At 37.5% G+C, this 72089-nt stretch overlaps 1 long non-coding RNA gene across 1 annotated transcript; it reads right to left on the bottom strand.

Annotated features, from left to right (window-relative positions):
* Positions 1–24438: 24438 nt before the first annotated feature.
* Positions 24439–64927, bottom strand: LOC135361472 (uncharacterized). Its single transcript, XR_010404752.1, has 4 exons — positions 64473–64927; positions 40133–40220; positions 26711–26818; positions 24439–25161 (listed from the first exon to the last, which is right to left on the bottom strand). It is a non-coding gene; the product is annotated as an uncharacterized LOC135361472 (long non-coding RNA).
* Between the last annotated feature and the right edge of the window lie 7162 nt (positions 64928–72089).

Here is a 72089-nt window from a genome sequence, read left to right as displayed (position 1 = left end):
ATTCTTAACTACAGGAAATAAACAGGGTTGCTGGAGAGGAGATAGGAGGGGCGATGGGATAATTGGGTGATGGGCATTAAGGAGGGAACTTGATGTAATGAACACTGGGTGTTATATGCAACTGATTATTCACTAAATTCTACCCCTGAAACTAATAAACTATGTTAACTAAATTGAATTTTAAAAAATTTAATTAAAGAAAGCTAAAATGTATAAATCTTATTCTCATGAAAATGTGAGTGGGCCTAAGTTTTTGCATATAGCTTCATGAGCATACCTCAAGAGTGTTCCAAAGATACCAGTTTAAGAATCCAACAAAACTTGGGGGGGGGGGGGACTAATGATACAACACACCTACGGCTGTACTGAAAAAAAAGTCTCATAACACCAAATGGCAACAAGGATATGGAAAAACTAATCCTCATACACCTTGGGAAACTATTTGGCAGTTTCTTAATAAGTTAAACAAGCATCTGTACTGGGACCCAGCAATTTTACTCCAAGGTATTTGCCCAAAAGAAGTGAAAACATGTGTCTATACAAAGTCTTGTTTAAGACTATCCTTAGCTTTATTCTTAGCAGCTGAAAACTAGAAACAACGCAAATGGCCAACAGGAATATAAGTAAATTGTGGCATATTTATACAATGGAAGCCTATACAGAACACAGTAAGATAATGTGCTACTTAGATCCACAATATATAGCTAAATTTCAAAAAACATTATGCTGAATGAAAAAAGCCAAACACAAGTATGAAGTTCCAGAACAGGCAAAAAACATACTTCAGTAGAAATCAGAACAATGGCTGCTTCTGAAGGATGTGATCTTCTAGAAGGGGACACGTGGGATATTTCTGGGATACTGGAAATGTTCTACATCTTAAATTAAGTATGGATTACACAGGTGTATGCATTTGTCAAAATTGGTTGAGCTGTATACTTAAGATCTGTGTTTTGTTTTATTTAAAATATACCTTAAACTATTTTATAGAAAAATAAATATTCTACAAATAACCCATTTGACCAAAATTTAAGTGATTTTTACAAAAAGATAAAACTAGAATTAAACAAATGTATAGCTCTAGTTAAACATAATGAATTGAACACACATGTATCAATGTTGACTCTGAATCCCCACTGAAGTGACTATAGAATAAAAATGTATTATCTACGTGGATAAATAGAGAACAGTCTCAACTGTCAACAAAAGTTTCAAACACTAAGAACTAGATAGTTCAATAGTGCTTAATTAGCTGAAAATGACTTTGAGAAGACAACCATAAGCAATCCATACTTACATTCCAGAACCCTAGATACGTTCTGGAACTGGATACACCAAATCCCTCTTAAAGATGTAAGGACTGGAACAGGCTTACACAGTTGACAGTTTTATCTGAGTATATCAAAACTGTAATGCATATAACTTCAATTCAGCAATACCACATACAGTATTTTCCTAGATGTATACTCACATGTACAGACAAATGTAAAATATTATGGTATGAATTTTAAACTAGAATTAATCTAAAAAACTACATCAATTTAATATACTCTATTATATGAATATATCATTGTTTATTTGTATCAAATGAAGTATTTTCAGTATTTAAAAAAGATATCTTCATGTATTCTTACAGAAAAATATCCAAGTTAAAAAAAAAAGTCAAAATACAAACAATGTGTATATCATGCTCCCAACTTAGCCCATTTTTCCATCCTGTGGGAGATTTGAGCTCAGCCCATTGAGATATAATCATCTCTGTATCTCAGTCTACACTGAGATCCATCAGTTAGAAAAGTCCATCTGCCCATTGGTCTTTACAGAAACCCCTTGGCAGGAAAAACAAACAAAACAGACAATTGGACCTCTGAATGAAAACAGGTCTAGCAGAGTGGATCAAACAGGAACAAGACCTATACCCAGGGTAATAGTTCCAGGTCTCCCAGTGTGAGGCTGTGTCTATCCACCCCTCAACCACTTTCTCTTCTACCAACCCTCAACTAATACTCACCAACTCTTAAGTACACGAAGAGAATGAGGGATAAGATAACCATGTCACCAGGGTCCAGCAGCTCTGCTATCTGTAACCCTTCAGAAAGAGCTCGCCCTGTAGTGGAGCAGAGAGTTCCTGCTGGACAGACCAGGAGATTAGTATCTAGACATTTTTATAAAGCCAGAGAGGCCAAGAACATTGTCAGTCAAGGGCCACAACATACCAAGTAAAAGGCAGCAGGCACCACAGCAAAGGAAAGACAAGCCAGAAGACAGCATCTCTGATCATAATAGAGAAGCCATTCTGTGCACATCAACTTCTGGAAGACTAGAAAACTTCTGGAAGACTAGAATGGACTTGTTAATCAAGGGGGAGATTGCTTAAAACACGAACTGGTCATACTACTGTAAATATGACACATTTGTAGTATTTGTCCACCAAAATAATGGGATGCAGTTAAGTAACTTATCTTGTATTTATGCTTTGTATCTTCCATTTGCCCCTCTAAATCTACTCTATTCCTTTTTATTCTGCTCTATGCTTAAAAAAGCCAGCCTATGTGGACTTAGTCATCTGATTCTTTTCCCTCAGGGTTCTGGTCAGGTTTGGTCCTAGAGCCCAAGAAGAGATCAGAAATAGAATGGAGTAAGGTTAGAATATTTATTTCCATGGGTTCCTCCCATGCAGTGTCATTTCAGGCCGAGGACACCCCTAACCAACATCACAGCTCCTATCATGGTAGCTCTTAACAGGACTCTCCTTCCAGGCTCTCGGCAATGTTTCCCCACCTCCACTTTCAAGTTCAGAGCCAGTAACTTCCTGATGTCACTCACCTCATGTTTGGAACCATCCTTTGTGGTTTCTCAACAATCTGCCCACAACTTTTTAAATAATCAATATATTAAACTCTTCAAATCATCTATTGCTGAAACCTTCACTGGTAGTTTCAGAAAACAAAACATGTTCTTCCCAGTTTTTAAAAGGGTTCTATCACAAGTGATGTAAAATTTTATTGGACAAAAACTAGTTCATATTAGAGACATGGACAGTATTTCATAGCAATCCATTCATTGTCTTTAGGTAATTGGTAATATCTGAATATGTAACTGTTCTAGACGTTGAGGGTTTATCATCCCTAAATAAAGCACCTGTCCACATGTTCCTTATCTTCATTACAGAATCAAACAAATTGAACAATGTTAGGTAGTTTATGTGCTAGAATTTAAGGTATAGTAACAGGACAGTAGGAAAGTGGTAGACTATTTAGGTACAGTTGTCCTAAAAACCTTCCTGCAAGTAGCATTTGAACACAGAGGTAAGTGAGGAAGTAAGTATTTATGGAGGAAGAGTGCTTAAGGAAGAAGGAAAAGGAGTGGTCCTGAGCCTGAGGGGTAATGCTATCTTATTGTTATTTCTATCACTCTATAAGAGTAGGAATTCCTAGTTAGAGCAGTCAGGGAAGAAGAAATTAAAAGTTAGCCAAACTGAAAAGGAAGAAGTACAATTGTCTATTTGCAGATGATATGGTTATATATGTGTGTGCGTTTTATATATATATATATAAATTATATATATATTATTGAGAGAGAGAGAGAGAGACTGAGACAGACCGAGACAGAATCCTTAAGACTCCACCAAAAAACTGCTAGAACTTAATTCAGTAAGGTTATAGGATACAAAGATCAACATGAGAAAATAGTTGCATTTTTGTACCATAATGAGAAGTCTGAAGACCATCCTATCCATAATAGCACTAAACAGTAAAATACTTAGGAATAAGTTCAACACAGGAGGTGAAAGACCTCCACGTTGAAAGCTATACCTTGATGGAAGAAATTTAAGATGCAAATAAATGGAAAGATATCCCTTGTTTATTGATTAGAAGGATGAAGGATACTAAAATGTCCATATTACTCAAAAGCTGCCTACAGATTCAATGCAATACCCATTGAAATTCTGATGCATTCCCCCTGCCAACAAAAATAGAACAATTCATAAGTTTGTCTGGAGCCACAGAAGTCTCCAGATAGCCCAAGCAATTCTGTTCAAGAGCAAAGCCAAAGGCATCACAGTTCCTGATTTCTAACTATATTGCAAACCTTCAGTAATCAAAACTGTATGATACAGTCATAAAAACAGACACAGATCAATGTAATAAAAAGCCCAGAAATAAACCCACAGTGCTTTATGGGTCAATGTATGGTCAATTAATTAAAAACAAACAAGCCAATAATATACAATGGAGAAAGAACAGTCCTCTTCAATAATTGGTGTTAGGGGACATGGACAGCCATGCAAAAGAATGAAACTGGACCATTATTGTACACCATGCACAAAAACCAACTCTGAATGGATTCAAGACTTCAACTTAAAACCTGAAACTATAAAACTTCTGTGAGAAAATATAAGGATAAAGCCCTCTGACATTGGTTGCAGCGTGATTTCCTAGGCACAATAGCAATAGCAAAAGCACAAGCATCAAAAAGCAAAATGGGACTACCTCAAATTAAAAAACTTTCTACACAGGAAAAGACAATCAAAATGAAAAAAGCATTTGGGATGAGAAAATATTTGCAGATCTTGTAACTGATAAGAAGTTTATAATTAAGATATACAAGGAACTCTTATGACTCTAACCAGAGGGGGGGAAAAAAATCAATTTTAAAGATGGGCAGAACTGAAGAAACTTTTCCAAAGACCTGCAGATGGTTGATGTGACATGAAAAGTTCACCAACATCACTAGTCAGAAATGCAAATCAAAAATCACAATGAGGTATCATCTCACATCCATTAGCATGGCTAGCATCAGAGATACCAAATGCTGGCAAAGACGTAGAGAAAAGGGAACCCTGCTGCGCTGTTGGTGGGAATGTGAACTGGTGCAGCCACAGTGAAAAATGGTATAGAGATTCCTTAATTCAAAGTAGAACTACTCTGTGACCCAGCAACCCCACTGCTGTGTATACCCAAAGGAAATGAAGTCAAGTTCTTGTAGAGATATCTGTACCGCCATGTTTATTCCAGCACTACTCACAATAACCAAGATGTGGTAATAACCAAAAGGTCCATCAACAGATGTATGGATGAAAATGCAGTACATACCACTCTCCCCCCACCCCCACCACATACACACACTGCAGTATTATTCAGACATGACAAAGAAGGAAATCCTGCCCTGACAACAAATGAACCTCAAGGGCATTAAGCTAAGTGCTATAAAAGACAAAGACTAACACTTTATAAATTTACCTATATGGAATCTAAAAAAAAAAAAAAAAAAGCTGATCTCAGATACAGTAGAATGGTGGATACCAGAAGTCTAGCGATGGGGGAAATGGATAAATATTGGTCAAAGAGTACAAGCTTCCAGTTGTAAAATTAACAAGGCCTGGGCCATCTAATGTATAGCATGGGGATTATAGCCAATACTGTATCATATATTTCAATATTGCTTAGAGAATGGATCTTGAATGATCTTACCACAAAAAAAAAAAAAAAAAGATGGTCATTATGTGACAGGATAGAGGATTTAGCTAACAATATGGTGTTGTTTTGCAACACATAGTAAGTAAACATGTAGTATACCTTAAATTTCTACCATCTTATAGGGCAATTTTATTTTGATAGACCTGGGGAGAAATGGGTAAATGACAAACATTTCCCTGAAGAGGATTTATGGATGTCAATTAAGCTCTGCATCACTAGTCACTGGGGAAATGGAAATTAAGACCATGATAAGATCTTATATAACGATTAGAATAGCTGATTTTTTAAGAAAATACCAAATGCCAGGAGGACATGAAAAAACCAGATTGGTCATACATGGCTGTTAAGAGTATAAAGTGACCATCTGCTCTGGAAAATAGTTTGTAAGTTCCTTAAATCTGATGAAATAAGCCTATATAATTTACACATGTGATAAAGTGACACCAAACTGTATACCTATGTTGTAACAGTGTCCAATTCCTGATTTTGAGGTCTTGATGTTTCATTATAACCTAAGGGCAAACTAGGTAAACTGTATATGGGACCTCTCTATACTAACTTTGCAACTTCCTGTTTATCTTTAAATTTTAGAATGCAAAATTTAAAGATTTCACTCTGGCTCCTATGGGTAGAAGAGTAAGTACAGTCAAGAGAACCAGTTAAGAAGTCTTTACCATCATCCATGCAGGGATGCAAGTGACTTGTTATTAGGGTGGTATCAGAAGAAGTGGTGTAAGTGTTTGGAATAACTTATTTTTAATGTTAAGCTATAGAACTTGCTGTTGAATTCAAAGTGGTATAGGAGAGAATCAGAGGTATGAAAATAATGCCAAGGTTTTGTTTGCTTGTTTTTACCTGAATAGAGTAAATGGAGTTTTGATTCATGCAGGAAGATAAAAAGTGGATTATGGGTAGTGGTCATCAGTTTTAGCCATGGTGAGGTGTTCAATAGCTGTCCATGTGATATGTCTAGTAGCAAACTGTTTATCCAGATCTGGAACTCAAGAGGAAGGTTGAAGCTAGGATATAAATTGTAAAGTCATAAGCTTACAGAAGGTACTTAAAGCTTTAAGACTATAGATCACCTATGATATGTAGATAGAAAAAGTTCTGGGGACACTCAGAAATTTAGAGGTTAGGAACATGTGGATTCAACAAAGAAGTCTGAGAAATAGTCAATGAGAAGGGTAGCCTTCAAAGAGAGGATAGGATACCAGAAGCCAGTAGAAAACAAAATTTAGTAGCAGGTGATCAGCAGTGTGAAATACTACAAACGTTAAAAAGGAGAACTTAGAATTGACCATTTGATTTAAAGAGACAACTTCGAAAAGACTTTCAGTGGAATGAAGATCCAATTGACATTCAAGAGGATAGGAGGTAAGATTACTTCTATGAACAACTCTTTTTTTGAATGTTTGCTGTAAAGGGAGCAGAAAAAAAGGGTGGTTATTGGAAAAATGTGTGTAGGTCAAAGGAAAACGAGTTTTAAGATGGAAAGTACCTAGCTTATGTGGGAATGGTAGAGAAAAAGGATGCAAAAGATAATACATAGATGAGTGAAGCCCTCAAGCACGTAAGAAGGAATGGGATCCATTGCGCTAGTTGAAGGGTTGGCTTTAGATGTCAGCACAGGATAGAAGCAGAGTTAAGGATACAAATGCATACATGTTGGTTGATTGTGCTTGGGAAGATGTGATGTTGTCTTCTGATATTTCTATATTCACAGTGCAACAAGGTCATTAGCTGAGAGTGAAGAGAAGGGGTATTTCAGGCTGAAAAAGGTATGAAATAGTTTGATAGGAGAAGGTTGAATTCACAAAGAAAATGAAATCGGATTGTTTGGCAGCATTAAAAGCCCATTTGCGTATTAATAGAGGAATTAAGTGTGAAACTAGCCAACATGTTTATAGGTTGTTCCAACTTTCTTCATATGCTTGTGCTTGGGTGTGAAATTCGAGGTAAAGAGGGTCTCAGGAGTACAGATGCAGACAAATGAAGGTAATAATGGAGGTAGTAATTTAATCTTAACTGGAAAAAGGGAAACAGGTCTCTTTGAGGACTTGATGAACAGTTAAAAGAAAAAGGTCAACTGTAGAATGTTCTTAGTGAAAATATTAGAGGGTTCATCATAGAGAATAAGTTGGAAAAATAGGAGGTGATGGTCAGAGTAGGAGGCTCTAAACTGGTAGGACAATGAGAGGAGTGGTTGAGGTAGGATGGAAGACAAAAGCAGTAGAGAGGAGTTCAAAGAACTAAAAGGCCAGGACATTGGGTGGATCATCCTTATGGATACTGAATTTTCAAAAACCCAGTAGACCAGGTGCTAATGTCATCAAAATATAAGGGAAAATTACCGTCATAGATTATTACATCAGGGTGGCTTTGGCAGTAAGATGCTTCAAAAGCCCTGAGAAGGGGCAGGGGAGAAATGAACCATCACTGGAAAGCAGCATTAATGAACAAATAGAAAACCCACTTCACATCCAAGACTAGGAATACATGGGGTAGGATAGAAGATAAAAGAAAGCTTACTGAGGACAATGTAGAAGTGATTACTATACGATGCTTATACCAAGCCTCAGAATAGCAAAGGTTTATTTAACCAATTAAGAAGGATTCCAAGCAGGATTGTTCCATTGACAGATGAAGGTATTATATGGACATGTTATGATAAGTTAAAGTGTTACAGAATTAAAGCACAGAATAGATGGGGGGGGGGGAAGGACATAATATGGAAAGGTGTGTTTTAACTCACAAATAAGCACATTCACCTGTCAGTTTTTCATGACTGGGACAGTCCAGTTGATGTTCACTTGTACTCATCAGCCTCACAGCAAGAACTAAGTCTCTTTAACTTATTTCATTAGATATTTGAACTAAAGCCTCTGATTCTGTTTTCTGCTCAAATCACTTGACCCTAATTATAGAGTACATTGTTTCTGTACATGCATAAAAGGGACTTACCATCTGATTATTTGCCCCCTTCTTGCATTTTATATTACTGTACATATTCCAAACTGGCAGCAGTAGAAGCTTCAGCGAATCATAAACCACAGGCTGCAATGGTAATGTGTTAACATTGTTCATGCTCTTAAGAGCTTAAAATGCTGAGCCACAGAAATAGCTTACCTAGTCTCTCGGCTTCCCTCCAAGGTAGGAGGGATACTATCAAGTATTCCTCAATTAAGAGCTGAAGTTCAAAGAGGTCATGACCCATCTCCCTCCCAACCGCCTGGTTGCTTTGAGACAGCAAGTGAAGAATCAGCCAGCTAATCTCAACAGAACTCTGGTACAAGGACAGTCTGCAGGAGAACTTCCACATGCTCTGTTTGCCATTAACAGGCTCTATGCCATAAACTGTTTGCCAGTGATAAGTTCAATCATGCAGATCCATTCTATCTTGTCATATACCCTTCAAAAAAAATTACCAGCTACAAAGCTGGTAAGAGACCGTACAGTAAGGCAAAGATGCACCATCTACATAGGTATCGAAGCTCTGACCATGACATCACAAAATCATCATTAGTAACTAATGCTTACTGAGAACTAATACCAGACACTTCTATAAGTGCTTTGCCTGTATGGATTCTAATTCCTACAACAATCTTGAGATATGGAAGGTGGGGATAATAATACTTATCAGGAAAGTGAGCCACAGGGATTTAAGTAATTTGCCCAAGGTTTTACAGCTACTTTAGTGGCAGACTCAGGATTTGAGCCTAGTCATTCTCACTCCAGACCCTACAATTTTAGCCAGGACCTATGTTATGGAAAACATATACATACCAGTCTCACCAACTGTATTTGCTAGCAGAAATCTTTTCCACAGCTTCCAGGAGATGTGGGGCCACCTCTTAGGGCAAAGAAACCTTATGCTCCAAGACAGGGTAATATTCTTGATTCATTTCACCCCCAAGTACTATAAGACCTGGAAGCAGCTGCAACTCAAAGTTGGTGCTCAGCAGAAAATTATCTTCTAGTACAGTAGTTCTGAAAGTTTAATGGTCACATCATTCACTTGTCTAGCTTATTAAAAATGCATTTTCATGGAACCAAGCCTCCAGAGTCTGATTCACTAGATCTGGGATTGGGTCCAATAATCCGTGCTGTTAACAAGCCTCACCACAACCACCACCACCACCACCAAACTAATGGAAATGGTTCCCAGACCACATCATGTCAAGTTTTACTCTCAGAAAAAGACTGCTTTAATTATGAGGGAGGGAAGGGTCACATGAGACACTGAAGTTTGGTTCTTGGGTAAAATACGTCAAAACCAAGAATTCTGAGGTCTTTTAAAAGTCAAACAACTTAAACCCTTGCTAGTAAAATCGCAGTAAAATATATTTGAGCATGTACCTGGGAGTTGGAGAGATGGGTAATAAAACCTCAGACTTCCTGCTTTACTAACTACATACCTGGGGAAACTGGGCCCCATTTTCTCTTTCTCAGAGGTGATATTGGGTACGTGTTTCAAGCTAACATGATTTATATTTATTCCCACCATATTTCAGCAAAGTGAACATGTACTTTTCTTCCTGCTTGGGATGTATATACAAGGCTGAAGGTGGGGCAACTATCTTGCCCTATTTAAGTAGCAGAATGATAGAAGGAGCTTGGGTCTAACATCGCCATGGAATGCCATACCAGCTTGGGACTGCCCATCAGTGAAAGTTGTAGCAAGTATATAAAACTCCAGATTTAAGCCACAGTTTTTCAGGATTCTGATACTCACCACTGAATGCAAGCACTGTCTGATATAGTATTGTGTGATTTGTGTTTTACATTTTTCCAAATTTATAAAATAAAGCAGCCCTACATGGAAAGAATAGCACTTGTTTCCACCCCCAATTTGTATTACTAGTTCATAATACTGTAAGACCTTGACCATGGGTTCTCAGAAGTAATTCTTTCTTTGTAAAGTCCTAGAGAATGGCAATTTTTTGAAAGACTAAAGAAAAAATGCTTTATATGTTTTCTTCGAGCAGACCAGTAGGTCTACTTCATTCCTGTATGCAATTCTATCAAATGGAGCATTTTTGAGCACTTACAGGAAACATTCATTATTATAAAGCAGTATAAATTCATTAAGATCAAGCCCTAGCAAATAAAGCTTTTCAAAAAAAAAAAAAATAGGTTTTTGACATTGATGGATTATAGATAGGTTACAAACATCATCCCTGGATAAGATGGAGAAATCTAGGTTGGCAGAAAATGTAGCTAGTTTTCTAACTGAAGTGTGCCCCAAAAGGGCCAATTAATGAATAGATATTAAGGAAACCCAATAGCATCTGTATTTTATCATCTTAGAAAAAAATACATAAAAGATATGCTTATCATTTTAGTAAATTAGGAGGAATAATTATGAAAAAAAATCTAAACCTAATAATCTCCCAACGATCGTTTTATGGAGATGAAAAGCTTTGCTTTACAACCAACAGAATACAATACCCAAGAATGTTTTATGAAGCCATACATGATAGTAGTTGATGCAAAGAAGGAGACAAACTTCAAATAACTGTTGAAAAGACTAAGATAGTTAACACAAAGCCAGGCTAATTTAACAAAGTTACAAACTTTGTGATTAAGCTATGTTGTCTTGGTAAATGCCTTTAATAAAAAGGTAATATATTTGTAAGCAGGTAAGCCATAGCTGGAGCACTGTGTGTGGTTTTATGTGCTAGATCTGTGGTTTATATCATCTAAATTCTACCTGGAAATTCAAGCCTTAACAAGACTCTCAAATCAATACTCTCCACTAGGTAGTTTCCTTTTTACTCTCCCTAGATAGGTAATGTAACAACTTAGTCCTGTGGGTTTGACTGCAGAGAAAAATACCATGTTCCCAGCTCCAAAGTTGGACAGGCTGTAGAAGATATCAACAATAAGCACTGCTTACAAATAAGGAGATCAGCTATTTCTTCCTGCCCTAATTAGATAGGGAGAAAAAACTACCCCAGAGCAGAAGGAAGAAAGGCAGGATGCCTATGCTCTAAGCCTGCCTACCTAGGTTTGTCATGGCTTTTTGTTCTCATATCTAGATCACTCCTTTCTCTTGCCTCAGCTCCCTTGCCATTTGCTTCCTGGGTATCAGCAGTTAATGGTGAAGCACCGATTAAAGACTAGAGGAAGTGAGGAGCTAAAGCTAGATTATTTCTTGGCTTCTTCTAACTCACGCAATGCCTCCAGTAATGCTTCTGCCTGCTCCATGACTACAGCTGCCACTTGAAAGCCCTTCTGTCTGCAATTATAGCTTCCATCAGGCAGCCTTCTCCATGTTTCTAGACATTGCCAGCCTCCCAGTTCTGGTAGCTCCATACCTTCCTTCCTGCTTCCCTCCAGCCCAAGATGGCCCTGAGTTCCTAGGTGACCCCCTAGTAGCTCCTTTAGTTCTTCTGTCTACTATGAACAATTCTCTGTATTAACTTGCTTCCATTGAGTTATCTGGTGCTCAATAGAATAGGACAGTATCAGTCAGTCCATCACAGTCATTTAGTCAAGTGAGTGATTCAAAGAGTAATTTTAAGCCCTTTGGAAATCAGACTTGAGTGTACTTACGTCTCACTTATGGCTGGGAATTTGAGAGCTGCTGCCTCAGAAAGAAACTAGTATGGACAAGTTCAAGGCAATAGAATTAGCAACATGTTACATCCAGGCCAAAGGAAGCTCATTATCCCTCCAAGATTTCTGGGGCTGCCAGTGGTATCAAAGAGATGCAAGGGCTCCCAATGGCTACACTGTTAGCTCATGTTTAGTCTTAGACCAATCCCAATTCAACTGTGATGGTGCTCATCTCTTTCGTTTTACTGACTTCTATTTTAAATATTTAGGGTTTTTGGGTTCTCTTAAGTTTAAATTTGTAGACATCCTCAATACCTTTATAACTGCTTTTTGTCTGCTATGTAGCTACTACAGCTTTATTTTTATTTAGTATATGTCTGGTGTATTATATCCTTTCTGGACAGGAGAGTGATTTGTTTTCACCTATTCTAGTAGTCTCCAATGATTTTATTCTATTTAAAGTAAATATTGGCTTTATTCCTACCATATTACTTTGTTCACTATTTTTGGTGGAGATTTTTCCTTGCTTCTTTTTTCCTTCTGTAAAAGTTTTTATTTGGCTATGTGATCCCACAGAACTAAGAGCAAAAGCAAAAACAGACAAGGATGGAGAGCCCAGAAAAAGATTTATAGAATTAGCTTCCACTAAGGGACTAGTTGTTCCATCCTGTGAGATCCTCAGGATGCAGTTATCCCCTGGAACAGTTATCCATTGGTTAACTATCCACAGACAGAAGCTCAGCCACAATTCAAGCCCCTTGCCATAGGTACTTGATCATTGTCATCTGCACAAATTTGTTCCCAAACTCCAAGCCAGATCCTCCCTCTTATCTAAGAGATAAGAAACTTTATCAAACAAGCATCTCTCCTATCTCTGTAATCAAGGTATTTTCGTACTACTTGGGCTGTGTTCACCTGGTTCTATTGACTTAATACATCCTGTTAGGGTTTCCAGATCAAATTAAAAACAGGATGCTCAGTTTAATAAAAATGTATCAGATATTTAAGTGAGTATGTACTATTTAAAATTTGCAACATACCTACCTACTGAAAAACCACACTCACCTATGGGGGTGGGGGGGATACAATTGCGGGTTTTGTTTTGTTTTGAAGTCCAAATCACTCAGAATTTATTACCGTTACATCTTATTACTTAACCACATGAACCCTCCTTTTCTGTTACAGTATATTTCACTTTTAATCAGTACTACCAAGCTTCTTCATTGTCTTTAAGATAAAGCTCCCATCCCTAGCATGTTGTACACAGCCTATCCTGACTTGCCCCCAATTCATTCCCCAATGTCATTTCTCATCCAATCACATCCCCTTCAGACTACATGTGGCCTCCAATGTAGTTGTGCTATACACTGTCCTTAACCTCCCATGCACAACTCTCCTAGCTTGGGGTTGCCTTGGGCTAACTCCTACCTGCCCAAGATATAGACTTCCTGACAATTCTCTTCCTCATCCACAAATCATTCTCAACTCAATTCCACTAAAATTCCTATCACCCAAAAATCTGCTCAAAGTCAGGACATTATGGTCAGATTCTGCAGAGTTTGAATATGTTATTCCTGAATTTTTAGCCAAAAAGAGCCATAAATTATGTTTAAGTCCTATTACTGAAAGAAATACAATTTCCAGAGGAAAACAAGTATACTTTCCTCTTTAAATTTAACTCTTAGCCACACTGAATATTTTTCACTACTGGCCTCATGTACAAGATTGTTAACCTTGGACTATCATAAACTTACTATTTCTTCTTTCTCTCCCGTGGCAGTGCACTTGCAGGATCACATCCCCTGCAGGATTAAGGTCTTGGATGATGGTGACAGTGAAAGGATATGGTGGAACTAAATTCTTATTTCTCTTCCCAGATTGCATTGAAAGAGGATTGCCAGCCTCTTCATCACAAAGTCATTAGGTCACAGGGGCCAGCATGGACAGAATAAAACCACAGTAGCATAAAGCCCCCCTGAAGTACGGAATAAAGGAAACCAAATAGTCCAGCCATCTTTGAGCATCCATTCATCACTTACTACTTCTCTAAAACCTCACGATGCATTTTTATATCCCAATCCCCCTGTATCTAATTTTAACATCTCTGGAGTTTAGAAGGCAAGAATCTGACCAGAGCTTTGCCTGGAGGGGTGTAAACAAAAAGTGGTTTTGTGATGCTTGGGGTGCTAGGAAAACTCATTTTCACATGAAGAAGGAGATTGGGCCTCTATCTTATACCATATACAAAACCCAACTCAAAATGGATTAAAGATTCAGGTATTGTGTTTAAGTCTGCAAAACCCCTCGAAAAAAAACATAGGGGGAAAGCTTCATGATATTGGTCTACGTAGCAATTGTTTGATAGGACACCAGAAGCCCTAATAACAAAAGAGCAAAAATAAGTGGGATCACAGAACTAAAAAGCTTCTGCACAGCAAAAGTATCAGTAGAGTAAAAGGCAACCTATGAAAGAAACAGTTCAAATCACGTATCTGATAAAGGGCCAATGTCCAAAATATAAGCAATTCCTACAACTCATTAGCAAAAAACAAAAAACCACAATTCATTAAAACATGGATAAAGGACTTGAGTAGAAATTTCTCCAAAGATGACATACAAACAGCAAATAAGTATCAAAATATTCTCATCAGGGAAACACAAATCAAAGCCACAATGAGTTATCACTTCACACCTATTACCATAGATATTTTTAAGAACTCTTGGTAGGAATGCAAAATGGTGCAGCCACTATGAGAAACACTATGGCAGTTCATCAAAAAGTTAAAAATGCAATAATCTATAATCCAACAATCCCACTTTTAGGTATATATCCAAAAGAATTGATAAAGATCCTGGGGAAATAGTTGCACTCCCATGTTTGTTGCAGCATTATTCATAACAACCAAGATACGGAAACCATTTAAATGTCTATCAACAGATGGATAAATAAATGTGGTATATATGCACAATAGTGTATTATTCAGCCTTAAAAAAATCCTGTGTGCAAACAAGGATGAGTGTGGAGAACATTATGCTAAGTGAAATAAGCCAGTCACAGAAATAGAAATACTACATTATTCCACTTGTCTACAATAGTCAAACTCACACAACCAAAATAAAATGGTGGTTTCCAGGGGCTGAGGAAAAGGGGAAGTGAGAAGCTGCTGTTCAATCAGTATAAAGTTGCAGTTATTCAAGATGTACAAGTTTGATTAATCTACTATACAACATTATACCTGTACTTAATACTGTATTGTACACTTAAATATGTAAGAGGGTAATTCTCATTTTAAGAGTTCTTCCTACAATTAAGCAGCTTTGTAAGTGGCAACGGGTGAGTTTTTTTAAAAATCATTTGAAGTAGTATGGCAAAGGCTAAAGACTTAGGGATTTGGAAGTTCAGATTTAAGAACTCAGGACACAAGAGGAAAAATGAGAAAGCTTTCTAAAGATCAAGTATATGGAAGATAGCCAGTTGTTGGCATTTACCCTAATTTAAAAAAATCAAAATCAATAGAAGCATAACTATTTTGCTAAAATTCGTCCATAATGTGAATTTAAAAGAAATACTAGCAACCCAGGAATAAAGAAGAAATCCCAAGTTTATGATTATATACCAGAAAAATCAAAATCTTGAGGAAGACAAATGATAAAACTCTTACGCTGAGTATTATGATTGGATTCAAAACTCAGGCTGCGCATGCGTGGCAAGGCTTCCCCCCCCCCCCCCGCCTGCCCATTGCGTGTGCACTGCACATGTAACTCAATAGCATTTCTCTAAACCTGAAATCTAGGAAACATGACAATAAGTTACCATTTTTAATATCAACAAAAACAGTCAAGTAACTAGGTTTTAGCTTAAAGAAACAGTCATGTAGAGGAAATTTTTAATCTAATAAATGACATAGAAGATGAATATAAATTTTGTTTCCATAATCATAGGCAAGAGTAATCATTGAGATATTATTTCATCCCACAGATCAATCAAGTTTAATGTAACTCTAACCCAAACTCCAGCTGGATTCAAGGAACTCATTTATTCTAAAAAGGTCTATGAAAAAAGGTACATGAATAACAGCTTTGAAAAGAAAAAGGTTACATTACACTAAGACATGAAGATCTACTATAAATAAAAACCAGTGTCATGCTTGTATGAAAACAAATGATCTAATAAGAGAGCTGAGAGACTCATTTAATATGTAGTAAGAAATAACCCTACAAGTCAATGGTGAAAGGATTATTTAGACAGATCTGGAAAAATTGTTTATAGAGAAAAATTAAGATAAATTCTTACTTAACTATAAAGGGTGGCCTCCAAGGGTGGAATTAAAACTTCAATAGGAAAAGTAAACCATAAAGTCAGCAAAAGAAAATATGGAAGCATATCCTCAAGATAAAGGCAGAGAAGAATTTCTTAGAATAACAGAAATACACCACAAGGATAGACTGAATTTGCACCCAAATTAAGAATTCCTATAGAAGGTCAACATGGAAAGGGTTACACAGATGACAGATTTAAAGAACACTATAAAAGTTCAAATTTAACAAGGGTCCAATCTTTTTGAAAATGAAGGAATTCCTCCAAGTCACTAAGATTAAAAACTCCAATGAGAAAATGGGCAAAGGATAAAATAATTTACAGAAGAGGGAACTCAAAAAAGCTAACAAGCATATGAAAGTTGCTTACACTTCACCTAAGTGCAGTGGTCACACCTAATACTAAGTAGAAAAACAAATTAAAATAATGCAGTATCATTTTATGCCTAACAAACTGGGGAGAAATGGTAGATAATGCCAGATGTTCCTGGTGCATGTGCAAATTGCCCTCCAGATTTTCTGTACCAATCAGGCAGCACTTAATCAAAAGAAGTAATTATTTACTTTGACTTCAAAATTCCATACCTAAGCTTCCATCACAAAGGAAACCTCACACAGGCTCAGTCGGGGGCATGTATAAATATGTTCATTACAGTCCTATTTGTGGTAAGATGGAGATGAAGCTTATCTGGGAACCCTTCACTTGCACTCCTGAAAATGGATGAATATGTGATACACAGCAGAGTACCATGAGGTAGTTAGAATAGACTAGATGTACCCACAAATGCAGAGATGGATCACCAAAAAACAATGTCAAGAAATACTATAAACTTACAAAATACTATAAACTTATTTATGTAAGTTTAAAATATATAAAATAAAAAATTAAGTCTGGAATTTGCTTCAAAATAATCTGGCTACAGTGGATGAGGATAAATATTTAACATTAAGGGCTAAAAATCATGATGGGAGGAAAAAATAAATCAATTACTTAGAAATAAATAATTTAATAATTTAATAAATAATTTTTGAGATGAGTGGAAACTTGGGAGAGTTATAGATAATCTGACCCTGAGTTTATTATTCAAGCTGGTAATGAGTACAGGGAGTTTATTGTAATTTTCTCTCTTGTATACCTAAATTTTCTTTTAAATGCTTATACACAAATTCCCCCTCCAAAAAAAGCAAGAAAGAAAATATATGTAAAGCATATCAGAATGGTTACCTGAGGAAGTCAAAGGGAAGAACAGCAAAGAGATGTAAAAAGAAAAACAAGAGACTTATGTAGGTCAATGATAATACAGATTAACACTTGTTGACTAGTGTATTACCATTTTTCACTTCAGAGAAGTGTCTAGGTCTATGGTATTTAAAGGCAGTTTTACATCCCATCAATTGGTAGTCATTGCTTTCATTTGTCAAAGCAAGCAAAGATGAAATTTAACTTTCCTCAACTCAAAAATTATTTGTTACCATGACTTTGCCTATAACAAGACTATTTTCCAAGTGCCTCCTTTGGCTCCTATTTCACTACTGATTTACTATTACTGTTAAATATTTACTTATTTCTAAGTAATTGATTTATTCTTTTCTCCCATCATGATTTTTAGACCTTAATGTTAAATATTTATGCTCTCTTCCTATGTACCTCATCTTTTGCATGTTTTAAAACCACACATAGCCACCTTGAACAATACTAAAATAGAGTTGAAAGAATGATTCATTACAATGAAATGTTGACTTTTTATTTCCCCTTTTTCTCATAGGTCTTTTAGTCTCCAGACTATATATGCACTACTCAGAGAAAGAAACTAAACAATACATATTATCAGGCTCCACTGAATGCAAAACCCACCTCACTATGGTATACCACAAGACTGTTTCCCACAATCTCCAAGTGGAAAAATAGATGCAGTCTGAATATGCAATTATTTGGATCCTCAAGCAAACGTTAAAGTAAAAGCATGGGTCTCAAAAGAGAAAAGGTAGAGGGAATGTAGTACAACAAATGGTTCAAGCTAAGAGCTCTCAAATGTTAGCCAGGTATCAGAATCACCTGGTGAGCATGTAAATCAGATTGTTGGGGCCCCACCTCCAGAATTCCTGATCAGCCTGCCTGGGTAAGAACCCAAGAAATGCAGTTTTAACAAGGGTTGGTTCTACCAGGTTTTGGTGATGATGGTGATCCAATGCTAAGACTCCCTTCACCTGCCCATGTCCAGGGCCCAAACCCTTGACCATTAGACCCTATTGCCTATCCTACTAAAACGAAGTTTTGCTTAAAGCATTTTTTCAACACTACCATATAAATGTTTAATTTATAAGTGTATATAGGAGTACTGTCTTGAATAGGATTCACCCATATTCCACTTAAATTAGACTTCCAGAAGCTTCACCTGCCCAAACATTGTGCCCAACACTTTTAATTCACTGTTTCAAGAAATGTTTACTAGGCAATAAGCTTGTGACCCAGCACTGTGGGAAGTACTGCCACACCATATGAAGGAAACCATCTCCACCTTCCTGGAGCTGCCACTAAACTACCAAAATCAAAGTTACAAGAGGGGCTCCACTACTCCACGGGGTGTTTTCTTGTGATTTTAAAAAAAGTTCCCATACAGCATGTGGAGCACTGGCTACATTTTAACAATTCCTTCACCTGCACAACCTGTACAAGCAGACAGTCACCCCCGCACTCTTGTTTAAACGAAGCCTTTCAGGCTTAAACTTCATCTCATTTAAGCCTATTTATTATGAAATTCTCAAGCTCAGTTACAGGTTTTTAAGTTCCACAGCATATTTCAAGGTTTTAGAGGCCTTTATAAGGTTGAGGTGGGGGTGGTAATATCAGGTACAAAGAACGGATAACCCTACTCCTTTGTTCATGGGATACCCTCATTGTTGTGCCTTCCAAGACTCCTGGGGTTTCTCCCCACCTCTGGCATTCCTGGGTGGGCTCAAACCAACAAGACTCTTGTTTTTTTATATTTCCCCTCTTCATCACTAGCTTTTCCCCTTTCCCCTCCCTTAAAGACAACATAGTGTGTTTAACACTAATTATATGTATTCAAATTTATGCATGTGGATAGAAACATACAAAACAACCTATAATCCTTTAAATATAATGTATTGATGTTATTTTGAAGTTGATCTGTTTTCAACTTCCAAAAGTTATATTATGCTGTAGACCTTTGCTCTGTTTATATTTTTCATTCAAGAGGTTTTAAAGTTCTAAGCAAGCAGTTGGATATACATCTTCTTTAATTCTAACTACAGTACAGTATCCCATGGAGTGTATCTACCTTATTTCATTTTTCCATTCCCCCAAGTGATGGACACTTTGGTTACCACAACGCCCAATGTAAATCCTGATACCCATCTTCTACTGGGCTGTTTTGGGATGGAATAATAATTACAAAATGAGAAGTTATGGTAGGAAGTTGGTGGAGAAACAGACTCATAAGAAGTAATTTTTCGATGACGTTAGAGAAGTGTTGCTGCAGTTGCCTTTTTATGTAAACAAAAATGACTCAAGAAACTAACAAGAATTGCTTCCACATAGATATCCTCCTATAACCATCACAACTGAACCAACCATGGACTGAAAAGAAACTTGAAGTATCAGAGAAAATTAGTTTACAAATTTAGAAAAATGGTCACATTAACTTAGCAAATGTTATTTTAGCATTAGTTGTATGAAAGAAAAGTCCTAGTCCACTTATAAAGATAACTGCTCACCTACTCCTTTTAGTTTATAATGCTCACCATAGAATAGTTGGTAATGTTAAAAAAAATGGTTCTCAATAGCTGAACAAGCAGACCCCAAGTAGTTGTAGTTATCCACCATTCTCAGTGTTACCTGTATTTCAGAATCACCTACTGAAAAATGCAACATCTGAGCTCCATGCTAAGCTAGTTAGACTCCCTAGAAGTGAGCCAAAATTGCATTTTTAAAAATCTCCCATATAACCCAAATATGCAGATAGGATTGAGAAAAATCACTTTAAGTTATAAGTACTCAGATTGTCAGTCATGATTTCAATAGTAAATAAAACATTGCCTCAAGTTGGCATTAATAATAAAAGAATTTATGAACTCACACAGTCAGAAGTCCATGACACAGGCAGGTACATCCAGGGTGCAACCATACATCTCCAAAGCGCTGCCAAACTGCTCTAACTGATGTCTTCCACCTCAGGCTGGTAACAAGACAGCTTGCAGCCTTTTCAGTATGATGCATCCAAGCACACCCAATAGCTGCTCCTTTAGAGCAACGAAACCCTTCCCAGAAGCCCCCAGTATATACCCACTTACAGCTAATTGGCCAGAACTTGGTTCCAACCTGATAATGGTACTGAATTAACAAGACTAGATGAGGCTGATGGTTCTCAAACTTGAAGTGTGCATTAAAATCACCGGTTCAGCTTATTAAACTACAGGTCACTGAGTCCCACCCCCACGGTTTCTTATTCAGTACTTTTAGGCTAGGGCCCAAATATTTTCATTCTCAGTTCCCAAGTTATGATGATTTTGATGCACTTTGAGAACCACCTGCTTAGAGCAGGTATAAGCAGCTTTCTCTAAAATACATGGTTATGTGAGGGCGCCTGGGTGGCTCAGTTGGTTAAGCGACTGCCTTCGGCTCAGGTCATGATCCCAGGGTCCTGGGATCGAGTCCGCATCGGGCTCCCTGCTCTGCAGGGAGCCTGCTTCTCCCTCTCCCACTCCCCCTGCTTGTGTTCCCTCTCTCGCTGTGTCTCTCTCTGTCAAATAAATAAATAAAATCTTTAAAAAAAAAAAAAAATAAATAAAATAAAATAAAATAAAATACATGGTTATGTGAAAGAGTAAACACCTCTGGTTATTTAAATATGTCCACAAATTATATGACTCCTTTTAATAGGTGGACTCCAATTACCTTCTCTATGACTTGGACTTAGTGGCTCACTTCTAACAAATAGTATAAAGTGGAAGTGATGATCTAGAACTTAAATAGTAGGTCATAAAACACATTGCAACTTCCATCTTGGTCTATCTCGCTCCAGCCAATAGTCATGTGATTGAGCCCTTTGGCACATGGATCCTCCAGCTCCAAACAAGTCATCAGATGACCACAGCCCTTGTCATTATCCTGACTGCAAACTCACAAGAGGTCCTGAGCCAGAACCAAACCCCTCCGCATCAGCTGCTCCTGAATTCCTGACCTACAGAAACTATAAGATTATAAATATTTATTGTAAGCCACTAAATTTCAAGGGTAGTTTGTTAAGCCACAATAGATAATACAATAGGTAAAAAAAAAAAATTGAAAAGAAGTAAAAGAAAAAACATCTTGAGTAACCAAAGTATCTGGTGCAGCTTGCTTCAGTTAATGAAGGTTTAGTGTAAAAACACACACGCCAAGAAGTTCAGGAAATCCAAACTGAACTTTAAAGCATGATAAGAACTTAAAGGTCTTTCTATATCCAAGGAGACTCTACAAATCTCAGCATCAGGAGCTCAGAGATCTTTATTGTAGTGCTGTTCTATTTTATACCTTTGTTGTTATTAATCTCATAATGTCCATTACCTCATTCTGGTTGGTGCCTCCCCCAGTTTCTTAGCCTCTTATTGCTACTTAGAGTGTTGTCTGTGGACCAGCATTATCAGTTTTTACCTGGGACTTTGTTAGAAACTTTGGGCTGTACCCCAGACCTACTAAATCAGAATCAGCATTTAAGTTTGAGAAATATTGCTGTACATCATGGCCATTAGCCTTAAGCTCCTACCTCTCACTGCAGTGGTTCCCAAATTTTGATGCACCTTGTAATAACCTGATATCTTTAAAAAATACTAATGCCTGGCTCCCACCCTAGACATTCTTATTGGATGTGTACAAGGCAAGACAGGCAATTGGAAGTTTTAAAAGCTTCCAGGTAATTCTAATGACTAATAAAATTTGGGAGCTACTAGTGCATCACTTCCACTTTATACTATTTGTTAGAAGTGAGCCACTAAGTCCAAGCCATAGAGAAGGTAATTGGAGTCCACCTATTAAAAGGAGTCGTATAATTTGTGGACATATTTAAATAAACACAACTTTTTTTTCTTGGTTATTTTCCAATTAAATTTCAAAAAAGAGAGCATTTAATAAACCCATCTTATCTTTTTGTTTTGTTTTGTTGATTTTTTAAATTTAAATTTTAGGTAGTTAACATACAGTGCAATATTGGTTTCTGAAGTGGAATTCAGTGATTCATTACTTACATACAACACCCAGTGCTCATCCCAACAAGTGCCTCCTTAATACCCATCACTCATCTAGGCCCCCACCCACCACCTCCCTCCATCAACCCTCAGTTTGTTCTCTATCATTAACAGTCTCTCTTATTAACCTCTCTCCTTTTTTCTTTTCCCCCTTCCCATATGTTCATCTGTTTTTTTTCTTAAATTCCACATATGAGTGAGATCATATGGTATTTGTCTTTCTCTGACTTATTTCACTTAGCATAATATACTCTAGCTCCATCTATGTCATTGTAAATGGCAAGATTTCATTCTTTTTATGGCTGAGTAATATTCCATTGTATATATACACCACATCTTTATTCATTCATCAATCAATGGACATTTGGGCTCTCTCCATAGTTTGGCTTTGTTGATAATACTGCTATGAACACTGGAGATCATGTAGCTCTTCGAATCTGTATTTTTGTATCTTTTAGGTAAATATCTAGTAATGCAATTGTTGAATCATAGGGCAGTTCTACTTTTAACATTTTGAGGAACCTCCCTCCTGTTCTCCACAGTGGCTCCACCAGTTTGTATTCCCTCCAACAGTGCAAGAGGGTTTGCCTTTCTCCACATCCTTGCCAACACCTGCTGTTTCTTGTGTTGATTTTAGCCATCTTGACAGGTGTGAGATGGTAGCTCATTGTGGTTTTGATTTGTGTTTCCCTGATGATGAGTGATGTTGAGCATCTTTTCATGTGTTTGCTGGCCATCTGGATGTCTTCTTTGGAAAAATGTCTGTTTATGCCTTCTGCCCATTTCTTAACTGGGTTATTTGTTTTTTGGGTGTTGAATTTGATAAGTTCTTTGTAGATTTTCGGATACTAATCCTTAAAAATACTAGTACATACTAATCAGATATGTCATTTGCAAATATCTTCCATAGGCTGCCTTTTAGTTTTGTTGATTGTTTCCTTTGCTGTGCAGAAGCTTTTTATCTTGATGAAGTCCCAATAACTCATTTTTGCTTTTGTTTCCCTTGCCTGTGGTGACATGTTTAGTAAGAAGTTGCTGTGGCTGAGAGCAAAGAGGTTTCTGCCTGTGTTCTCCTCCAGGATTTTGATGGTTTCCTATCTCACATTAAGGTCTTTCATCCATTTTGAATTTATTTTTGTGTATGGTGTAAGAAAGTGGTCCACTTTCCTTCTTCTGCATGATGCTGTCCAGTTTTTTTTTTTTTAAGATTTTATTTATTTATTTGACAGAGAGAGCACAAGCAGTGGGGAGCAGCAGAGGGAGAGGGAGAAGCAGGCTCCCTACTGAGCAGGGAGCCTGACGTGGGGCTCTATCCCAGGATGCTGGGATCATGACCTGAGCTGAAGGCAGAAGCTTAACTGACTGAGCCACCCAGGTGCCCCAGCTGTCCAGTTTTATACAAAGTTATGTAGTGGGCCTTTAACCATCCTATAAATTGGCTAATTTTAACCCAAGAAATTGTGGGGCAAAGAGTGACTATTGCAGGATCATATGACCCCAAAATAACCACTGCTGCTCAAAAAGGCTGTGAGGAATGCAGTTTCCTTTAGTGCAATGCTTCTTAATCTTGGCTGCACATTAGAATAACCTAAAGAACTTGAAACTCTCAGTATCTACAAAACAATTCATTTAGAATCTCTGGGTCAGATCTAGGCAATGATGGTGTTAATCTGCCCAGATAATTCCAATTTACAGGCAGCATTGAAAAACACTTCTAAAATAAATAGTGGGAATAGCAATGGGCATGGCTATATAAACCGTATGCCAGAACAAATACAAATTACAATTATGTTGGCTTTAAAATCATGAGTACTTTATTTACTTATGGCCTCAACCTAAAATCACTGGAATGAATGGTTGCATTATGTAAGGGAAAGAAAATAGTTTATAAATCAGATAAACCTGAGGTTTAACCCTCTGGTTCAGTGGATTTGGGCAAGGTTTTACCTTGATCAACTTCAGTTTTCTCATTTATAAAATGGAGATAAAACCAAATCAACTAACTCAAAGCATTTTAAGAATAATAAACATTATAATATACACAAAATACTTTAGACATTGTAGGTCATCAACTTCCTCTTCCATGTATGAAGGTGTATTTTCTTTAAAAAGGTGTGATTCTGGAAATGACTGGATGTAAACCTCACATTTATCCCATGGGGTAGGAGAGTACTGTTGTTTTTAGAGTTTAATAGATGAGAAAATTTAAGCTCAAAAATGTTAAATAATGAGTAATAAAACTGAGATAGAAGAAACACAGGTTATCTACCCCAAAGCCCAAATTCTTAACCATCCCACTCTACCAGCTCTCTAAAATAGCTACCTTCTTCCTTATTATCTTTGAAAGAAATATTGGTATGTATATAGGGTGGAAATGAGGTATTGAGAAGGGAGAATGTAGCGTCTGTAATGATGTGGTGTGGCACCGGTGCTGCCAGCATCCTGGTAAGTGTCCTCTTTTTCTTCCCTCAGGCCAAGTTGTCAACCGCACAGCTCTCAGTCCTGTCCTAGAAGGGTCACCATACAATTCTTCAAAGGTGATACTGTCCGTGTACTTCTGAAAAATCACCAGAATGTGCTTATTTTTTTCATACACAAGTCTTGCCTACATATGCATAACATAGTCTGTACTTTCATAGACTAAGAAATGTAAGACATACAAACTTATGAATAACCATATCCAATTAACCTTCTTCTACTCTCCCTCTCCCTTCAGAAGCCAATTACAATTGTCACTTGATTTTTTTTTTGAATGTACCGCTTTTCTTGTTTATACTCCTGCTATCTTGCTATATTTAATTCTTGTAATCTCCCTTGGTAAATTCATTAGCCAACATGCTTTTCAATTTAGCTAAATTTCATTTATACTTCTTGGCATCCTTTCAACTCACTCATCCCTATATAACCCTTCAGGTTAAGACACGTGCAGAAAAGATACCTATCCAGACTTAGGTACAGACATCAGAACTGGAGCAAACCCAAGTCCTAAATTTAAATTTCATTTAAGTTAAAGTTTGTCTCTGGCATACTTCACTTACTCTCTTTAGTTTCTAGGACCTCTCACTATTCAAACATTTTCATATCCTCTTTCCCTATCAAACTGTAACCATCCCATAATAAAGTCCCTTGGTTTTCTACTAAATATAACAATAATCTCCTCTCTTCTCTAATTATCATTTTACTTCCCTCAACTGGATCATTCCCACTGGCATACAAGCATATTCAAATATTTCACATCTTTAAAAAAAAAAAAAAAACTTCCTTGGGGGCACCTGGGTGACACAGTCAGCTAAGTGTCAGACTCTTGGTTTCCGCTCAAGTCATGATCTCAGAGTCATGAGATCGAGCCCTGTGTGGGGCTCCAAGCTCGGCGTGGAGTCTGCTTGGGATTCTCTCTCTCTCTCTCTTTCTCTCAAGTAAACACATAAATCTTTTTTAAAATATCTTCCTTAATCCCACTGTTTGAAGAGGTTATCAAAAAGATGTGACGGTTGGATGACCCCTGAGCTGGACCAAAGCAATCAGAGACTCCTTGCTCACTTCCCTGTCCTTGGAATATGTATTTCTCTTGCTTTTTCTGCAGTAGGGGCTGGTCAAGGACACAGACTTGAGAAAATAATGAGCTATTGTGACCATCTGGGCATATTATGTGACTGAACCTGGTTAAAGTTTCCATATAAACTTTAAGATTCTGGCAGGTGGGTGCACAGATCTACTCATCTTGAGGCTGCCCAAGACAAGGCTTATAAACAAATTCCCTTGCTTATTAAAACCTGCCACCTACTGATCTGGAGTGGTCTGTTTCTCCTTACCCTCCATGTGAGAGAGCCAGTTTGCAAACCAACACCCACATTACCTTGTAGCTACTATCCCATTTTTTGACACCCCTTACAATAAAATTAATCTAGAGTTGCCCATAGTCATTCTCTACTTTCTCACTATCCAGTCTCTTTGAAACCACTCGGAACAAACTTTCATCCCCACCACTCCACTGAAACAGCTCTTGTCAAAATTACCACCTACATTGCCTTTGCCAAATTCTATGGGCAATTCTCTGTTTTCATCTTCCTCAATCTCTCAGCAGCATTCTGCAGTGTTGTTATTACCTCCTTCCTGAAACTCATTCTTGCCTTGGCTTCTATGACACCAGATTCCATGTTTTCTTCTATTGGTTTCTCTTTCATAGTCTCTTCTCTTGAGTCTTCCTCTTCTGCCTAAAGGTATTATCATGTGGTTATACAATTCAGAATACTATTATCATGCCTCTGAATACCATCTCAGTGCTAAGCATTCCCAAATTTACATCTTTCCCCAAGTTCAAACCTGCTTATCTACTTGCAAACCTGCAAGCTGTTCATTTACTGTGTCCTGTATGTTTAATAGACATCTCAAATTTAATGTGTCCAACACAGAAATTTATTTTCAAGCCCAAAACCTGCTCCTCTGCAAACTTCCTTACCTCACCTGATAGCACCACCACCCACCCATTGCTCTTGATTCTTTGGTTCTTTGATCCTTCATTTTTTTTTAATTTAAAATCAATTAATTAACATATAGTGGGTATTATTAGTTTCAGGGATAGAGTTTAGTGATTCATCAGTTGCAATAACACTCAGTACTCATTACATCACGTGTCCTCCTTAATGGCCATCACCCATTTACCTCAACCCCCCACCCTCCTCCTCTCCAGCAACCCTCAGTTTTTTCCTATAGTTAAGAGTCCCTTATGGTTTGTCTCCCTCTCTGATTTCATCTTATTTTATTTTTTCTTCCCTTCCCTTATGTTCATCTGTTTTATTTCTTAAATTCCACATATGAGTGAAATCATATATTTGTCTTTCTCTGACTTATTTCACTTAGCATAATACCCTCTAGTTCCATCCATGTCATTGCAAATGGCAAGATTTCATTCTTTTGATGGCTGAGTAATATTCCATATTCATTCCACATCTTCTTTATCCATTCACCTGTTGATAGACATCTAGACTCTTTCCATATTTTGGCTATTGTGGACATTACTGCTATAAACATAGGGGTGCAGGTGCCCCTTTGAATCACTATGTATCCTTTAGATAAATACTTACTAGTGCAATCGTTCAGTCATAGGGTAACTCTATTTTTAACTTTTTGAGGAACCTCCATACTGTTTTCCAGACTGGCTGTACCAACTTGCATTCCCACCAGCAGTGTAAGAGGGTTCCCCTTTCTCTGCATCCTCGCCAACATCTGTTGTTTCTTGAGTTGTTAATTTTAGCCATTCTAACAGGTGTGAGGTGGTATCTTACTGTAGTTTTTATTTGTATTTCCTTGATGCCGACTGATGTTGAGCATATTTTCATCTGTCTATTGGCCATTTGTATGTCTTCTTTGAGTAATGTCTGTTCATGGCTACTGCCCATTTCTTGACTGGATTATTTGGTTTTTGGTTGAGTTTGATAAGTTTGTTATAGATTTTGGATACTAGCCCTTTATCTGATAAGACATTTGTAAATATCTTCTCCCATTCTGTAGGTTGTCTTTTAGTTTTGTTGACTGTTTCCTTTGCTGTACAAAAGCTCTTTATCTTGATGAAGTCCCAATGGTTCATTTTTGCTTGTTTCTCTTGCCTTTGAAGATGTGTCTAGCAAGAAGTTGCTGTGGTCAAGGTCAAAGAGGTTGCTGCCTAAGTTCTCCTCTAGGGTTTTGATGGATTCCCGTCTCACATGTAGGTCTTCCATCCATTTGGGTCCTTTATTTTTACCCATGATTTCTTTCCTTCATTCCCTTCAGCTCTCTACTCTACCTCCATATGCCATTCATCAATCCATCAACTGATACTTTGGGTTCTATCTCCAAAACACATTCCAAATCCAGCCACCTCTCACTATCTCCATTGCTACCACTTTAGTTCAAGCCATTGTCATTTTTCTCTAGGTTAAATTACTAAATTGTCTCTCTATGTTTATTCTTTCTTTCCTTTACAATCTATTCTCCATTCAGCAGATATATCAAAGAATATCTCTCCCCTGACTAAAACTTCCAGTGGCATTTAACAATGCTTGGAATAATATCTAATTCTTTACTTTGGTCTACATTTCTGATGATCGGATCCTGTGCTTTCCTCCTAAACATATATTCTTTCCTCAAATGATTAGCCTAAACCAGTGGTTCTCAAACTTGAAGGTTCTAAGACTGAGACAGGAAATATGCAAGATGAGCCTGGAGCATCTTGTAGCATCATAAAGTAAGGAAGTGGTAACACATACTTACTGATGGACATATGTTAAAGGGGCACAGGAGCTAACTGAAAGAGTCTCTAGTGGCCAAAACTAGAATAACTTCAGCAACAAAATAAAGTAGTATTGGATTATAAATCTAAGTGTAAGATCCATAAATGAATGGTTAAGCAAATTAATAAATGGGGAGAGGAGACAAATCTCTCATGCAGAAGAATTCCAAATAAATTATGCAGATATTTCACCCTAACGAGAAATCTGAGAAACACTACTTCAGCCCAGATGATTAAGGTCAACATCAATAGTCATAAATCATATTGATAGTGTGTGCTCTTGGTGAAAAATGACATTTTAGTTCTGTGGTCTTTCTCCCAAAAACCCATAAGCCTAGTCTAATCACAAGGGAAACATAATACAAACTCCAGTCAAAAAGCATCCTACAATATGCCCAACCAGTACTCCTCAAAACTGTCAGCAAAAACAAAAAAATCTGAGAAACTATCATATCCAAGAGGAACCTGTACCAACTAACTGTAATGTGGCATCTGGATGGGATCCTGGAACAGAAAAAGGACATTAGATAAAAATGAGGAAATCTAAATAAACTATGGGCTTTGCTTAATAATAATATATCAAAATTGGTTCATTAATTGTAACAAATGTAGCACACTAATGTAAAATGTTAATAATAGAGGAAACTGGTGGGTGGTATATGGGAACTCTCTGTACTATCTGTTCAATTGTTCTAAATTTAAAACTGTTCTAAAAAAAATAATGTCTGCTTTTTGAAAGTTTTAAAAAGAAGAAGACAAGCCTCATGGGGAAGTTATAAACTTTCTGAGTGGATTGCTCCAGGGCTTGCAATGGGAGTTTTGAGTTATTCTTATTCAAATCCCAGGTGACTTTTCATTTACACCACAAATTTACTAAGACTAGGCACTGATTTAATGCTCCAGATGTAAATAAAATAGGCCGGGCTATTCTCCTTTCCCCCAAAGGCATAGTAAAGTTGGTATGAGTTTCCCCAGCCTGTGTTTACCTGCAGAAATCCTGCTAATCACTTCTCTTTGACTTTCTCAAACTTAGAGATAGGTTACAATTGTCAGTAGATCTCACATGTTTATACCTTGTTCCACTTTGCATAGACACTTAAAAGCTAAAAATAACAATTAAGTGTACATAAGAATCAGCCAGAAGGCTTATAAAAACATTGATGACAGGATGCTACATCTAGAATTTCTGATTCCCTAAGTCTTGCATTTCTTCTTCATTTTTTTAATTGAAGTATAGTTGACACACATTAATTTCAGGTGTACAATGTAGTGATTTGATAAGTCTATATGTTATGCTATGCTCACAAGTGTAGCTACGATCTGTCACCATACAATGCTATTACAATACTTTTGACTATATTCCTTATGCTGTGCCTTTTATTCCTGTGACTTATTCATTCCATAACTGGAAGCCTGTTATCTCCCACTCTCCTTCACCCATTTTGCCCGTTCCCCACCTCCTCCCTCTGGCAACCCTCAGTTTGTTCTCTGTATTTGCAGGTGTGTTTCTACTTATTGTTTGTTTATTCATTTGTTTTGTTTTGCTAGAGTTCACATATATTCTCCTGCATGTATTGTGCTTTAATATACTATCTAAACCAACTGCAACAAGCATGAGGTCATGAGAGAAGGTGCCAAAAGATGGCATAGTGAAGAGGTGGGGATAACCTGCATCTTGAGGACATCATTGAGCTATTGAAGCAACTAACCCTGAAGCCCCGCCTATTTTCAAACAACCTATTGTGAGATAATTTCCTTATTGTCTAAGTCAATCTGAGTCTCAGTACTCAGTTTCTCATAGTTAAGATCATCCTGGGACACTATCTCTCAGATCCCATCCCTTCCACTCTTCTCATCATTTATTAGTTCCAGCTATAGTGTCCTTCAGTTTCTTGAACCTACAAAGCTCATTCTATGTGAGGATCTGACAACTGACAGTCCCTCTACCTGGACACTCTGGCCCCAGACCTCCCCATGGCTGGATCCTTCTTGTCACTGGAGTCTTAGCTCAAATGTTACTTTTCATAGATACCTTTCCAGACCACACAATTGAAGTGGTGTTTTTCAGCCCACCTCCAATAATTTTTTACCTTATTACCCCATTTTGTTTTTGACAGAACATTTACAGCATCCTAAATTTTTTTAAGATTGTATTTATTTATTTGAGAGAGAGAGAGAGCAGGAGCAGGGAAGCAGAGGGAGAGGGAGAAGCAGGCTCCCCACTGAGCAGGGAGCCTGACGACGTGGGACTCAATCCCAGGATCATGACCTGAGTCAAAGGCAGATGCTTAATTGACTGAGCCACCCAGGTGCCTCACAGCATCCTAAATTATATCATAGCATTTGTACATTTACTTCTTCGTTCATTTTCAGTCTCATCACTCCCTTCTCTTTCTACACGGTAAGATCCATGAGATTTGAGACCATCTCTGTCTTGCTAATTTCCATATTTCCACTACCTGGAAGAGAGCCTAGGAATGGAAGGAGTGATTAACAAATATTTGTTTAATGAACAAATTAACCAAAAAAGGCTAACATATGTTCATTTTTTAAAAAAAAATTGGCCTTTTTCCAAATGTGAGAATTTTAGAAAGATTGTTGAGAGAGGATATTTAAAGGTAGATCTTAAAGATTCCCTTCAAAACAAAATCACTCCACATAGGGAACCAGGTATTGCATCTACACATAGTACACCCAAATTATCAATAAAAGATCAACCACAGCTGTCACCAAAACTCCTGGTGTATTAAAGTAATTGCCAACAGATCTATACACCAAACTAGAGCAATGTCAGCAAAAGTAAGGGTGGCAACTTTCCAAAGTAAAAAACCACTGAAGGCAGAAAAAAATACCCTGTCTCTGGCCCAAGAAGCCAGAGACAGGTAAAAAATTATTTCTTATGTTTGTATTTTTAAATAGTGGTGTTTGTTAATTACCTGATGTCTTTAAAAAATATTAATGCCTGGCTCCCACACTAGACATTCTGATTGGATGTGTATGAGACAAGACAGACCATTGGAAGTTTTAAAAGCTTCCAGGTAATTCTAATGCCTAATAAAGTTTGGAAACTACTAGCTCACAACTTTCTTTTCTTGGTATTTTCCAATTAAATTTCAAAAAAGAGAGCATTTGATTAACCCATCTTATCTTTTTGTTTTGTTTTGTTTTTGATTTTTTAATTTAAATTTTAGGTAGTTGGCATACAGTGCAATATTGGTTTCTGAAGTGGATTTCAGTGATTCATTGCTTACATACAACACTCAGTGCTCATCATAACAACTGTCTTCCTTAATACCCATACCCATCTAGCACATCCCCCACCTAATCACTTAACCTGGCTCAGCAACTCAAGTCAGCTTCCTAGGAGGGGATCAGAGATATGCTTGAAAGAACATAGGCCAGGAGAGTTGAAAAGTGTGTTTCTCACTTGTTTTTCAGAAAGAAGCTGCATCCAAAGGGCACCCTCAGGAGCACGGTGGTGGGATAATTTATTACTCCCTCCAACAACTAAAAGTTTTCTGTTCTCTGGATTGATTGCCTACTCTGAACCCACTTACAGAAAGCACCCTCCCTGCCTTCTTCTGAGACATCATCATACAGGTCAGACAAATTGATTTTCCCCATATTCTGTTTTTAATCTTACTTTTGCAATTGGAAAAGCCTCTTTACCAAGGCCAGGCTGGCCTGATGGATAGGCAGAATTGGCTTATGGAGTAGGATTTCTAGTTGAGTGCTAATGCCTTTAACTCCCAAAATATTTCCCTAGACACTACCCATGATTGAACTTCACCTAAAAAGGGGACAAAATCCTTCAAAATTGAAGAATCTTTATTTTACATGGTTACAAGGTGTTTATATCCTATAACTTTTTTAAGTGTCTTATTGAATGTGAACTATACATCCCTGTTCAGGTAATCTACTGTATGCTTATAACAAATTTAAACCAAACAGGGTTTACTAAGTTCTTAACCTCATTGAATATTCAAAAGAAGATTTTATTTGCTTTTATTTTTTCTACAAATTACTTTTTAAACTCAGGGGATATTTTCTCATCCTCCTTCTCAAGGGACTAAAGAAGAGCACCTTAACTCTGTCTCATTTACCATCAAAATAAGCCACAATATATATTCAAAGGCTGAGAAGCTAGAGAGTTCAAAGCATGGGATTATCAGACATTATTCTGTTCAGAATTATGAATGTGGTAGATAAGAAAGAACTCCACTCAGGGGCGCCTGGGTGGCTCAGTTGGTTAAGCGACTGCCTTCGGCTCAGGTCATGATCCTGGAGTCCCTGGATCGAGTCCCGCATCGGGCTCCCTGCTCGGCAGGGAGTCTGCTTCTCCCTCTGACCCTCCTCCCTCTCATGCTCTCTGTCTCTCATTCTCTCTGTCTCAAATAAATAAATTTAAAAAAAAATCTTTAAAAGAAAGAACTCCACTCACTATTGCTGCAGGTATAATACCTGTACTTATACACGGATTCATAGACAAAATAACCAATTATAAAAGGCCTTCTAAACTGGTTTTGGTTTGGGCCACCTGGGTAGCTCAGTCATTAAGCTCTGGACTCTTGGTTTTGGCTCAGATCATGATCTCAGGGCCCTGATATTGAGCACCACGTGGGTTCCATGCTCAGTGTAGAGTCTGCTTGAGATTCTCTCCCCACCTCCATGCTTCTCCTCCTGCTCTCAAATACTCTCTCTCTAATAAATAAAATCTTTAAACTAGTTTTGGTTTATAAATCACTCTGCCCTGAATATACTTCCATTTTTATTTGTTTCTTATTCCTATAAACATACCTACATTACTCTTGTTTAATCTTTGTCTCTGACTTGTCAGTTAATTTTGGTCTGCTAGTCCTGTTTTCACTTCTAAATTAAGTATCCTGTTTCCTTATCTGCCTGATGACTCTATTTGGGCTTAACAAGAGAAAAAAATATTTTCAAATATTAGTCTTATGTTAATTTATAATTAGGGCTAACAGACTCTGCCTTCACTATCTTATTTATAGTATTAACCACCTATGCATCAAACCTTATGATATGTACCATAGGGGAAAATAAAAATACAGTTTCTGCCCATTATAGAAGTTGTAGCATGATTTTAAAAAAATGTATTCAAACAAGAGGTCTATGAGGTAGAAAGTAGTAAGTCTACCCCAGAAATTTCACCAAGATTTGGTAGGAGGACACAGCTGGAATACAGCAGAGGAAATAGAAACCAGATTCAAGGAAAACAGATGATTAGGAGAAATATGTAGTAAATTTCATTGTCAAGAAAGTATATACCTACAAGAAAATATATAAATTGGGAAGTAAAAGGAAGCTGCAGAGCGTTTAATTTTAGGAAAAATGGGGCTGGAAGGAGTAAATAATTCTATAATTATATAACAGACTACATGCCAGATTGAGAAAATATGTGAGTAAACCTTGATAGAGATTATAAACTTTATAAGCACAACTTATACAAGTGATATAGGATATCAATAATCAAGACACCTTTTTGGTCAAATCCTATCTGAGAAATTCTGGACTTTGCTTCCACAATGTGTTTCTCTCTGAAAGTGTAGAAAGTAACCTGTAAAACTGTTTCTCTAAAAGGGAATAAGGACTTGGTTAAACAGAAATGTCAAATCCTTGAGGGAAAGTAACCATATAACCTTGGATTTTGCAACAGCTGGCAAAAGAGGAAGTTGGCCCAGTCAAGAATATATACTACTTGGGAAGCCAGATTCTAAGACATTCAAAAGAAAAGTAAAACTGATTTTATACTCTGGTCTCCATAAAAGAAAGTGACTCAGAAAGTTGGAAGATTTTAAAAATAACTTTTATTATTTAGCACCAAATCCTGACTTAAAGAATAATAAATGCATTCAAATAAGTGTTATATGAGATTTTTTTCAAAATGAGAATAAGAGAAGACTAAGTAAGGAGGGACTAGTGTAGATGCCCTGGAAGTTCTCTGGTGAGCCCAGAATCTTTAAAAATGTAGAAAAGTTGGAAATAAGAGGCATCATCAGGTATGATTATAAAAGAGGTCTTAGAATTATTTTAAAAATGGTAGTAAGTTGGGGGCGCCTGGGTGGCTCAGTTGGTTAAGCGACTGCCTTCGGCTCAGGTCATGATCCTGGAGTCCCTGGATCGAGTCCCACATCAGGCTCCCTGCTCGGCGGGGAGTCTGCTTCTCCCTCTGACCCTCCTCCCTCTCATGCTCTCTGTCTCTCATTGTCTCTCTCACAAATAAATAAATAAAATCTTAAAAAATGGTAGTAAGCTGTTAAAAAACCTGTAGTGAGCTTAGGCTTGAAGAAAAACTGTGACAAAGGGAAGAAGAAGAATAAACATAGAAAGGATGGAAAGAAGCTGCATAATGAAATGTCTTCAGTATCATAGGGAAGAAATCAACTAAATAATAGCTGTAGCTCACAGGCTTGGGAACAAGAATGGAAAGGACAGTGGGCTGAGCTTCAGTGAAATCAGTTTCTCACCCCTTCTATATCAGCCTTAATTCCTAGAGTTTCCATTTCCTTCCTGGGCAAATAGAGCTCTTTACTGCCAGGGAATCTGTTTGGATCTGTATAAGAGTGAGCCACATACTTGGTCCACTTCCTTCTTCCCAAGACCCCCATTTTCTAAGTAGATTCTTTTCTTTCACCATTTTAGTTCCTATAGCTCTGTTCAGCCTTCTTAGAGTCCTCTTACTCTAGAGTGTTTAGGTGAGCAAAGGCAAATACAAATTAAAAATAAGTTGATGCCCCCTATTGAAAATAGGGGGAAGAGATTTTCCTCTCCTCCTTTTTCCTTGAGCATTTACCTTAAAAAACTTGGAATTGTAAGTATTTTCTCTGCTCTTTGAAATGTATATAAATCCTTTTGAAGCCCAAATGGACCTTTTGTCAGAGGGTCTCTTGCCTATTTTATGACCCAGAATGGCTTTCTCAGCCGGCGTTGGTGGTATAATGGTGAGCATAGCTGCCTTCCAGAATGGCTTTCTCAAGGACCTGGGAACTATCTGTTTGAAATGCCAACATCCGGGGCGCCTGGGTGGCTCAGTCATTAAGCGTCTGCCTTCGGCTCAGGTTGAGATCCCAGGGTCCTGGGATCGAGCCCCGCATCGAGCCCCGCATCGAGCCCCGCATCGAGCCCCGCATCGAGCCCCGCATCGGGCTCCCTGCTCTGTGGGGAGCCTGCTTCTCCCTCTCCCACTCCCCCTGCTTGTGTTCCCTCTCTCGCTGTGTCTCTCTCTGTCAAAGAAATAAATAAAATCTTTAAAAAAAAAAAAAAAAAGAAATGCCAACATCAAAGAAGATAACACCCACATCTCCACTTTCTAATGGAGGGTAGGGGCCAAATTTCAGTGGGCACCTTACTCAATTTTGCAAAATTGCCTCCTGTTATAAAGAGATGAGAAGTTTATATTTCCTTTGGATAAAGCAATTTAGCTAACACAGATGGTCACCCCAATTACCAGGTAAAGTTAGAATGAATTATGTGTAACAAATGGAGCTGCCAAGTCCTCTTATTTAAGAATCAGTTATTATTTATCTTGAAAACATATATATAATTGGTTGTATCTGCTTGAGTCTATAAGGTGGGGTAATTCCTTTCTGCCTGCAATTTCTTAGCAGATTGCCTGTCATGTGCAGCACATTCTGGTTTAATGCTTCATTCATTAGTAAATGTGTTTTCTTTCTCTACTACATTTGTGAAGAGCATTTCTGGGTTAAGAGAAGATTTTGTTTTTAAGTATTTTTGTCCAGCAGGTACCAACCATTCTTTTCCTGATGGCTCATTGAAAATTAATCTACAGGGGCACCTGGGTGGCTCAGTTGGTTGCCCAACTCTTGATCTCAGGTCATGACCTCAGGGTCCTGGGATTGAGCCCCAAGTAGTCTCTGTGCTCAACAGGGAGTCTGCTTGAGGATTCTCTCTTTCTCCCACTACCCCTCCCCACTCTACCTCTTTCTCTCTCTCTCTCTAAAATAAATAAATCTTTTTGAAAAAGAAAAGAAAAAGAAAATTAATATACAGAGGTGCCTGGGTGGCTCAGTCGATTAAGCATCTGCCTTCAGCTCAGGTCATGATTCCAGGGTCCTGGGATAGAGCCACCTGTTGGGCTCCCTGCTCATCGGAGAGTCTCCTTGTCCCTCTCCCTCTGCCCCTCTCCCCCAAGTAAATAATAAATAATTCTTCAATAGTGTAGATGCCCTGGAAGTTCTCTGGTGAGCCCAGAATCTCTCTCTCTCTCAAGTAAATAATAAATAAAATCTTACCAAAAAAAGAGAAAAAGAAAATTGATATACAAACATACATTGTGGCAGAATGCAAAAGACATCCTAAAAAAGTGTATGCCTACGGGAAAAGAGGTAAACTCACAATACCGTTAGTTTGAGGGTGTTACTTTATCCAATATCAGCAGCTGACATCTTCAATGATGTATTTATTATTGTTTAACTAAAGTTTTTTAGACTAGCTTTTTTCCCCCTTTGATTCTAAGTAAGTACAGGTCAGAATTCACCTTACGTTGAGTTTCTGTCCTGAAAACAAGATTGTGATCCATAAAATAATGTTAAAATGACATCTGGAAGTTTTTCCAAATGGGAAAAAATAGCTTTTCAAATATTTTTATTGGTATATATGAATACTAAACATTCGCAGTGTACATAACAGAAGGGTCATTGTAGTCTACGGAAATTACCGTCATCCATAATAAAACATTTCATGAGAGGTCACTGAAACCATGGAAACCATTTAGCAGCATATTCTCTCCCACCAGCTGCTATATATCGATGGTGATTGGCCTTTGACAGATATTTGCTGGTGGAAGCCATGTGTTTCCCCATGGGATAAGGACTGTCATATTGGAGACTAGCTAGGCATCACTCTTATACAGGGACAACAGCAAAACAAAGATGTCCATGTGGTGATGGATATACAGGAAATCTTGGTGAGAGAAATGGAGGACTAAGTTCCCTGTGGCCAGTAACCAGTATGTGTTAGGAATACAGAATTAAACAAAAATTTTAGAGATGTCATTGCAATACCAAGATGAAGAATATGGATGACACATATTTCATTTCATAAATCAACTTTAATTGTGAGTGACTGATTGGAAAACTCTGCTGAGAAAGACTCTAAGGTTGTATCACGAGCTCAGAAGCAGGAAGCAGCAGCCCATGAGTCACATATTTACTATTCCTCATAAAAAGGCTCTTTTTGCACTTTGTGCTTTGGTTAGACTTACTGAAGGAATATAGGCTGACCTCGTCTATAAGAGAGAGCCAGGAAATGACTGCAGTCAGTTAGATGACAAATCCTGACACAGGCTGTAGCATGAGGGATGACTGACAAGTTTTTGACCACAAGAATCCAACTCACTCAAAGCCATAATTTATGGAGACTGGGGAGGAAACATCTGTTCAACAACTCCCCCAAATTTCAGAGCTGAAGGACTTGTCTTAGGGGGAAAAAACACATAGGAATCAACTAACTTCTAAGAAAGCAAAGGAGAGTACTCAGTAGGGGCCATGCTAGCCAGTGATCACCTAGGGCATTTTTGAAGAAGTCATACCTCTCCTTGCTGGTTGATTTTTAATTTTTCCTTCAATCCCAACCCATTTTATTTATGGAATCCTAGCCTATAAGGTATCTTGGAACTTATGGAATACAACTCCCCAATCTTCCAGAAAAAGAAGAAAGGTGAAACCCAGAAAGGTAAATTGTTTAAGGTTACATAGCTGCTAAGTAGCAAGGCCAGGGCTAAAAACCCAAGGACCAGAAGATGTCAGTGCTCTTCATTTCATTATTCTGGGAGACTGACCCTGCCTCCTTCACTCAGTCAACCTGGAGTTCTTTTCTCAGGCAAACCCTCACCTCATGAAGGACCCCACCAGGGTCCTGTGCTTAGACTTGGAGGTATGTCTTAAGTGACAAATACTGTGTGATTCCATGTATATGTGGTATCTAAGGTAGTCATATTCATATAAACAGAATGTCAGGGGCTGGGGAGAGGGAAAACTTGGGAGTTGTTTAATGGGCATAGTTTCACAAGATGAAAACATTCTGGAGATCTGTTGCACAGTAATATGAATATATGAAATACCATTGAACTGTACACTTAAAAATGGTTAAGATGATAAATTTTATATATATATTTATCACCATTGTTTTATTTTATTTTATTTTAATTATGTTATGTTAGTCACCATACAGTACATCGTTAGTTTTTGATGTAGTGTTCCATGATTCACTGTGTATAACACCCAGTGCTCCATGCAATACATGCCCTCCTTAATACCCATCACCAGCCTAACCCACCCCCTGACCCCCCTCCCCTCAGAAACCCTCAGTTTGTTTCCCATAGTCCATAGTCTCTCATGGTCTGTCTCCCCCTCTGATTCCCCCCCTTCATTTTTCCCTTCCTTCTCCTAATGTCCTCCATGCTATTCCTTATGTTCCACATATAAGTGAAACCATATGATAATTGTCTTTCTCTGCTTAACTTCTTTTAAAAATAGGCATATGTAAATCTCTCAGAAGTAACAGTCTCTCCATATATTTTTCACCTTTTATCACAAAACAAAGTTGATGCATAAATTGAGAGGACTGGCCTTAAGAAGGAAGTTGCTAATCTGACCTCATATTGCTAGGACATGAGCATTGGGAAAGGACCTAGTCCCTGATGAGGTTGGGAAAGGCTTCTCATGGGTGGGCCAGAAAGGGCAATGAGTGCCTTATATGGGGGAAAAAGAATACCACTGGTGAACAGAGGCCAATCAGATCAGCAGAGGCCAAGCCAGGAGAGAGGTGCGTATTATGCCAGCAATAGCAAATTAGCAGAATACTCAAGAGGAAAATCTTTCCTCATCAATGTCCACAGACCAAAAGGGAACATTGGATAATTGCTACCATATGACTGTGGGATCCTATAATTTGTCTATTAGAAGAGACATCATTTTTCCTGATTTCCTTTGTTTTCATAAAACTTCTGTCTGTGGCTTACAAGTGATAGAATAAATATCAGCTCTGGGCAATAACCAATGAAGGAGAAAGAACATTGTCTCTAGAGTCTGAGTCCAGTTGTATCAACTTCCAGCCTGGTAATTCAAGATGACAAGAAAAAATATAGATAAAACTCCTACCACAGTAGCTGCACAACTTAGAAAATGACGCTCTGGATAAATTAGGCCTAGAAACATTAAGTGGCCCTATGCACATGATCACATCCCAGTATCATCTTTCCAGTATATGTATGAAAACATACCTGTGTAGTTCAGCACCATCCTAATCTCTCCCATCCACCTCATAGAAACTCTCTGCCCTTCCCATCAATTGGTCAATGACTGATTCTCCTAAAAATAAGAGAAGGAAGGAGAAAGGTAGTGAGAAGGGCACAACCACCAGACCAGCACCATCATATCCATATTTTAATAGAAAACATTTACATAATAGGAAGCTTAAGTTTTATTATGTCCCTGCTCAAAACCTTTTGTGGTTTCTGATATGCATGTTCAAGTGTTTAAGGGAAACAGTAAATAGATTGATGGATAAATAAAAGAATAAATGTGTTTAGATATGTAATTATATAAGCCAGTTGCTGGTTATAAAATTCTTTCAATTTTTCTCTATGGTTGAAAATTTTTATAATAAAATGTTGAAGGAAATAATTATCCATGATATCCTAACATAGCAGTTTAAGCACAGAAGATACTTAATATATGTTTGTTGTATAAAACCACAAGTGGGTGATAAATACTTTGACAAATGACAATTTCCAGTGATGGAAATAGCACAAATCTCAACAGGATTTAAATAAAATACAAGATCTAAGAAAAATGGTCTTTTCCTCGATGCAATGGATGTATAATATAAGACCTGAGGAACCTCTAATTCTTTTTCCAAATTTTGTCAATATTCATTATGAATGAATTTGCCTTTTACCTGTCCCCTGGAAAGTCATTTTCTAAGCATTCAAGAGTCCACAAGGAAGTTACTACAGAACTATTATGTGTTTATGCCAAGTCTAATCTCATACTTACTCTCTTAGCAGTAGTTGACGAACCAGGATACAGGGATGCACTTGGTATAAATTCTAGTCTCAAATCTGCTACCAAATTCCATAAGGTATTCATCAAGTTACTCATCACAACTTACTTTGGGTCCCATAATCACCAAACAGGAGTTATGCCAAGTATATGAGACAGTGGTAGAGCCAAAGTCAACAGCCCTACCTCACAGACATTGCCTCTGAGGTTTCTTGCTTAATATGGCTCCTGGGCCCCCTGTAAGGTATTACCCATATGTTCACCCAATAAGACACAAATGTGGGGATGATCACCATAACTCTAAACATTGTACAGCAGTTTAGAGTCCACAAAGTAATTTTCATGTACCTTATCTTTAAAGCACATAACATTGCTCTTAAGTAACGTCTCCCCTTTACAGATGAGTAAAGTGAGGATAAACAAAATAAAATTTCTTCAGGGTCAGTATAGAAGTCGAGGACCAAGCCCAAGTTTTCTGGTTCTGAATCTTGCTCTGATTTCATTGCATTGTCATCCATCCCATTCCTTAAGCCACCAGGCTCTCCCATTAGATATGGTTCTCATTTTAAACTGAAGTGACCTCCCCAGGTTACAAACTTAGGGCCTCTTAGGATCTCTGTACCCTGTTCCTGGCTGCCATTTTTACCACATAGCAAATGAAGGGCGAATGCCACTGAATCAAGAAATTTTTCTTCCCTTTCCTGAGGATGCCCTATCATTCATCTTCCCCATATGTCCAACTCAGCACCGGAGGAGTTTTAAGAGCCAGTTTTAATGGAAACAGATTTGATTGCACACTAAGACCTCCTTCTAGTTTAAAAAAAAAGTCAGCTAGGTATCTCTACCATGCAAAAAGGCATTTGGCAGAAGCTAAGATGGATCTTGAGCACACATCCTCATAAAATATATCAAAGGATAGAATTTCCCAAAGTTCCTTCTACCTGAATGCAAAGTGATGCCCACAAACTTCAAATAAATAAAAACATAACACTTCTGAAGATATAAACAAGATGTTAAATAGGAAAGATGTGCCATAGGAATTGCCAAATAGATTGAAATGAAAGGGAAGGAAATCAGGAGGGTGGAAGTCAGAAGGAAGTATTTCCCTAGTGTTGTGCATGTTTTATCGTATTTAGTCTCACAATTACCTAACCAGGTAGTTATTATTATTCAGTTTTGAAGAAATCGAGGCACAGAGTCATTAGAGGACATGCCCAGGGACAGCCATTAAATGAGTTGGGATTCAAACCCAGATCTGTCTGAATCCAATGACCATTTTACCACCGAGGACTAGGAGAGGAATAAAGAGATATCAGATGTCAGGCCCCTTCTTTTAGAAAAAGTTCAAACCAGTGGTAACTTTGAAGTCCACATTAGTCTATTTAACAGTTCTTTCCCCAGCTTCTTTAAAGTTTTTGTCTGTTTATTTATTTATCTATTTATTTGAGAGAAAGAGAGAGAGAGAGCAGGCATTCATGAATGGGGGGAGAGGCAGAGGGAGAGGGAAAGGAAATCTCAAGCAGACTCTGCACTGAGCATGAAGCCTGATGTGGGGCTCGATCCCAGGACATGAGATCATTACCTGAGCTGAAATCAAGCGTCTGATGCTTAAGCAACTGAGCCACCCAGCACCACCAACCGCCCAGCTTCTGAAACGCCATCATGCTCACTAATAAGGTAGTCCAGTATCTCCCTAGCTGAGGTCATTTGAGTCCATTCTAGGATTAGTAGAGGAATTCAGTGGCAAATCCTCAGTGTTATCTGCCAGTCACCTGCCTCATTTCCTGGTGAGGAATAGGTCGTCTTAGCTGCCTCTGTCACAGTGTGTGAAGGATAAACCAAGAAGCCATTTAGGTCAGACTCCAAAGATTGTTCTATAAGCCAGATCACAATGTTGACTTTACCTAGGAGTGAAAATCCCAGGAAAACTGATTTGTGCTACCAAAATTCATACTAGTCAGATTTGTTCCAGTGAAAGAGAAGTTGGACAAGCTGCCAGAATTCCCAAACTCTGGGTCATTCCAGAGACTTATAATGAGCTGGGGCTGGACAAAATGATATTGGTCTCTACCCAGGATTTCTCACCTAGAGGACACCGAGCATTCTTTGCATCCATTTACACTTTAGGTCTCTTGGTAGATTTCTTTTGAAATCTGTTGCTGGAAAAGATTTGTTTAAAACTATTTATTCTAGGGCGCCTGGGTGGCTCAGTTGGTTAAGCGACTGCCTTCGGCTCAGGTCATGATCCTGGAGTCCCGGGATCGAGTCCCACATCGGGCTCCCTGCTCAGCGGGGAGCCTGCTTCTCCCTCTGACCCTCCCCCATCTCGTGCTCTCTCTCTCTGTCTCATTCTCTCTCTCAAATAAATAAATAAAATCTTAAAAAAATAAAAATTAAAAAAAAAAACTCTTTATTCTAAATCTTTCATCTTAAACATGGACACTGGTACTTCCACAGGGGAAGGGGTTTTCTCAAGGTCACCCTAGGGGTCAGGATGGGCAGGGTTACACTGCTCTAACAAGAAGTCCAAAAATCACAGTGGCTTAGCTCAGCAAAGGTGTATTTCTTCCTCACACTTCACATGTGTTTTTCTGACACGTAATCCCTCAGAGACTCAGACTGACAGAAGCTCCATCTTAGTACATGCTTACACGATTACAAGAAAAGGAGAGATGGCATCAGGTGCTAGCAAGTTGATACTTCTACACACAAGTGATATATATCTTTTCCACTCACATTTCATTGCCCACGGAAGTCACAGGCCATGCCTGATTTTAAGAGACTATAGAAGTTCTACTGTGGTACCCAGCCAAAAGGAAGAGAGCAGCAATGTTTGTGAACAGCTCGAAGAACAACCAGAGTCACATAGCTGGTTAAGTACTAAGCCAAAACTAGAACACTGTTTATGAGTTTTTCTACTTCCCTATCCTTCAAGGCCTAGATCAAGTTCTACCTTTTACACAAAGCAATCTCTGACTATGCTGGCCCACTTTGCTCTCTCCTTTACTCTGTTTTTCTGATTCTTTAAACTCTATCTGGATACATTGGTAACTGTCCTCCACTGAAACCCAATACCTTCCTTCTTTTAAGACTAGGGAATATTTATTGGGTAAACATATTCGTGCATTGAACACACACAAACACACAAACAAACAATTTTTAAGAAAACTCTCCATTGATGCTGAATCCTACACTCTCCAAAAATGGTGCTAGAAAGAGAAAGGTCCTTCTCTCTGGACTCAGTAGAATACAAGACAGGGAGAATTTAGGGGGGCAGAGCAAGATGGCAGAGGAGTAGGAGACCTGGATTTCATCTCCTATCAGGAATTCAGCTGGACAGGGATCAAACCATTCTGAACACCTACAAACTCAACAGGAGATCGAAGAAAAGAATAGCAACAACTCTCTGAACAGAAAAGCAACCACTTTCTGGAAGGTAGGACATGCAGAGAAGTGAATCCGAGGCGATATTCGGGAGGATAGACAGTGGGGGAGGGGCCTCCGTCAGCCGCTTCTGGCAAGTGATAGAGCCACTGAGCACAAAATCAGAACTTTTAAAAGTCTGCTCCGCTGAGGGACGTCACTCTGGTGGCTAAGCGGGGGGTGGAACCCTCCGGGACAGTGTGGTCTCAGGACCCTTGGGGTCACAGAAAGACCGGGGGTGCCTGAGTGTGGCAGAGCTCCCAGGTAATAGAGCAGGTAAGCCAGCTGCAAAGGCGGAGCCCAGGCGCGGCTCTCAGCTCAGGGTTCTCATAAACTGTGATCCGCGGGACAGTTGGGCCACTGCTCCTCCAGCAGGGACCCAACAAGCAGCAGATCCAGGGAGACTCACCTTCCTCCCCTGGGAGGAGAGGAGCAGGAGTGCACCGCAGGGATCTGCTGGGTTTGGAGACTCCACCCGGGGTCGGGTGCCAGAGATAGAAATGCACAGTCACAGGCCGGGTGAGCACAGAGTGCGGCCGGAGACCAGGTAGCCAGGAGTGACTGACGGCTTTTCTCTGGGGGCTCACTGAGAAGCGGGGCCCGAGTTCTCGGCTCCTCCGGGGTGGAGATTGGGAGGCCGCCATTTTCACTCTCCGCCTCCAAAGCTGTAGGGAAAGCTCACAGGGAACAAAAGCTCTGGAGAGCAACCCGAGCAGATTACTTAGCCCGAACAGGGCAAGGGCAGGGCAATTCCGCCTCTGGCAAAGACATTTGGAAACCACGGCAACAGGCCCCTCCCCCAGAAGATCAGCGAGAACAGCCAGCCAGGACCAAGTTTACTGATCAATGAGAACGGCAGAACTCCAGCACTAGGGGAATACTGCACAAAGAATTCATGGCTTTTTTACCATGATTCTTTAGTCTTTCAAAGTTAATTTTTTTTAACTGTCTTTTTTTCTTTTTCTTTTTTTTTTAAATTTTTCTTTTTCCCTTTTTCAACCAACATCTTATCAATCCCTTTTTTTAAAAAACATTTTTATTTTTCATTTTTAGAGTCATATTCTATCCCTTCATACTAGTTACCCGTATTTTGGGCATATATATATAAGTTGTTCTCTCTTTAAAATTTTGAGATAGTTTCTTCTAACAGATCAAAATATACCCTAAATCTCTAGTATATGGTTTTTTTCTACTCCCCTGCCTGATCACATTCTCTCCCTTTTTTTTCTTTTTTACTTTTTTTAAATGCTCTTCCTTCTTTTTTCAAACAACTTCTTATCAATTCCTTTTATAAAACTTTTTGTAATTTCCATCTTTACAGTCATATTCCATCCCTTCATCATAGTTACCCTTATTTTTGTACATATATAAGTTTTTCTTTCTTTAAAATTTTGGGAGGCACTTTCTCCTAACAGACCAAAATACACCCAAAATCTAGGGTGTGGCACTGATCTATATACCAGCCTGATCATATTTGATCACATTCTGGTTTGTTGTTGTTGTTGTTATTTTGTTTTGCTCTGTTTTTGTTTCTTTTTACCTTTATCTTTTTCTTTTTCTTTTTTTTCTTTTTCTTTTTTCTGTCTTTCCCTTTCTTTTCCCACTGTTTTAGGTCTTTTCTGATTTGTTTAGAGTATATTTTCTGGGGACATTGTTACTCTGCTAGCATTTTGTTCTCTCATTAATCTATTCTCCTCTGCACAAAAAGACAAGATGGAAAAAATCACCTCAACAAAAGAACAAGAGGTAGTACCGACTGCCAGGGACCTACTCAATACGGACATTAGTACGATGTCAGATCTAGAGTTCAGAATCATCACTTTAAAGATACTAGCTGGGCTTGAGGAAAGCATGGAAGTTATTAGAGAAACCCTTTCTGGAGAAGTAAGAGAACTAAAATCTAACCAAGTAGAAATCAAAAAGGCTATTAATGAGGTGCAATCAAATATGGGGGCACTAACTGCTAGGATAAATGAGGCAGAAGAGAGAATCAGTGATGTAGAAGACCAAATGATGGAAAATAAAGAAGCTGAGAAAAAGAGAGATAAACAACTAGTGGAACACGAGGGCAGAATTCAAGAGATAAGCGATACCATAAGATGAAACAACATTAGAATAATTGGGATCCCAGAAGAAGAAGAAAGAGAGAGGGGGGCAGAAGGTATAATGGAGCAAATTATAGCAGAGAACTTCCCTAATTTGGGGAAGGAAACAGGCATCAAAATCCAGGAAGCACAGAGAACCCCTCTCAAAATCAATAAAAATAGGTCAACACCCCGACATCTAATAGTAAAACTTACGAGTCTCATAGACAAAGAGAAAATCCTGAAAGCAGCTTGGGAGAAGAGATATGTAACCTACAATGGTAGAAACATTAGATTGGCAACAGACCTATCCACAGAGACCTGGCAGGCCAGAAAGGACTGGCAGGATATATTCAGAGCACTAAATGAGAAAAATATGCAGCCAAGGATACTCTATCCAGCTAGGCTGTCATTGAAAATGGAAGGAGAGATAAAAAGCTTCCAGGACAAACAAAAACTAAAGGAATTTGCAAACACAAAACCAGCCCTACAGGAAATCTTGAAAGGGGTCCTCTAAGCAAAGAGAGAGCGTAAAAGCAACATAGACCAGAAAGGAACACAGACAATATACGGTAACAGTCACCTTACAGGCAATACAATGGCACTAAATTCCTATCTTTCAATAGTTACCCTGAATGTAAATGGGCTCAATGCCCCAATCAAAAGACACAGGCTATCAGACTGGATTAAAAAACAAGACCCATCGATATGCTGCCTGCAAGAGACTCATTTTAGAACCAAAGACACCCCAGATTGAAAGTGAGGGGGTGGAAAACCATTTACCATGCTAATGGACACCAAAAGAAAGCTGGGGTGGCAATCCTTCTATCAGACAAATTAGATTTTAAACCAAAGACTGTAATAAGAGATGAGGAAGGACATTATATCCTACTTAAAGGGTCTATCCAACAAGAAGATCTAACAATTGTAAATATCTATGCCCTAATATGGGAGCAGCCAATTATATAAGGCAATTAATAACAAAAGCAAAGAAGCACATCAACAACAATACAATAATAGTGGGGGACTTTAACACCCCCCTCACTGAAATGGACAGATCGTCTAAGCAAAAGATCAACAAGGAAATAAAGACTTTAAATGACACACTGGACCAAATGGACTTCACAGTCCTATTCAGATATTCCATCCCAAAGCAACAGACTAGAGAATTGCATTCTTCTCTAGTGCCCATGGAACATTCTCCAGAATAGATCACATCCTAGGTCATAAATCAGGTCTCAACCAGTACCAAAAGATTGGGATCATTCCCTGCCTATTTTCAGACCACAATGCTTTGAAACTAGAACTCAATCACAAGAGGAAAGTCAGAAAGAACTCAAATAAATGGAGGCTAAAGAGCATCCTACTGAAGAATGAATGGGTCAACCAGGAAATTAAAGAAGAATTAAAAAAAATTCATGGAAACCAATGAAAATGAAAACACAACTATTCAAAATCTTTGAGATGCAGCAAAGGCAGTCCTCAGAGGAAAGTATATAGCAATACAAGCCTTTCTCAAGAAACAAGAAAGGTCTCAAGTACACAACCTAACCCTACACCTAAAGGAGCTGGAGAAAGAACAGCAAATAAAGCCTAAACCCAGCAGGAGAAGAGAAATAATAAAGATCAGAGCAGAAATCAATGAAATAGAAACTAAAGGAACAGTAAAACAAATCAACGAAACTAGGAGGTGGTTCTTTGAAAGAATTAACAAGATTGATAAACCCCTGGCCAGAGTTATCAAAAAGAAAAGAGAAATGACCCAAATCAACAAAATCATGAATGAAAGAGGAGAGATCACAACCAACACCAAAGAAATACAAACAATTATAAGAACATATTATGAGCAACTCTATGCCAGGAAATTAGATAACCTGGAAGAAATGGAGGCATTCCTAGAGATGTATCAACTACCAAAACTGAACGAGGATGAAATAGAAAACCTGAACAGACCTATAACCACTAAGGAAATTGAAGCAGTCATCAAAAATCTCCCAAAAAATAAAAGCCCAGGGCCAGATGGCTTCCCAGGGGAATTCTACCAAACATTTCAAGAAGAATTAATACCTATTCTTCTGAAACTGTTCCAAAAAATAGAAATGGAAGGATAACTTCCAAGCTCATTTTATGAGGCCAGCATTACCTTGATCCCAAAACCAGACAAAGACCCCATCAAAAAGGAGAATTACAGACCAATATCCCTGATGAACATGGATGCAAAAATTCTCACCAAAATACTAGCCAATAGGATCCAACAGTACATTAAAAGGATTATTCACCACGACCAAGTGGGATTTATCCCTGGGCTGCAAGGTTGGTTCAACATCTGCAAATCAATCAATGTGATACAATACATTAACAAAAGAAAGAACAAGAATCATATGATCCTCTCAATAGATGCAGAAAAAGCTTTTGACAAAGTACAGCATCCTTTCTTGATCAAAACTCTTGAGAGTATAGGCATAGAGGGTACATACCTCAATATCATAAAAGCCATCTATGAAAAACCTACAGCGAATATCATTCTCAATGGGAAAAACTGAGAGCATTCCCCCTAAGGTTAGGAACGTGGCAGGGATGTCCACTATCACCACTGCTATTCAACATAGTATTGGAAGTCCTAGCCACAGCAATCAGACAGCAAAAAGAAATAAAAGGCATCCAAATCAGCAAAGAAGAAGTCAAACTCTCACTCTTTGCAGATGATATGATACTTTATGTGGAAAGCCCCAAAGACTCCACCCCAAAACTGCTAGAACTCATACAGGAATTCAGTAAAGTGGCAGGATATAAAATAAATGCACAGAAGTCAGTGGCATTCCTATACACCAACAACAAGACAGAAGAAAGAGAAATTAAGGAGTTGATCCCATTTACAATTGCACCCAAAACCATAAGATACCTAGGAATAAATCTAACCAAAGAGGCAAAGGATCTGTACACAGAAAACTATAAACTACTCATGAAAGATATTGAGGAAGACACAAAGAAATGGAAAAACGTTCCATGCTCATGGATTGGAAGAACAAATATTGTGAAGATGTCAATGCTACCTAGAGCAATCTACACATTCAATGCAATCCCCATCAAAATACCATCCACTTTTTTCAAAGAAATGGAACAAATAATCCTAAAATTTGTATGGAAACAGAAAAGACCCCACATAGCCAGAGGAACGTTGAAAAAGAAAAGCAAAGCTGGCGGCATCACAATTCCGGACTTCCAGCTCTATTACAAAGCTGTCATCATCAAGACAGTATGGTACTGGCACAAAAACAGACACATAGATCAATGGAACAGAATAGAGAACCCAGAAATGGACCCTCAACTCTATGGTCAACTCATCTTTGACAAAGCAGGAAAGAATGTCCAATGGAACAAAGACAGTCTCTTCAACAAATGGTGTTGGGAAAATTGGATAGCCACATGCAGAAGAATGAAACTGGACCATTTCCTTACACCACACACAAAAATAGACTCCAAATGTTTGAAAGACCTCAATGTGAGACAGGAATCCATCAAAATCCAAAGGAGAACACAGGCAGCAACCTCTTTGACCTCAGCTGAAGCAACTTCTTCCTAGAAACATCGCCAAAGGCAAGGGAAGCAAGGGCAAAAATGAACTATTGGGACTTCATCAAGATAAAAAGCTTTTGCAAAGCAAAGGAAACAGTCAACAAAACCAAAAGACAACCGACAGAATGGGAGAAGATATTTGCAAATGACATATCAGATAAAGGGCTAGTATCCAAAATCTATAAAGAACTCATCAAACTCAACACCCAAAGAACAAAGAATCCAATCAAGAAATGGGCAGAAGACATGAACAGACATTTTTCCAAAGAAGACATCCAAATGGCCAACAGACACATGAAAAAGTGCTCAACATTGCTCGGCATCAGGGAAATCCAAATCAAAACCTCAATGAGATACCACTTCACACCAGTCAGAATGGCTAGAATTAACAAGTCAGGAAATGACAGATGTTGGCGGGGATGCGGAGAAAGGGGAACCCTCCTACACAGTTGGTGGGAATGCAAGCTGGTGCAGCCACTCTAGAAAATAGTATGGAGGTTCCTCAAAAAGTTGAAAATAGAGCTACCCTATGATCCAGCAATTGCACTACTGGGTATTTACCCCAAAGATACAAAAGTAGGGATCCAAAAGGGTACGTGCACCCCGATGTTTATAGCAGCAATGTCCACAATAGCCAAACTGTGGAAAGAGCCAAGATGTCCATCGACAGATGAATGGATAAAGAAGATGTGATATATATATACAATGGAATATTATGCAGCCATCAAAAGGAATGAGATCTTGCCATTTGCAACGACGTGGATGGAACTGGAAGGTATTATGTTGAGTGAAATAAGTCAAACAGAGAAAGACATGTATCATATGATCTCACTGATATGAGGAATTCTTAATCGCAGGAAACAAACTGACGGTTGCTTGAGTGGAGGGTGGGGTGGGAGGGAGGGGGTGACTGGGTGATAGACACTGGGGAGGGTATGTGCTCTGGTAATCACTGTGAATTGTGCAAGACTGTTGAATCTCAGATCTGTACCTCTGAAACAAATAATGCAATATATGTTAAGAAAAAAAAAAAAAGAAGGTAGCAGGAGGGGAAGAATGAAGGGGGGGAAATCAGAGGGGTAGACGAACCATGAGAGACGATGGACCTGAAAAACAAACTGAGGGTTCTAGAGGGGAGGGGGGTGGGAGGATGGGTTAGCCTGGTGATGGGTATTGAGGAGGGCACATTCTGCATGGAGCACTGGGTGTTATACGGAAACAATGAATCATGGAACACTACATCTAAAACTAATGATGTAATTTATGGGGATTAACCTAAGAATAAAAAAAAAAAATGGACAAAGGACTTGAATAGACATTTTACCAAAGAAGACATATAAATAGTCATCAAGTTATATGAAAAGCTGATCAACATCACTAATTATTAGGGAAATGTAAATAAAACCACAAAGAGATTTTACTTCATACTGGTTGAAACAGGTATTATCAAAAAGTCAGAAGATAACAAGAATGTGGAGCAAAGGAATCCCTATAAAATGTTGGTATAGCAATTTGAAAACAGTATGGGTGTTCCTTAAAAAATTAAAAATATAACTACCATATGATCCAGCAATCCCACATCTGGTTATATATCCAAAATAAATAAAATCACTATTTCAAAGATATATCTGTACTCCCATGGTCTGTGCAACATTAGTCACAGTAGGCAAGATATGGAAACAAAATTTAAATATCTGTTGAAATGGTTAAAAATTGTGGGGGTGTGTCTATGTGTGTATACATCTATACAAACACGTAACAAAATATTATTCAGTTTTAAAAACAGAACGAAATCCTTATTCCAATGATGCAAGGATACTTCAATATTTCCAAATCAATCAACATGATACACCTCATCAACAAAATGAATGATAAAAATTATATGATCATGTCAGATGCAGAAAAAGTATTTGACAAAATTCAACATCCATTCATAATAAAAACTCTCAACAAAGTGGATTTAGAGGGAATATACCACAACATAATAAAGGCTTTATATGTGAAAAACCCACAGCAAACATCATACTCACTGGGAAAAAACTGAGAGCTTTTCCCCTAAGGTCAGGAACAAGACAAGATTGTCCACTCTCACCATTTTTATTCAACATAGTACTGGAAGTCCTAGCCACAGCAATCAGAAAACAAAAAGAAATAAAAGGCATCCAAATTGGTAAGGAAGAAGTAAAACTGTCACTATTTTCATAAAACATGACACCGTACATAGAAAACCCTAAAGACCTCAAAAAAAAAAAAAAACCTACTAGAACTAATAAATGAATTCAGTAAAGTCACAGAATACAAAATCAATGTAGAGAAATCCATTACATTTCTATATACTAATGATGAAGCAGCAGAAAGAGAAATTAAGAAAACAATCCCATTTATAATTGCACAAAAAATAATAAAATACCTAGTGATAAACTTAACCAAAGAGGTGAAAGACTTGTACTCTGAAAACTATAAAATTCTGATGGAAGAAACTGAAGAAGACACAAAGAAATGGAAAGATACTCCATGCTAATGAATTGGAAGAACAAATATTGCTAAAATGCCATATTACCCAAAGCAATCTACAGATTTAATGTAATCACTATCAAAATACCAACAGCATTTTTCACAAAACTGGAACAAACAATCCTAAAATTTGTACGGAACCACAAAAGACCCTGAATAGCCAAAGCAATCTTGAAAAAGAAGAACAAAGTTGGATGTATCACAATTCCACACTTCAAGTTACACTACAAAGCTGTAGTAATCAAAACAGCATGGTACTGGCATGAAAATAGACACATAGATCAGTGGAACAGAACAGAAAACCCATAAATAAACCCACAATTATATGGTCAAGTAATCTTTGACAAAGGAAGGAAGAATATGCAATGGGAAAAAGATAACTGGATAACTATATGCAAAAGAATGAAAATAAACATTTTTCTAGATATGTGTCCAGAGGGAAGGAAAATAAAAACAAATAAACTATTGGGACCACATCAAAATAAAAACCTTCAGCACAGCAAAGGAAACAGTCAACAAAACTAAAAGGCAACCTGTTGAATGGGAGAAGACATTTGCAAATGACATATCCAATGAAGGGTTAGTATCCAAAATATAGAAGGAACTGACACAACTCACATGAAAAAAACAAATAATCCAATTAAAAATGACAGAAGATATGAACAGACATTTCTCCAAAGAAGACACACAGATGGCTAAAAGACATAGGAAAAGATGCTCAACAACATCATGGAAATGCAAATCAAAACTACAATGAGATTTGACCTCACATCTATCAGAATGGCTAAAATCAAAAACACAAGAAACAGTAAGTGTTAGTGAGGATGTGGAGAAAGGGGAACCCTCTTGTGCTGTTGGTGGGAATGCAAACTGGTGCAGCCACTGTGGAAAAGAGTATAGAGGTTCCTCAAAAAGTTAAAAATAGAACTACCCTAAGATCCAGTAGTAGGGTATTTATTACAAAAATACAACAACACTAATTCAAAAGGATTTATGCACCCCTAGTTTATAGCAGCATTATTTAAAATAGCCAAATTATGGAAGCAACACAAGTGTCCATCAATAGTTGAATGGAATGTGTATATATATGTATATAATATATATATAATATTTTTATATATAAATATATATATAAATTTAAAATTTAATAATTTATATCTATATAAATGGAATATTATTCAGCCATAAAAAAGAATGAAATCTTCTTATTTGCAGCTACATGGATGGAGCTAAAGAGTGTAATGTTAAGTGAAATAAGTCAGCCAGAGAAAGACAAATACTATATGATTTCACTCATATGTGGAATTTAAGAAACAAAATAAGCAAAGGAAAAAAAATGAGACAAACCAAGAAACAGACTCAATGGGATTTATCACATTGATTTTCAAATATTAAATCACCCTTGCAACCCAGGAATAAATCCTGCTCCATCATGGTGAATAATTTTTTTAATGTATTGTTGGATTCGGTTTGCTAATGTTTTGTTGAGGATTTTTGACCTATGTTCATTAGGTTATTAGCCTGGAGTTCTCTTTTTTCATAGTGTCTTCATCTGGTTTGGGAACAAGGGTATGCTAGCCTCATGGAATGAATTTGGAAGCTTCCCTTCCTCTTCTATATTTTGGAATAGTTTGAGAAGAATAGGTATTAACTCTTCTTTATTTTTTTTAATTTTATTTTATTATGTTATGTTAGTCACCATATAATACATCATTAGTTTTTGATGTAGTGATCCACGATTCATTGTTTTCATATAACACCCAGTGCTCCATGCAGTACATGCCCTCCTTAATACGCATCACTGGGCTAACCCATCCCTCCAACTCCTCCCCTTTAAAACCCTCTTCTTTAAATGTTTGGTAGAATTCACCTGTGAAGCCATCTGGTCCTGGACTTTTGTTTGTTGGGAGTCTTTTGATTACTGATTGAATTTCATTGCTAGTAATTTGTTCAAATTTTTATTTCTTCCTGATTTAGTTTTGGGAGGTTATGTTTCTAGGAATTTATCCATTTTCTCTAGGTTTCCCAATTTGTTGGCATATAATTTTTCATAATAATCTCTTATAATCCTTTGTATTTTTATGGTGTCATTTGTTATTTCATCTCTTTCATTTATGATTTTATTTGAGTTCTCTTTCTCTCTGTCTCTCGCTCTCTTACTCTCTGTCTCTCCTCCCCTTCTCTTTCTCTCTCTTTTTATGAGTCTGGTGAAAGGTTTATCAGTTTTGTTGATTTTTTTCAAAGAACCAGCTCCTGGTTTTACTAATCTGTCCTATTGGTTTTTAGTCTCTTTCATTTCTGCTCTAATCTTTATTATTTCCTTCCTTCTACTACTTTGGCTTTGTTCTTTTTTGTAGCTCCTTTAGGTGTAAGGTTAGGTTATTTGTTTGATATATTCTTGTTTCTTGAGGTAGGCCTATATTGTTATAATCTTCCCTCTTTGAACAGCTTTTTCTGCATCCCAAAGATTTTAGAACATTGTGTATTCATTTTCATTTGTCTCCATGTATTATTTTTACTTTCTCTTTGATTTCTTCGTTGACCCATTCATGTTTAGTAACATGTTATTTAATCTCCATGTATTTATGTTCTTTCCAGATTTTTTTTAGATTGACTTCTAGTTTCATACCCATGTGATCAAAAAGGATGCATGATATGATTTCAATCTTTTTGAATTTTTTGAGAATTGTTTTGTGGCCTAACTTGTGATCTATTCTGAAGAACATTTCATATGCACTTGAAAATAATGTGTACTCCTCTACTTTGGGATGGAGTATTCTGAATACATCAGTTAAATCCATCTGATGCAATGTGTTGTTCAAAGCCATTGTTTCCTTTTTGATATTTTGTCTGGATGATCTATCCATTGATGTAGGTGGGATGTTGGAAGTCTCCCACTATTGTTATATTACTATTGATTTCTTCCTTTATGTCTGTTAATGGTTGCTTTATGTTTGGTGCTGTCACGTTGGTGCATAAATATTTACAATTGTTATATCTTCTTGTTGGATTGTTCTTTTTATGATTATATAGTGTCCCTCTTTGTCTCTTGTTACATTCGTTGCTTTAAACTCTATTTTGTCCAATAGAAGTATTGCTACCACAGCTTTCTTTCACTTCCATTTGCATAATAAATGGATTTTCATCCCTTCATCTTCAATCTGCGTGTGTCTTTAAGTCTGAAATGAGTTTCTTGTAGGCAGCATATGAATGGGTCTTGCTTTTTTTTATCCATTCCATCACCCTATGTCTTTTGATTGGAGCATTTGGTCAATTTACATTCAAAGTAATTATTGATAAGTATGTACTTATTGCCATTTTGTTACTTGTTTTATGGATATTTTTATAGTTCTTCATTCCTTTCTTCTCTGCTCCCTTTTGTTGTGGTTTGATGACTTCCTTTAGTAAAATGCTTGAATTCCTTTATTTTTATTTTTTGCATATCTATTACTGGTTTTTGATTTGTGGTTACCTTTAGGGGTATATATAACATCCTATGCATATAGCAGTCTGTATTAAGCTGGTGGTCACTTGGGTTTGAGCTCATTCTAAACGCACTAAATTTTTACTCTCCCCCATATTTTATACATATGATGTCATACATTACATCCTTTTATTTTATGAATCTCTTGGCTGATTTTTATAGATATAATTGATTTTATTGCTTTTGTGCTTTAACCTCCATAGTGGTTTAATAAGTGATTAATCAGCTTCTTTTATTATATTTATATTTACCTGTGAAATTTTTTCCTTTCCTAATTTTCTTACTCCTGATTATGGCCTTTTCTTTCTATTCAAAGAATTATTTTTAATATGTCTTGAAAGTCTTGGTTAGTGATGCTGAACTCCTTTAAGTTTTGTTTGTCTAGGAAACTCTGTATCTCTCCTTCTTCTCTGAAAGATACCCTTTTAGATGGATTATTCTTGGTTGTAGGTTTTTTCCTTTTAGCACTTTGAAGATATCATGCCACTTTCTTTTGGCCTGCAAAGTTTCTGCTGAAAAAGCAACTCAGAGCCTTATGGGGTTTCTCTTGTATGTAACTGTTTTCTTTTCTCCTGCTGCTTTTAAAATTCTCTCTTTAGCTCTACTTTTTGCCAATTTAATTATTATGTGTCTTGGTGTAGACCTCCTTGGGTTGATTTTATTGAGAGCTCTCTGTGCCTCCTGGATCTGGATGTCTGTTTTCTTTCCAGATTAGGGACATTTTCATCTATTATTTCTTCAAATAAATTTTCTGCCCCCTTTTCTCTTTCTTTTCCTATTGGGATCCCTATAAAGCTAATGTTATTACACCTGATGATATCACTGAGTTCCCTTAAAGTATTCTCACTTTTTAATTATTCTTTTTTCTTTACGCTTTATAGTTGCTTTCCATTACCCAGTCTTCCAGGTCACTGGTCCATTCTTCTTCCTCTACTCTACTATTTATTTCCTATAGTGTATTTTTTAAATTGGTTATTGAGTTCTTCATCACTGATTGATTCCTTTTTATATTTTCTATCTTTTTGTGGAATGTTTCATTGAGATCTTTCACTCTTTTCTCAAGTCCAGTAAGTATCTTTATGACTATTACTTGAATTCTCTATCAGGCATATGGCTTGTCTCTGTTTCATTTTGCTGTGATTTTGTCCTGTTCTTTAATTTGGGATGTGTTCCTTTGTCTCCTCATTTTGTCTAACTTTCTGTATTTGTTTCTATATATTAGAAAAGTCAACTATATCTCAAATCTTGAAAATAATGGCCTTATGAAGAAAAGGTCCTCTGGTGTCCTGTAGTGTAATGTTCCCTGTTCACAAGAACCAGGTGCTTCAGGTATGACTCCTATGTGTGTTGCATGCACTCTACTATTGTTGTTGAGGTGTGTTTGTCTTCAGTCCTGTCAGCTGCAACGGTGCTCTTTGTTTGTGGGCAGGGTTTGGTCCCTGTGCTATTAGGGGCCAGTCTGGGGCTGCCGTGGACTTATGGTTGAGTCAGAATAGATGCCTCCCTCAGTCCATTTATGAGGACTGAAATACCCAAAAGTGGGATTGGTGGATGGAATGGTAATTCTACTCTTAATTTTTTTGAGGAACCTCCATACTGTTTTTTTATAGTGGCTATATCCATTACATTCCCAACCCACAGTGCACTAGGGTTTCCTTTTCTCCACATCCTTGTTAGCATTTGTTTTCTCTTGTTATTTTCATGATAGCCATACTCACAGATGTGAGATGATATCTCATTATGGTTTTGATTTACATTTCCCTGATGATTAGTGATGCAGAGCACCTTTTCATATAATTGGCCATTTGTAGGTCTTCTTTGGAAAAAAATATTAAAGTCTTCTGCCTATTTTTAATTTAATTGTTTGTTTGCTATTTAGTTATATGAGTTCCCTATATATATGAGTAACCCTATATATGATAACCACTTATCAGATATATGGTTTTCAAATAATTTCTGCCATTCTATAGGTTACATTTTCATTTTGTTGGTTGTTTCTTTTTTTTTTTTTTTTAAGATTTTATTTATTTATCTGACAGAGAGACAGAGCGAGCACACAAGCAAGGGGGAGCAGCAGAGGGAGAGAGAGAGAAGCAGGCTCTCTGCTGAGCAGGGAGCCCAACGCAGGGCTGGATCCCAACACAGGACCCTGGGATCATGACCTGAGCCGAAGACAGACGCTTAACCAACTGAGCCACCCAGGCACCCCTCATTGGTTGTTTCTTTTGATAAACAGAGCTTTTTAGTTTGATGCAGTCCCACTTGTTCATTTTGCTTTTGTTGCATGGGATTTTGATGTCATATCCAGAAAATCACCACCAAAATCTATATCAAAGGATTTTTTGTGTGCGTTTTCTTCTAGTTTTGTGGTTTTGAGTCTTATATTTAAGTTCTTACTCCATTTTGTGTTTATTTTTGTAAGTGGTGTAAAATAAGAACCCAATTTCATCCTTCCACATGTAGATATCTAGTTTTCCCAGCACCACTTATTTTAGAGACTATCCTTTTCCTGATGAGTATTCTTAGCTCCCTTGTCAAATATTAGTTGACCATATATGTGTGGGTTTATTTCTGGGTTCTCAATTCTGTTACATTGACCCATGTGTTTATTTTTATATCAGTGCCATCCTGCTTAGATTACTATAGCTTTGTAATACAGTCTGAAATCAGGAAGTGTGATGCCTCCTACTTTGTTTGTTCTTAAGATTGCTTTGGTTATTCAGAGTCTTTTGCGGTTCCATATGAATTTTAGGATTGCTTTTTCTATTTCTGTAAAAAGTACCATTGAAATTGTGATAGCGATTGCATTGAATCTACAGATGGCCTTGGACAGTATAAACATTTTAACAAGATTAACTTTTCTAAGCCATGAACATGAAATATCTTTCTATTTACTTGTGTCTTCTTCAACTTATTTCACCAATGTCTTATAGTTTTTGGTGTATAAATCTTTCACCTCCTTAGTTGAATTTATCCCTAAGTATTTTGTTGTTTTTGATGTTATTGTAAATGGGATTGTTTTCTGTATTTCTCTTTCAGATAGTTCATTGTTAGAGGAAAGAATTACAACTGATTTTTGTATGTTGATTTTGCACCCTGAAACTTTACTGAATTTGTTTATTAGGTCTAACAGTTTTTTGGTGGAGTCCTTAGGATTGTCTACATACAAGATCACTGACATATATGTTTGAATGAATGTTCTGTGTTCTCCAAAGTCCTGCTAAAATTTTAAGATAGACTTGAACTTCATTTATATAATTATTTGTGGGGAAATGACAAATTTACAATGTTAAGATATTCAACCATGAATATGCTGTTTTCCCAATTATTCTGATCTTCTTGGTGCTCTTCATCAGAATTGGAACACAGGATCTTAAAAATATCACCTAAATTACCAAAAAATTTTTTTTAAAAAATTATATTACTCAAAGTGCCTTTTACATGTCTGAAAATTTAAAGAACTCATTATATCCAAGATGTAGTAATGTCTAGAACTATTTTGTTAAAGATTTTTTTTATTTGTCTATTTGACAGAGAGACAGAGAGCACAAGCAAGCAGAGCAGCAGGCAGAGGGAAAGGGAGAAGCAGTCTCCCCACCAAGCAGGGAGCCGGACGTGGGGCTTGATCCCAGGACCCTGGGATCATGACCCGAGCCAAAGGCAGATGCCCAACCAACTGAGCCACCCAGGCGCCCCTGTCTGGAACTATTCGGTTAAAATAACCATCCTCTAGTCAGTTAAGAGAAACTGAGGATGTGAGAGAGTACATGCTCTTTGAAGCTAATGTCACAGAGGAAATCCTACTATCTGATATTATGCCCTCTGTTCTATTACAGTCAGACAGAATTATGGGCTTCGTATATCAGGATTCTGTGGTCTGATTCAGATAGGCAAATACTATGCAAGTGGGAGACTGTTCTAAGATCTCAGTCTGCAGAAAGCAGGCATGTATAACTTTGAAAATAGATTTGCAAGAGAACCTGATTCTTACAAAGAAAGAATGTCACTTACTGATTGAGGAAAGGAGAACCCCTTTCTGACAAAACCTGTTTATTCTTTGACTAATGTTGGGAAGGAGAACTAACTTTCTGAAATGTTAAGAATCCCAGGATTTATCCAATTCATTACACTGGGTTGTGGGAAGAAATACAGTCTTCCCTCCCTTATTCTCCCAACCCCATTCCTAGTTCCAGTGTCATAGCCATGCATAGTACTTGCCTGTAAGTTTTCCTGACAGTCATTTATAGCACTGGAAGACATATCCACTTTGTCCTGCACCTACCATACTTTCATGACCTTGTTTAAGCTCTTTCTCCCATTTAGAAAACCCTCCACTCCACCTTCTGTCAACTAGGCGAACTCCTATTCATTCATCAAGACCGAACTCAAATATTATCTCCTCTCTATAGCTTTCTTTTATCTTTTCATCCTCATAGACAGAATTAATTGATCCTTCTTTTCAGCTCCCACAGTCCTTTATGTTTCCCTATTATTATATATGTCTCACTTATCTCACTGAATTTTATTGTTTTAATTGGTTAATATATATAAAGTCCTTAAAATGGTGCTGGCATGTGGTATTCATTATATAAGCATTAGCTATCGTAATAGTCAGTATTTTTAATGTTCTTATTACTCTTTGTGTATATGTCTCCTCTATCAGCACTTGGCATTTCTCAAGGGCAAGGACAATGCCTCTTTTATTTTCATTTCCCCAGTGCCTGGCATAGTATGTAGCATACAGTAGGAACTCAACAAATTTTCATTGAATTAAGTTCCTTCAGGACAGTGGGAACTGCCATGTCTAAAACTGGAGCATGATGCTGACTTGGAACTTTCCAAGTCTATTAATCTTAAACTAAATCTTTGGCTGTTCTGCCCCTCAAATGCTATAGGCAGTTAGGTGCTGTAACCATTACTAGTGAAATCATCAAACATAATTGAGGTACACTCAATCTATGGTGTACAAGGAAAGCATGCCAAACACCCTCTCAGAACTCATATCCAGTGACAAAAGAAATCATTTGTTTTCTGTTGGTTCATTGCTAGAATGTCTGAACAATCTTTGCCACTGAATTGCAATAAAGTTTGGTGACTTTATTTCCAGCAAGTAAATAGTTGTGTATTCATGGTTACTTCATCTTTTCCCCAAAATCAATTGTGCTTGAGGCATGATAGGGGAAATGAATCACATGTAACAAACTAATATCCACAATGACTTTTTTTTTAATTTGGGAAAAATTAAATCCCTCTTCCCAATACCCATCATGTTTATGACCTAAGATGTCAATATATCATGCTTTTTTAGCTGAGTTAATTTTCTGCTGAAATGAATGTATTATCCTTCTTTCTCAATTCAATTCTGTGGAGCTAGTCTTGATAAGTTATTCTGGGAGAAAAAGTATGTTTTAGACATTTCTCATCTAGACATCCAAATCATAGTTAGATACGTTATAAACAAGAGCCAACTTCCCAACCAAAAAATGTAGTCTTACACCTACACAAGGGGCAGAGTGCATATCTTGACATTTGTCAATGAAGTTATACACATTCATACACACACAAACACACACACACACATGAATTACTCCCTAAGTGTGTGTGTCATGTGGGGAGGGGAGATATAAAGTGGTACAAGTCAGCAAAATCAAGTCATCTTTACCTGCACACTTTCCCACCCTGCTAGATTTGAGACTATGATTATGGTGTGAAGTCCTAAAGCTGATGTAAGTTTCTATATGACTGTGATTAAGGGCAGATGAACAAAAGTAAATAGACTATGAGAGATGAGGCATAAGCAGAATAGCCTGGAGGCTTAGGGAACCATGTTGGGAGGTGACCATTCACTTTACTTCTGCAAAGAATCTGATGGCATTCTAGTGCCCTTATCGCTGGTATTTTGGGGGACATAAGTAGACAACACCCTTGGAATGGACAATGGCATGTCCACAATGGGCATTTGCAACATAGACTGGAAAGTCCTCCTCAAGCCACTTTGCATATGTGGTCAGTAGAGGGCACTGGAGTAAATACTAGTGGTCAAAACAATTCCATTTACAATCACATAAAAAATAAAATAAAATACTTAGGAATAACCTAACCAAGGAAGCAAAAGACTTGAACACAGAACCCTATAAAACACTGCTGAAAAAAATTAAAGAAGACACAAATAAAAAGAAAGACATCCAAAGTTAATGGATTGGATGACATAATATTGTTATGATGCCCATACTACCCAAAGCAATCTACAGATTCAGTGCAATCCCTGCCAAAATCCCAATGGTATTTTTTTTCATGAATAAAGAAAATTAAATGCATATGGAATTTCAAGGGACTCCAAATAGCCAAAACAGTTTTGAAAAAGAACAGAGTCATAAGCTCACATTTCCTGATTTCAAAATATATTATAAAACTACAGTAATCAAAACAATATGATAGTGCCATAAAGACTGACAAGCTGAGGGAATAGAACAGAGAGCCCCAAAATAAACCCTTGCATACATGGTCAAAGGATCTGTAATGAGGATAACAAGACCTTTAAATAGAGAGAGGACAGTCTTTCATCAAATGGTGTTGGGAAAACTGGATATCCACATATGAACAAATGAAATTGGAAGCATATCTTATACCAATACCAAGGATAATTCAAAAGGGTTAAAGACCTAAAACTGTAAAGCTTCTAGAAGAAAACATAGAAAAACCTTTCATGACAATGGACTTGGCAATGATTTCTTGTATATGATGCCAGAAGCTTGGGTAACAAAAGCAATAATAGATAAATGTAACTATATCAAACATTAAAACTTGGTGCACCAAAGGACATTATCAACAGAGTGAAAAGGAAACCTAGGAAATGAGAGAAAATATTTATAAATCATATATCTGATAAAGGGCTAATATTTAGAATATATAAAGAACTCTTAAAACACCAAAAATCAAATAATCAAAATGGGCAAAGAACTTAGATAATTCTTCAAACATGGTATACAAAGAGCCAACAAGAATATAAAAAGACGCTCAACATCACAAAATCATTAGAGAAATGCAAAATAAAACCCCAAGGCAAATTAAACCCCAATCACCTCACATCTGTCATGTCAAGATGGCTATTATCAAAAGAAAGACAGAGAGAGAAGCTGGGGGAGGGAGGGAGAAAGAAAAGAAAAAAAAGAAAAGAAAGAAAAAGATAACTGGTGAGGATGTGGAGAATTTGGAATGCTTGTGACTATACTTAACTTGTGACTATACTTAACTTTATACTTAATGGTTATGATGTTAAATTTTATGTTATGTGGTTTTTACCACAATAAAAAGGGAAAACTAAAAAAAAATACTGGTAGTCACTGCATTTGATGAACTAGTTTTATGTGCATAAGGGATACATCTTGGGGGTTCATAAATATATCTAGGAAAATACTTTATGTGCTAAGTTAATGTCAGGAACTGTTTCAAAAGTCATTTTGATTTAGGAATGAATATAAACACAGGTTTATATTAATTATAAATTATTGTAATTATAAATTACATATATATATAAATTATGCATATATAATATAAATATAGATCTGAGCCCATTTTGTCATCACATGATAAGATCAGGAGACATTTATGTTACACATAAATTTTGGCATCCTGTGGTAGTTTTTACTCATAATGATGACAGAAGACATCCTTTTCCACACAGTGCAGCTATTTTAAGACATTTGGCCAGCTCTAAATATTGCAAATATGTCCCCAGATATTTATATTACCTTAGGCATTAGAGTCCTATATCACATGATGTCATTATTTGATAAATTGGCATAACTTCTCAACACTAAGGAAACAGTCATGATTTCAGAATAGACACTTAAATTAATCCTGATTGCAATTAATAATGTGATGGACTCAAAGAGGAGATAATAATTCATGAACTAGGCTTGAAGTAGTGTCTTGGGGATTCTTTGATACTAAAAGCAGATCTAGCATATCTCAATCCATCATAGCTGAGGGATAATATGTCATGGGATTGTTAGCAAGACCTAAATAATTCAAAAAGACAAGTCTCTTGGGATATGATAGAAGAATTAAATTGAACTTTATTTTAAAGCAAGTCATAAAATCTGCTTTTGAATCTGCCAAGGTAGATGACAAATCCATTTAAAACTTAGCAATCAATCCAGTAGCTTTTATAGCTAACAAGTTGATATAAGTCCCACTGCCATCCCCTCCCTTCAAAAAAATATCCTATTTACTGTTGGGATGAAAGATGTGTTAGAATGAGAGAATTAGAATCAAGGAGACAGAAGAGGTTGCTTATTTAATCACATGGGATAACAAAGGTGAACTAAATCCACTGGCCAGAGGTCAGTTCAGGGAGCTCATATCAGCAGCACATTTTAAAAAGAATCTGCTGTTGGGCACATGATAGGTCATGCCATCACTGGGGGCTTCGGTGGAGAAGGAAATGCTGAGCCTTCAAGGTCTGACATCACTTACCAGGAGCCTCAGGGAACCCAGCCAGCATATCAGCAGCAGCAGCAGTTTGGCCCATGCCACTATGAGATGAAACAGTTTCTGGAGTGTGCCAGAACCAGGGTGACCTGAAGCTTTGTGAAGGTTCCAGCGAGGTGCTGAAACAATGCAGATTTGCAAATGGATTAGCCTAATCAAGAAGTTCAAATTGAAGATATGGAAAATCATCTCTCATGACCAAGTTAATTTAGCATAAAAATATAATTGATGGTGAATATATAAAGTGTAAAAGCACCAGTTAAGCTTCTCCTTCATCATTAAATACAGCTTTCTTCAGAATTGGAATGAAAAAGGTTGTTCTTACTGTATAGAAGTTCATTGAGATGGTTTGTATTTGGGGTTGGGCAGATATTTGTGTGCCTCCTTAAATCACCTTTTGTGATGTTCTCATTTGTGAATTAATTAGAATAAAGTGATTTTCTGCCCCCCCAAAAGAATAATAATAATGTTCTAAATTTCCAGTTATCTGGTTGTTCCACTCTAGTGTATTTCTTTGGTTTAGCCCTTCTGATTTCATCTACCTCTCAATGTCTAAGATAAATTCCACTTTTTTTTCTTCCAAGTTTTTATTTAAATTCCATTTAGTTAACATACAGTGTAATATTAGTTTCAGGTATAGAATTTAGTGATACAACACTTCCATACAACATCTGGTTCTCATCATAAGTGCACTCCTTAATCCCCATCACCTATTTCATCCACCACTCCCCTGACCTCCCCTCAGATAACCATCAGTTTGTTCTCTATAGTTAGGAGTCCATTTCTCGGGGCACCCGGATCGCTCAGTCAGTTAGGTGGCCAACTCTTGGTTTCACCTCAGGGTTGTGAGATTAAGCCCCATGTTAGGCTCTGTGCTCAGCACAGAGTCTTCTCAGGTTTCTCTCTCCCTCTTCCCTGCTTTCACGCTCTCTCTCTCTCTCTTTCTCTCAAATAAATAAATAAATCTTTTTTTTTAAGAGTCTGTTTCTTGGTTTTCCTCTCTTTTTCCCCCATGTTCATTTGTTTTCAGATAAACTCCACTTTTGATTGTGAACTTCCTTGTTTACTGAAGCTCTGAGAAATAGATCTTATTAAATAAGAATTTATGATCCTTCTGTGAAAAATACTGAGCTGCACTGGGTGTTATACAAAAACAATGAATCATGGATCACTACATCAAAAACTAATGATGCACTGTATGGTGACTAACATAACATAATAAAATAAAATTTAAAAAAATACTGAGCTATCCAAGTTCAAAATATCTGTTCCTAGGATACCAGTAGGTACACTAGTGGTTCTAAAATTGGATAAAAGTAGTTGGAAATAAAGTTAAAAGGAGGAATGAGGCAGAAAAGAAAGAAAAGATAAGGAGTTTTATTTAGTCATGCTGGGAGTTAGAGTGTTGAAGACAGATAACTACTAGCAACTGGAGACATGTATAGAGGTTGAGAAAGAGGTTGAAGCCAAAGTTTCGATTTGGAAGTCCTTAGCATAAGGGCTCATTGAAGCCCTTGGAATGGATAAGATTTTCTTTCTAATGCTGAGGAAAAAATAATAGAATCAAAGGGCATTGATTGTGCTTTGGGGAATGCAGAAAAAGAGGTGAAGGAAGGGGATAGGATGGTGTCATTGAAACTGATGAGGAAGACAGTGTTTCTTATAACTGGAAAAGGTTCTTCATTCACTTGCTCAGTTTTTAAGGACCAAGGAATAATCATATACTGGCACCATTCCTGAGGAAGGCCTAGGAGTGGTGTCCCAGGATATCCATGGTCAGAAATTAAGAAAGTGTGAGGAAAAAAAAAAAATCTTTATCCAAGAGAAGACCCAAACTGGATTAGGAAAAAAAAAAAAACAACAGAAAAGTTTGGAGAAAGAACACATCTAAGTCTGAATCAAGTCACAGAGAAAGGTCAAATGAGAAGAGGACCCTTAAAACAAAATTAGAGATGCTGGGCAGATTGGGGTTATATTTCACTGGAACCAAACATCATTTGGAGGGCTTCGGTGATGCTCTACACTTCAGGACTACCAACCCTTTGTGTGAACAGAGTTCTGAGGGCTTCACAGTACACCATAAACTATAGTTAAGAGCACTTAACTATAGCATCAGATAGACTTCAACTCAAGCCCTGGATCTGTCACTTATACCTTTGTGGCTTTGGAATAATAACCTCTTTCCTCTGAGACTCAGCTTCCTGATCTATAAGATGAGGATGATAATATGTATGCATCATAGAATTATAGTAAGAATTTAATAAGATAATATATGGGAAGCACTTAGCACAGTCTCTAGCAAATTAGTAAATGCTCAATCAAGCTATAAAATAGCCTAAGCCTTACTAATTACATTTTTCCACACTGAGGACCAAAATTCTCTTAAATCAGTTTGGGAAAAGCTATTGTAAATAAAGCTCTGTAATGTGCTGAGCCATAATTTTCATTTCCCCGTACTCATGAAGTAGGACACATATCTACTGAATCCTCAGTTGGGGAAGACAGCCTATTTTGCCATGGCCTACCTATCCTTTGTTCTGGCAGGCCAGCCCTTTACAATAGGAAACATAGTGATAAATAGAGCACCAAATAAGTTTATAAATTTTCACAATGATGTCGTTACTACCTTCCAGAAACCTTGGGACCCAGTATGAAAATCAAACCTGTCATGGCTAATCATGAATTCCCAGAAGTAAAAAAAGTACCTCTGGGGCCCTGGATATTTATTTGAACACCATTTGCTTATATGCCAACTTTTCAAAAGGTTATGAGGAAGAATAACTAATCCCATTCTACAGATGGAGAAACTGAGGCTTCATGAAATTACATTAGCTTCCCAAAGACACACAGGGTAGTGGATATTTGCAATGCTTTCTAGAGACCAGCACATTAACACTTTGCTACGTTTGGGAAATCCCCTAAGTCAGAACTCATATCAAGGTAAAACCTAAGAAAATCACTATGCTGGGTGCCTGGGTGGCTCAGTTGGTTAAGCGACTGCCTTCGGCTCAGGTCATGATCCTGGAGTCCCTGGATCGAGTCCCGCATCGGGCTCCCTGCTCGGCAGCGAGCCTGCTTCTTCCTCTGACCCTCCCCCCTCTCATGTGCTCTCTCTCTCTCTCTCATTCTGTCTCAAATAAATAAATAAAATCTTAAAAAAAAAAAAAAGAAAAGAAAAGAAAATCACTACCCCAAACTCCTTAGAAGGTAACACATGGACATGTGCTCTGGACCCCATGTGAGATTAAGATTCAGAAATGAGAAACTTAATAAAGAATGTTTAATATGGGAGAAATTGATATTTTGTTTCTGCAGAAGACAGAAAAAGTGTCCAGATTTAGGGCTGGGAGAAATTGTGAGGCCAAGTTATTAGTGCGTAACTGTCATTGGAGCTAGGGAGAGTGCCATGGTGTTACTGAGGTGTGGTTTTGGACATGGTTCCTGAGAATTTAACTTTAGTCCTGATTCTCCAGTCAGGCCAATGATTCTACGAGCTTCCCAATAACCTTTTAACCATTTTTTTTTCATTTTTTTAAATTTAAGTATAGTTGATATACAATGTTACATTAGTTTCAGGTGTACAACACAGTGATTCAACAACTCTATACATTATACTATGCCCATCACAATGTAGCTACTATCTATGACCATGCAACACTATTATAATACCATTGACTATATTCCCTCTGAACTTTTTATTCCCATGACTTATTCATTCCATAACTGGAGGCCTGGATCTCCCACTTCCCTTCACCCATTTTGCCCATTCTCTACCTCCCTCCCCTCTGGCAACCATCAGTTTGCTCTCTGTATTTATAGGTCTGATTCTGCTTTTTGTTTGTTTGTTCATTTATTTTGTCTTATAGATTCTATATGTAAGTGAAATCATATAGTAATTGTCCTTCTCTTTATGACTTACTACACCTTGACAACAAACTCTTTTTCTGCTTAGTCAGCCATAGCCAGCTTCTGGTGCATGCTTCTAAGAACCTCGATTGAGTCCATACTTGGACCTATAAAAGTTATGTTGTTTTCAACATAGGATTTGTGCTGGGTGAATTTCAATGTTTGATTTTTCTTCTAAAAGAGTTTATCTATATATAATCTGAGCAATAACTCTCAGTTCACCAGAATCTACTATTCCTCAAGAATTCCAAACAAAATAAGAATTTATTGTAATTCATTTTGTGTTGTAAAGGCTATCCTGGGCTGTGAATGAATTGTGCCAAAGTAGCCAGCCAGTTTTGCCCAAAAATCAGTCAACTCACCAAGAAAAAAAATCAGTCAAAATAGGCTCATTTGTTCCACAGCGTATGACCAATATATTCTCTTGATTAATTGAATTTTTCTTTTTTTAACCAACTGTGGCACTAAGAAACAACATAGCCTTTTTTTAAGATTTATTTATTTATTTGAAAGAGAAAGCATTAGGGGGAGCTGAGAGAGAGGGAGAGGGGCAAGCAGACTTCCCACTGAGCAGGGAGCCCAATCCAGGGCTCGAATCCAGGAATGCAGGATCATGATCTGAGCTGAAGGCAGAGGCTTAACCAAATGAGCCACCCAGGTGCCCCGAAACAACATAGCCTTAAAAATTATTTCCCAACATGTTAAAACATAGAGTTATGGACAATTACCTTCTCCCTGAGAAAAGGAAATTGAACAAATAATTTCCTTCTGGATCTCTAAGCAAAATAAATAGCATCTTAATGATACCATTTGAAACACTGAGAAATTTCATTCTAGGCCCTCTACTACTATTTTCCCCAAACTCCCCAGAAATTTTCTCTAAAGGAAAAAAAGTGGAAAGAAAGAATATACCATCTGATAGTTTTTAAAGACCATTTAGAAATTTTGTGACATTACACCATCATCATGTCAAGGAAGACCAGGATACTTTGTCTGGATGCCCCAACCCTAGATATTTCTGTCACCATAGTAGATCCATTCTCTCAGTTTAGCATTATCTAGATGTCATCTTCCAACATTTCCTGGCCTTAAATGGCTATATTTGTTTTGCCTCCCAGGCCAGGGCCTCCAGACTTACCAACACCCAACTTGTCCTGGACCTCACACCAACCCCATTCTCTGCACACACCAAGACCACTCTCAGAATCATCTTTTCCATACCGTTATAGTTTGAAGACTTCCCAGAAAACCTCAGTGTCTTTCAAACATTTTTTATTTTCCTTTAAATATATCTAAAATTCAAAACAGATCAAATACCAACATGGAACAAAGTACTGTTTGGTCTTCAAACTACACACTATTTCCACTTATATACATATACCCCCATTGAGCATCTTTAAGCAGCCAAAAAAGAGTAGTATACCTGGTCCTAGGCTCAGTACTCCTCTAACTGGATGGTAACTTAGGGAAAGTCTCTTTACTTCTCTAGACTCTGTTTACTCAGTTGTAAAATAATGATGTTAAACTAAGGTCTAAATTTTTTGTTTTTATACTACATTGTTTACTATAAAACTATGGAGTTTTTTAATATTTACCTCTATCTCAACCTAAGATAAATGGTGATATTCATTTCAGAAAAAGTATAGGTATCGATTCTGCATATTCACAGATAAGCAGTTCAAGGTGATCTTGATGTCTAGGAGTTCATCCCATAATCCTATACCATGAAGAAGCAAGAACTGAAGGCCACCATTTCTGGATTCCAGAGTAGAATAAAAAATTCCAGGCTTCCTGATCTTTGGCAATGCCTTGGTCACAAACAGGCATAACTAGATTTCTGCCCTGAGTTTTCCAAAGGTGCAACAGATTATTTCACAATTATTCCAAATGAAACTTCAGAGCCTTTACCACCGGCCTCTCTGTGAATATATCTGGGCTTATAGACAGCACAGAAAATAATGACATTGACTCCTCACATTGATCCAGCTGCTGGAGCAGGAGGAATCAATATGCATTACTGCAATGATTTGCTGGATTTGCCATTCAAAGAAATCAGCTTCTATTAAGGCTGAGAAACTACATATCTACCTCTCTTCAAAAGAAATTTGAGGACTGGGGAGAATATTTAAACCCCAAACAAAGTCAATGTTGGGGAAATTAGATGAAAAAAAGTCTTAAAAGTAGGGTCACCAAGTTATTTGAAAGTTTCAAGTGCCTATTCTTTCTGCCATGGCAGACTCCCTAAGTGAAAGCGGTGATCTCTAGATAGAACAGCATCACAGCATAATATGGGCTCTCAAATAGGAGCTGCTTATTCTCCCACACTGCCACCAAGTGAGAATATAAAAAAAGCATCACTCTTATTTCCACTGTTACTTCCAGAAATTTCCTCTTCCACCTTTATGCAAAAGTCCCTCAAGTCATCCATTTTTTTCCCTTCATAAACTACTGCTGTGCTAACTATCCACCACTCTTCTGATTGTGGCCTCACCTTCACTGAGAATTTTGACATCTGATTAGTTTTCCTCCCTACTCAACATCTCAACATTACCCCCACTCTGGTAGATCCCAACATGGGTATGGACAACCTACATAGGCTGTGGTCACACAGTTCCTTGACTTCCTTAATATCAATGACTTTTGCCTCACTTCCACAACAGAACCCAAACCCATGGCTAACACTAGACCCTCCTGGTCAGCACATAGAATTGTTCTACCTCTGAAATCAGATTCTATTATTCCATTTTCTGGCCAAAACTTGTTCTCCACTACACATCTCTTAACCACTGTATTTCCTATCACACCTATTTTTCAACTTTTCCACTATCTCTAGTACCCTCTGATTTCTCCCCCAAAAAACTTACCAACTCATAGATCCATAGCCAATCTTACTTATCCTGGATCCCCATAAGCATGGTCCATGCTGAGAATCACACAATTATAGCCTTGACTTGCTGCCTTACCACACCCTGGATCAATCTGATCATCTGCTTTTGTTCTCAAGTATTCAGGAGCTTGATTCTGAAACGCAAAATTGAGAACTTAGCTTTTAACTGTAACTACCAAATGTGTTATTAAATAAACCATGGAATTTTGAGATGCACTGGGTCTTAGCAATAATATAATTCCAGTCCCCCTCAAATTATACCACGCAAAATAACTTGCAAAGGTCACAGATCTCATTAAGCAACAAGGTTGGAACCAGATCCCAGGGCTCCTGGCCTCCTGACTCCAAGCTTAATACTCTTTCCTTTATGCCACATCACCTCCCTTGATCAGTCACTCACTGACAATTGTCAAATATAAAGGACATTTTATGCTCGGAGTTGGGGAATTTTATACCATATAAGCATCCCTTAAGACATCAGAATACATTCTCTGTGTTTTGTTTAAATCGGTCACTCCCTTGTCCCACTGGGGATATAAACCTTAACTACCAACAATACTGTAATTATAAATAACCTATAATAATTAATGGACTTACCAATGAGCACTGAAGCCTAAAACTAATTCCCTATGTCAGGAGTTCTCAATCCTGATAGACATCAGTATTACCAGAGGAGATTTTCCACAAGAAGAGATTTAGGATACTTTTACCCTCATAGATCCAGCATAAACAATGGGATACATTACATGTGCAAATTCTCATCTTAAAAAATTTCTCTAGCAGGGTGTTAAAGAGGGCACATATTATTG

This window comes from Mirounga angustirostris, unplaced genomic scaffold (assembly GCF_029215605.1).
Source record: "Mirounga angustirostris isolate CCGP_5_RB_7025 unplaced genomic scaffold, mMirAng1.0.hap1 SCAF_9, whole genome shotgun sequence".
Taxonomy (NCBI): Eukaryota; Metazoa; Chordata; class Mammalia; order Carnivora; family Phocidae; genus Mirounga; species Mirounga angustirostris.
Note: the sequence above shows the minus strand (reverse complement) of the source record. Positions and strands in the feature narration are given on the sequence as shown.